This window comes from Rhipicephalus sanguineus, chromosome 5 (assembly GCF_013339695.2).
Source record: "Rhipicephalus sanguineus isolate Rsan-2018 chromosome 5, BIME_Rsan_1.4, whole genome shotgun sequence".
NCBI lineage: Eukaryota > Metazoa > Arthropoda > Arachnida > Ixodida > Ixodidae > Rhipicephalus > Rhipicephalus sanguineus.
The window spans coordinates 154,841,630-154,911,629 of NC_051180.1; the positions used below are offsets into that span (position 1 = coordinate 154,841,630).

At 46.9% G+C, this 70,000-nt stretch overlaps 1 protein-coding gene across 1 annotated transcript; it reads right to left on the reverse strand.

Moving 5' to 3' along the window:
• Nucleotides 1–9,148: 9,148 nt before the first annotated feature.
• On the reverse strand, nucleotides 9,149–47,271 carry LOC119394368 (irregular chiasm C-roughest protein). The gene is made up of 14 exons (XM_037661671.2): nucleotides 47,009–47,271; nucleotides 45,404–45,598; nucleotides 44,578–44,700; nucleotides 38,618–38,724; nucleotides 34,274–34,481; nucleotides 28,231–28,345; nucleotides 22,229–22,371; nucleotides 18,027–18,281; nucleotides 16,604–16,725; nucleotides 13,004–13,178; nucleotides 12,122–12,232; nucleotides 11,065–11,283; nucleotides 10,602–10,929; nucleotides 9,149–9,206 (listed from the first exon to the last, which is right to left on the reverse strand). Exons 1-14 carry the CDS (start codon nucleotides 47,205–47,207, stop codon nucleotides 9,149–9,151), a joined length of 2,358 nt encoding a protein of 785 aa, XP_037517599.1. The 5' UTR covers nucleotides 47,208–47,271.
• Nucleotides 47,272–70,000: the final 22,729 nt, after the last annotated feature.

Sequence of the window (70,000 nt, forward strand, 5' to 3'; positions counted from 1 at the left end):
CATTTCTATAAACTTAAATCCAGTGCTAAAAACGGATGCTCAAAAACTCCGGTTCAGTGCCCGGCCACAGAGGTCGCATTTCGGCGGGTGCGAAAGGCAACGACCCCACGTGGCTAAAATCAATCCGGAGTTCCCCATTACACTCTTAATCAGGTCCCGCTTAAAGTGCTAGATATATCCAGACATTTTTCGTCTGGTTTCCTGGATATAGCCAGCATTTGACAAGGACCTGACTGAGAGTGCACGGCGTACCTCATAATCGGGTACGTAAAAGCTGGCGTGTTTGTGGCACGTAAAATTGCAGAAATTATTATTGTTAGTATAGAATCTTCTGAGAGCGGAATGAGTGTTTTGTGGAGAATTCATATATTCTCAAGGGACGCCAGCATTAGACAAAAAGTTTGAGCAAGTACGTTGCACTTTATGCAGACATGGTGTGCTTGTTACTTATGGGTGCATTCTTAAAAAGAAAGCGAGTAATATTTGATAACACAGGGTAGTAACTAGTCACGCAAGTTACTACCCTGGTAGCAATGTGAAAGGTAGTAACCGTTGCTACCCTAACCCTTACTAATTATAGCCAGTAAAGTAAAGGTTGTAAGAAAAGAATGGTAGTAACCGTTACTAACGTGCTCATTTTGCCACATTATTCGCCCATTGTTCATAGTGGTCAAATTCATACGGTCAACGTGACGACACAACTTCCGGTAATCATGCATGGAGTGTCCTAAATGAGAAGAGCAAACCTACATAACAAGTTCAATCCGCGACACGTACTTCATGAGCGACTACAGGAGTATTTATGGCCCATACCTTCAAGGTTCATATCCGGTACCTATTCGGTACCCTACTACTTATACCCTACTACTAAACAATATGCCATGCCTATTTTTTTTTTATAAAATTGCCACAGCATAGCACTTATACAACGGCCGAAACAAAGTACTAAACTTACTGACATAGCCTCAATACACTTGAATGGTTTCGTGAGCTTGTACACATGCACTAAAAAGCAAATAACAATAACTTCACGGGTTTCATGTGCGGAAACCACGATATGTTTATCAGGACGCCGTAGTCAGGGACTTCGAAAGAATTTTGACCACCTGGAGTTCTTTCACATCCGCCTGTCATGTTAGTTTGTTGGAATTATATTGTGTACTAAAACACGTATAGCACTTGCCTGTAGTTCATTAACATTTGCTACTCCATTTTCACCATAGCAGAACGAAGCTTAGACTTCGCGGTTGCGCAACTAAAAAAAGTATTTTTTTTTCTTGACCCATACACATTTTCTTCACCAGTTTCCGTTCCGCTTAAAAGTGTCAAGTCGAGGCGATTCTAGTTATAATACACGAGGCATTGACTACAATTTTAGATTAAGTAGTTAACGGCCGGGTAGCAAAAAGGTAGCAACGGTCCAAGAAAGTAGCGGTTGCAGTTACTATCTGTTTGCTTGCAGTTGTAAACTGTATGCTAAAGCAGGTAGTAAACAGGCAGCAAATACTTAGCAATGGTTCCAGCTAGTAAGTGTTTACTAATGTAGGTATTAAACAATTAGCAAAATGTTAGTTACTGTCCAAGAAAGGTAGTATCCACAGCAGTTACCACCTATTTGCTTGCAGTTTAACTTTTTTTTAAGAGTTTACACTGATGACGTTCGACAGTGACTTCAGGGAAGATGTGGCTTGTCGACCTAAATTTGTACAATGCATAAGCAAGTTACCCTTCTAAGTCATAAGCAAGTGTCATGCTTTTCAGAACAAAGGCATACCCCTCATACTAGCTGGCAATCTATGAGTAAAACGATACAAGTCATTTCGAACAGTTAGACTTCCTTATGTCTCCGATCTGCTCTCTACTGTGTGTGTGTGTGTGTGTGTGTGTGTGTGTGTGTGTGTGTGTGTGTGTGTGTGTGTGTGTGTGTGTGTGTGTGTGTGTGTGTGTGTGTGTGTGTGTGTGTGTGTGTGTGTGTGTGTGTGTGTGTTACGCCAGGTAATTGCAATGACTTCTCTACAAATTGAATGTCCTTAACTTCCTTGAAGATAACATTACTCGTTCCAATATTTTTATAGTCTTCGGAAGCGCCGTCAGAAAAACTCCGGAAGTTCAAGCGCATTAGCATGGTTACATGATATATGTTTTTAGTGTGGTTTTCCGGACACTGGGCGCACCATACTGAGCCTGCACCCACGGCCGCCTTGACGTGTCCGAGATTCATGAACTTGTGACGTGCACTGCGGTGGTTTCGGAATAAATGGGCGAACTTCGCGCCCGTAGCGGCTAGCGTTGACGTACGTGAAAATGGAGTGACCCTGAAACACAACTTTGGCGCGGCGCATATTCCCGAGGCGGGTAATGTTCATGATGTCAACACCTTCGCAAGGAGGTTACGTTTTGGAGATCCGCGTCTTGCGTATCTACATCGATACCACAGTTCACATCGGCTGTGGTGGCGTGGTCCTCAGGTGCATGTCAAAGTACTTCGACGCTACCCGGTTGCGTTATATTGCGCACTAGGCCAAGCGTGCTCTTGTTGACAACGTTAATGGTCAGAACGCATGTTTACATCTGGCAGTCTTACATCTCTAATTTCGTTGAGAGCAATGTTCTCTAAGGATAGTGACAGAGCTTGCCTGTTCAGTACACAGAAATTGCTCATTGACTGCCTAACATAGTGACCACTAATTAAAGACGAAGACACAGCCGGAAACTCAACACCACCCATGCGTCTCCATTCTACTTCTTTCATTAGCGATGAGTATGTCAAGCAGTAAACACCAACTAGACCAAACTCAAGTTCTTCTGAAGCATTGCTCGTTGAGTCCACTGGCAAGAACACGATAGCATGTCCCTCAGCGTTTCGGCACTGACTGCGTACATAAACGTACTCGGCGCCGCGAATGCCTCGAGAGTTTTTCTTTGGCCTCGCAGTGAAAGACGACCAAGAAAGTCGTCACCTGAGGTCAAATATACCACGGTGGCCTCGCCGACACTGCAGAAGTCTGCATATGGGAGATCACGAAGGTATGAAAAAGAAAAAAAAACGACAAAAAACCCCGGTAAACCTAACGACAACGTTCTACGAAAAAGAAACTTCCCTGGGATCGTAGCTATATTTCAATGGTGCTAAGACCCCCTATCACGGTATACATTACTACTAAATGAGTGACTTCATGTTACGAAAGATATGTAGTACGCGCATCCCCTCTGCCAGCATGCTCTGCGGGCGAAAAATAAAGGCAAATTCTGGACCTTTATTTCCGAAAACACTGTCCAATTATACAACGCACCGTACAGTGAGGGACTCTGGTTTAAATACTACCATCTGGGCTTAGTTAACGTTGGCCGAATTCGAAGTACAGGGGTGTTTAAGAACGAATGCGACCACGGCGGCCACATTTTCGATGCAGGCGAACATGCTTGAGGCTCGTGTACTTAGATTTAGGTGCACATTAAACAACCCCAGATGGTCGAAATTTCCGGAGCCCTCCACTACGGCGTCCCTCATAATCATATCGTGGTTTGGCGACGTTAAACCCCAACAATTACTATTATAGAGCGAAAGCTCGGTAACTCCGCGTCTCGCAAGGTTATTCATCGCGTCGCAATGACCTTGAGCCGCCGGAGCACGCAAGCACAACGCAAGGCGCGAACGGTCGGCCTTGGCAACATAAAAGCCGCATGGCTAGAGGCGCGAGCCAGGGAAATAGAAGAGCGCTCTTAATTGGCTCTCGGCCAGCTCAGACGTTACAGCCGCAGTTGCTGCTCTTTAGTCCCCGCGTCTCTCTCACTCCAAGTCACGCCACGTGATCCGCTACGGAGAGGCGTCGCAGATGCGCTCGCTCGGAGCCTCGCCGCTCCGGTACCACGTGGCTAGGCGAAGGAACGGCTGCTTCGTCGGCGCGTCGGCTAGGCCCCCTGTGCTTGTGCTTCAACGGAAGCGACAGGCTGAACCCAACCATCCATAAGTAGACTGCGAAATCTCAAGACATGGTTGGACTGGAGAAGCGCGCGGGCGTTCTCCAGTCCGGCCATGCTCAAGCAAAAAGGCGAAGTTGCCTGCTGAAACCCCAGAGCAAAGGGAGGTCAGATAAGCACGTTACAGAGAATCGCACCACGCAGGCAAGCGAGCCAAGATCGAAGCTACTGCGGCCGCCGCCTGTGTGCATAGTGTTTGCAAAACCAAGCCAAACACGCCTTTCGCTCATGATAACTAGGTCTACAAGTTAAACCTCGGTCAATGTTTTTGCGTTTCGCCTCCATTGAAACACGGGCGCCATAATCTGCTCAGCCACCACGGTAGGTGAGAGTGAAGGATATGGATAGAGTAAATTGTGATCGAGGGCAGCAATTCGCATGTTAGAAGGTGAAAGATGGCAAGACTGTGTGAGATGTCCCAATCATGTTAAAGAAAAAGCAGTACAAATGTTTGTTTGTTTAATACTGAGCTTTTCCTCGTGTTTAGGCCACATCCCGGGCCTCAGTAAGGAGACTAGCCTGATTTCCCAGGGCGCAGCTGTTCTTAAGCGACCTGTGTGGAAATGTGGCGTGAATAATAAAAAAAGTTTAGTGCAGCTTGCATTAAGTCGCTCAAGGCTGGGTCGCAGCAGAGCTACTGGGCACATGGCTGGTCCTGGCTTGGCTAGGCTTGGCTACGCTTTTACCCTTTCACCTGTCTTTGTCCCACCCCTTGCTATACTATACTATACATGGTTATGCTTGCTCTGTTTTCTTAGAATCTTTTTTTTTGTGTCCTTATCTTTCTACTCTTTCTCTCTACGTCGGGATTAAACAACTGATGAGCACCGAAGCCGCACGCTTCAGATGCTCTTGTTAACCATCTGTACAGAATGCTTGTGCGGTCACTGAGCGCGTGCCGGTTCATGATGATGATAATTTTCTACCTACGACACACGTCAAACCTCGACCACAACAGCTCTGCTGTAAAATGGTCAATGTCTAAAGGTATTAACTTACCTCTTCCAGAATTCCTCCTATAATGTTATTCATTCTTTAAGACATCTATTTTATTACTTAGGCACTCGACAAGCCCCAAGTGCCTCGTTCCAACAAGCTCAGCCTTCGGACTTGGAAATGTCCTTTGTTGATGCATGTGTTTAACGTGCAAAAAGTTTTATGAAATAATTTGATTCGCACAGCGAGAACAGTATCACTGAGTGCTCGGAAATAAATGTGAACTCTCGCGCAAATAGCCTTTATGTACACTTGAGAACTAACCTCGTAAACTTGGATCTATGGCAACAACTCAATACGCGCATAGCGTTTGCGCTTGTTTAATTAATTCGTCGGAGCAGTACTTCGCTGCAGAGGGCCGGGAAAGCTGTTCCATGTTTGAACACTGCGATACAAAGTCTGGCGAAAAGATGGGTTGGAGAATCCGAGTGAATGAAATCATTGCATGGTTGATGAATGACATTATTGAGGACAGCCTCAATGCATTAAGATGAATGCAAATTTACATATGAAAAGGGTTTGAAGACAGAGAGGCCTTTGAAATAGAATAAAAAAAAGGGAAGTATTGTAAGCGATCATGATGTGGGCAGGAGACACAAAGACGATGGGGATGATTTAAATACTTACAGCTTGTCGATTAGTATGCTATTGTCTTGAAGGAACTACATAACTAAAAAGTTAAATCTTGTTGCTTTGAAGGAGTGACTAGCGTCTTTTTCGTGTTCTGCTGGTGGAGCTATCAATGTTGTGATATTCAGTATCAATATGAGAATTCAGTGTGTTTACCAAGCACTGGTATTTGATCGGTCCAGAGCTACGGAGCATCGATACAAAACATGTAAATGAAGTTGTGGTACAGCACGAGCTGCGTTACAAAGCCTGCTAGCGTGCGAGGTTGACACCTGGGCTTCGGTTTCAATGGAGCACAGGCAATGAAGCTTGATGTGGAAGAGCGTATTTCCCAGTGGACGTTAGAAAATAGTCACTAAAAAAATACCCGATTCAAAAGCGATCAAAGTGAACGGTCGTTGCGTGAGAGTCCTCGAAGGTGACGAAGTTTAGAATTAAGTTTCCTCATATATAGCAAGAAACGCGAAATTTCCTCCTACATCAGCATAAGAGAACTCGTTTAGCTGTCGTTAACAGCATTTGTACAGGACTTAATATTTTGCAAGCACGGGACAATATTTTGCCAAAATGTCACCATTAAGCAATCGTAACGTGCGGCACTTTCTATCGCAAGTTTCATGAACGTAACCAGGAGATGGCAGTGACTGGACGGTGAACAACTATGATAATCTGCTCGCACCTTCTTTTACAATGCTTTGAAAGATTTATACGCTTACTGAATCCTTCATTGGCCGCATCGGTTAAGCTGTGTTAACACGACGGATCGAATTGCGATCCGAGACCACGGATTGCGTATCATGTCGCCATACGTCCCCCGTTCCCGCGACTCTTCCTCGGCCCGAGCGGAGCGATTCGCGAAACGACGAATGCCCAAATCACATTTGGGATCTTTGCAGAGAAATAGAAAAATATTCCTCAGTAGCGTAAATCCTGACCTGTCGTCTGAATGCTGGCTGCGGAGAAATCCTAATCAGGTCACATCTCACGTCACGTGACTGATTAGTCCACGATCATGTTCGTCGTGTGAATACGCCTTTAAGGAACTATAGTTAAGGAGGAGAAGGGGAGTGACCGCTCTCGCTCTGCAAACACTCATGCGAAAAAAAAAAAAGATTGGTGAAGTTCTCATGTCAAAAAAGAATTCAGGTAGCAGCGATGTGGATACGCATCGACATCGCTTTCGTTCACTTTCCTTTAGGAGGTCACAGCTTGCTGATAGCATCTGTGGCATCATCCAACTGCTTCGATGTTTCAAGCACCGCAAGCAGCGAGTGCATAGGCCAGTCATCAACAACAACAACGCATTTCGCTGAAACTCTCATATAGGTTTAATTAACATGCACACGCACAATTGTTTCACCATCATAAAGTGAGCAAATTCTCATCAGCAAATATCTGTACAGACGCTATCAGGGGAAAAAACAAACAAACAAACGATACAAAGGAGGCAATAGAGCGCGAAGCCTGAAGAAGCGCGATTTGTCATAACGCCGGGAAGTGCTTCTTATGTACAGTGATGATTTCGCTGCTCAGTTTTCCATGCGTCACACAGCGGAAAGCTGGGAGGTCAAGAGCTACAGCCACGGTCACAGAAATACAAGACAGAAAAAAAAAATACTATAGAACAACACACGCCTCAGTGTGTTTTCTGTAATACCATCTCGGGAAAGGAGCAGGACAGTTTTTTTTAGCACCGAAACTTCTCTTTCTCGGGCGTGCTTAATGACTCGTTAGACTCGCCACAACACTCCTCGCATCCTGCGGTGGCGTATATGGCAGTCCGGTTCACAATACAGTGCACACGACAAAACACTTCACACATTCACGCAGTTTAGAAACCCTACGAAGGGCCGCAGTCAAATTTAAGCTGATCACCGCTTTGCAAGCAAATTCGAGATATATCTTATTGGGAAACCACGCTTGCATAGAGACAAGTCCTGCTTTTTCCCTCTTTTTTTTTTTTCAGGCATACAACACAACTCATACACACTGTCGCCAACGGGAAGAATCTGACGAAGGAAGCATCGAAAGAGCACACCTGCCGAAAGCAACGTTATGTACAACACTGATGAGGGATAACCAACCACAATTGGCACGAGCCAACCAGTTGCTTAGAAGGCCACTTGTAATATCCAACTGAACTGAGCACTTATGTTACAACCAGAAACGCGCTGCGTTGAAGCACGCTTTCGTAATACACGCTCGAGAAAGGTAACAGTATCTGGTGCGGTAATTTATGCAATACGAATGACAATCTCCGCAAGTCGATAAGTCTTGAGATGAGGACGGGGATGATAACAACACTAGAAACAAAAATATGCCCGCATATAAACCATCTCTCAGACTGAAAGTGCTGCACAGCTTCCTCACAGTGACAGCTGCAATATGTAGATTTTATCTTCTAATGTATCTTTTCCCCAAATTTCTGCAGGACTAATAATTTATTTCACACCATATCCAGGAGGGATCATGAAGGTTTATTAAGTCAATATGCTAATTTTGGGAAGTTGCCTAAATGGCAACGTACATATTTCACTTCAAGTAAGGCTAGACAAAGCATGCTGCTTCAAAGGTCATCAGTAATGTTAAAAACTCTGTAATGCCCGTTTTATGGTGTAATAATGATTTTTACTGCAATATGGTAGACTCAGCCCACAAGTGCTATGCTTCCTTACACCCTATTCATTCACATCCTCTGTTCAAGTGCTTTCCTTTAAGATTGTAGTGAAATACACTCAGTGTCTGTCGCCCGCAACTCCGCAAGATACGCTGCACACAACACATCATACATCACTGTATATGGCACATGTTACTTGCAGGCTGTGTGTTATTGCATGTTGAATTATGCAAGACAAGCATATAGCGACCGTTTCTAAAACCATGAATAGAAATTAAAAAAAAACAACAGAGAAGCAGTGATTGTGCTGTATGTTCACAAGAAACTCAGGGCCTAACTGCAGTTCCTACGTGCCAGCATTTGAAAACAAAATATTTGATGAAAGGTTCGGTGTGCTGCAAAGTATGAACATGACTACTGATGAGAGGACAGCTTTTAAGCAAAATAAGGAATGTACATCACTCTCGGATTGGGATGCAAGAATGAAGTACTACGCTAGAAACACAGCAAGGACAGTCTACCCTACTTGAGTTAATAAATAAGGCTACCCTTGCCTTGCTTTTTGTTTCTAATCTAGTCAGGGAAACATGACAAATTCATGCACTGACGAATACACTCACATGCACACACACACACTGATGCACACTTACATGAACAGTTACAATTATTAACAACTCTTTGGTTCCTGACTTGAAACACCGCAAAAGTGGTGGCACCACCAGAGTTCACTTCGTAAATACGACACTTCGTGGGCGCACACCATCAGCGTCCGTTTCGTTTTTTTCTTCATTTCCCAGGGTCTGGCAAAAGTTCCCCGCACACACACACTCACTGACCACACAGCGTCCACAGTGAGGGGCACACAACACTTCTTGGTTGCTTCATGGAGAGCTTAAGTCCTATTTACATTGAGGTCTCCTGCCATCATACATGGGTGGCTAGTGTGCCTGGCTTGACATGGCTCTGTTGCGATGTGATGTACCTGGGTGAAGAATGAAGCGAGAGTGTGATAAGTTTTGTTGCATTTACAATATGCACAAAAGCAAGTACACGTGAGAAAGAAAAATCATGAAAATTTCTTAAATGCACACAAGACCACACAACATCGCCATGAGGCCCACCAACTTTCCTCACATCTGTAGTTGTGTCACACAGTGCCAACAGCGTGGAAAATTTCACTTTACATCAAGTGCTACAGTTCCAGGTGGCACGTGGAACCAAGTGTGTAACCTAGCCATAAGAGCATTAAATGAGGCTGAGTATAGTCGTAGGTGTACATACATGGAGTGGCAAAGAATACTGATGGTGGGAGAAGTAATTTCTTGCAGCTGAGTTTGAAAAAAGCACTAGGTATGTCGCGCAAGGGCTCTGATTTTGTATGAAACAGGTAATGCATTACCATTCACTCTAGGCTATTTCTCGATGTTAATTCCACCTGTCAAGAACAAAACAGATGTCTTATTTTTTACTTGAACTTTAGTGATAGTTGTGTCATTGGTTGCAGAATTCTTGGAAGCATTTATTGAAATCCTTCTATACAAATGGTATGAAGAAGAGAAAATATGCAATGTTATGCACTCGAATGTAGGCTTGCTTTTGTTTAAAGCAATAGTTTCTTTTTCAGGAAGATCTGTCACTGGAAGCCTGTCCACAAAATAGTTTACTAAAGAAATTGAAAAGGAAATTCGCACCTTATTTTGCTGTGTTCTTCAACCAACACATTGACACAAGATTTTAGTAAAAGAAAAGTGCTCTCCATGTATTAAGTCTGCTGCCTACAATATATGGTGAGAGTTATAAGTAGAAATGCTGTGCATGTATTTGTCTTGGGTGCCACAGTGAAAGAATGAGGGAAGTGAGTTTGCACAGTATGCAAAAAAAAAACATTGACAAAAGTCTTTCCGAAACAGTGTTCTCGCATTGGCTAGAATTTGGGCGGCAGCCACTCATAGCAGCAATCAGACAGTCACTGCAGTGATGGTGAATTGTACAGGACACTCATGTGGAAGGACTTTCGTACACACATGCTTTGGAAATTATGTTGTCTAGAAGCCAAACAAGTGTATAGCTTTACGAGAATATTTAAGGACACTGAGCAGTGTCGGTACGCAATGTATCTTGAAAGGCTTCTGCGATGAGTCATCATAATCCAAAGCTGTGTAGGCTTAAAACGAGGATGCCCGTCACTCTCTCCTCTTCTAGAATTTAGAATAAAGCACGATTCCTGGACAAGATGCGCTAATCTCTGTGCGGCCCAAGGTCGGGTCTGGGACGTCGTGCAGCACCCTAATAACTTCTTGCATGGTCTTGACATACGCTGTATATTTTTAATTATATAAAGGAGAAAGAATAAGTCACACTGCATTGAATGACTGACCTGTTCTGTGGCAGGGTTGCGCACGAAGCACCGGGCACACCGGCGGCATTGGCAGCGACCGACGGCATGGCCCTTGGGCTGACGTACACGCCTTGAGGTGGTGGCAGGTTCGACTGCGAGGTGCGCAGGTAAGGGTTTGCGTACCCCGCTCGGAACCGTGGGTCGATGCCCTGGCCCAGGTCGTTGAGCGACTGCGGTGAGCTGCCGTACAGGCCACTGTCGCGGCTCGCGTTCAGCTGCAGCGACGCTGCCACCGGGGGTGGGTTGTAGTCGCGCGAGTAGTCCACGTACGGGATGTATCCGTTGTTGTTTTGAGCCTCCTGCGAAGAATGCGCAGAAAGAAAACCGTGTTTGACTCAGGTGTTGAACGTATCACATTTTCATCTTTACAAGTTGACTAACTTACTAAATCTACAAGAAATCTCCCGCTGCGAAAGCTGCAAGTGGCACTAACCGATTTGACGGGAAAAGACGCAGTCTCCGTAGTCGGCAGCGTTGTTGGCGTACTTGTAGATATCCGCGGCGTCATGCGTTCGTGCCGATTCACTATTGTCCTCCCAGTTGCGGTCATGCTCGTTATTGGATAATGACGATGCCGTTCGGATTTCCACCTTGATGTCCGAGTCCCCGGAGGATGCAGAGTCAGACTGCTTCCCCTTCTTTTCGGAGTTGAAGTCGTCATCTGCGAGGCAGAAAAGACTTGATTTAAGAGAATGTAATAGTGATTCTGTCAAGTTTTGCAACAATGTTTATGTTCATGTTCTTTACATTCACTCTTGTGGACTAATACATTGTTACGTTCTGATATATATGTATTGTCTTCTCATTAAAGCTACTAATCTTCACCTTGAATTTCCTGTTACATGCTTTTGCTAGCTTCTTTTTTTAAATTGGTTTTCTCAACAGCTGTGGTTCACTTCAGGTTTCCACTGAAAGGTGTGACAGTTACAATATAAGTGACGTCTTTCATTGTGTTTTTTCCTTCTGTTAAAGTAAAATAAGTTACTATTATTACTACTACTGCCACTAATAATGGCACCGCTCAGTTCATCAAATGTGAGCAGCATTTCACAAGAACACATTATAGTGAGTAAATGTACGACATATGTGCATTACTAAATGCTGCTCTTTGCACTTCTGTCACGTGTAGTTGTCTACACCAGTTATAACAAGGAAGCAACAGAAAGTAGACTTACTTTTTGTATCAAATGATTCAGCAAAAAAACTTAAGGCCTAATGACTTGAAAAAAGGTTGGCTCTTACTAAAACACAAAAGGAGCTTTGGCAAACAATTGAAATCGGTCTTTGGCGTGGTGTGCAATGCGATTGCAGAGCTTGTCTAACAACACGTGCAGCTGTATTATATTAGTGGCAGAGGGCCATATTTGTTTGTCTACTGGCCTCTGCAACAAACTGTATGGTGTTCAGAAATTATCCAACGTTATGTTGGATAATTTCTGTAACTATAGCCTCAAAAACAGTTTTCATTCACATAAGCTAGAACACATAGTGTAACCTACCCTTGACAATGTTTTTCTTTCGCAGGCAGAGGATAATAGAGATCGTCACGGTCACGACAAGCACGATGCCTCCAATGACGCCAGCCAAGATGATCACCATGGGAAGGTTTTCTGCGTGGTTGCAGAAGTTGGCGATGTATCAAATGTGAATCCCCACAGTGTTTTCTAACATAAGAGCAAGTGTTTTCTAACATAAACAAGCATACATATTGTGTTTATTAAAAAACTATGAAAATGCGAATACAAAAATGTGGAGGGCATTTCTGAACTGACTTGCATACTCGCGGCTTTCGGAAAACCATGATTAAATTTTACACACTCAACTTATTTTTGCTATATTTGGCGACGCAATAACGTTCTTCCCAAATCAAGGGGTTTTTAGGGCTCGCTAAACGCAGATAGCACACATATTACATCTCATGGGTTCCTGTTCCATTTTCTTCATACTGCCGCATACTGTATTTGTACGATATAACGCGCATTTTTCGCTAAATGAGCCCTCAAATTTGCGTGCACGTTACAATCGGGTTCAGAACAGAAATTGGCATCAAGTTATTTTTTTTCTATTCCCCTAATGTAAAATAACCATGCGAGTTACAAATGAGGGCGGGCTAGAATCGTGCAAATACGGTACTTGTTTCTGAAGATTCACTTTATGGAAGTAAACCCGTCGCAAACCACCTTATCACCGTATTTTCTTTCAAATCTCACGCTACCACACTCGCTCCATTTTTTCTTGTAAAGCGTGCTCTGCCTCTATAATAGTGTTTATGAGGTGAAGCTGAACCTATACAAAGATCTGCAAAGAGCTGAAACTTTTTTTTTTCTTGCTGACCTAAAGTAAACCCCGTCACTAAGACCAATGATCGCAATACCACTCACTTTGCTTCCGAACAGTGATGAGCCTCGTGTCGTAGCCGAACTGGTTCCACACGGAACAGTTGTACTGCCCGAAGTCCTCTTCAGCGGCATTGTGGATGATCAGCAAGTTCTTGAGACCGTTCGACAAGGGCTCCTTTATGATTTCATAGCCCTGGTTGTTGTCGATGTCAACCAGCTACACAGAAGAAAAGAAAAGAAGATATCAGGCGACGTGAAGGACGAGGCGAGTGACGAAGATGTATTCCGAGTGTACCCGTAAGAAACTGATCGGAATACTGATTGGAACAGACAGGATACGTGGTCTAAGAAAGTCGCGAAAGCATGCCCTGAAAATATTAAGGGGCAAACGAGAGTTGATCACGATATTAGATGAAGACGTAGAAATGATACGCACACATTGCTATAACATCACAAACATGACACGTGACGAGGCGCGTCTCGCCTGCGTCTTTGCTGCATTCCGAGCCAAGAATCAGCGTGTTTGTAAAGACAATATTTACGACTAAAAGACGACCCGGCTTACAACTCGGGTGATAGGGGCACCTGAATGCTGTGGCTACCATGTAGCTTTGAAACAAATAACCAAGAAAAACCAAGACACAAGTCGATGTATATAGCAGCGCATTCCAATACACTGGGATATTGACATAATAGTTGGGTACTTAACGGGACCAGAGATGAGCGTACCATCTCCGATCTAAAACAAGCTTTAAAAGTTCTCAGTTTTATCAGTCACAAAGAAAAGAAAAAGTTTCCGTGAGGCCCGATGTTTGTCGTAGAAATATGAAGTCTACAAAAACCAGAAAAGCCACTTGGGCAGCATACCGCTACCATGTCTTAATTATTCATCCCTAAATTATGTCATGCGTGTGACCGAGTCCACTACGACTGGTTTCTGCGTGTACCAATTTCCAGAACACGTGTCAGCTTCGCATAAATAATACGTCGTTTGGAAGAGACACTTCGTGAAGATGTGTCTGCTCGTTAGCTCATTTGTGGACAACCAGATAAAAAGGAAAGAAAAAAAAATTACAAGGCGTTTATGTACCGGAAAGCTAGAGCCACTAGCAGGCAGAAGCGATTAGGGTTCTTTAACTATCAGCGGCGGCGACAGGAACGACCGCGCTGCCGTTTCTTCCGCGGAACCATGTTTCACACGCGGCAAATTGAATGTCGCCAGCAGCGGACTCCCACGCGGCTGGCAGCGCAAACTGGAGACGGCAACGAGCCTGGCCGGACCGTTGTTAATCACGGCCGCAACCGCGTCATTTAAGCGTGAGACGACGCCGCGTACCACGCGCTGAGAGCGCCGCCGGCCCTCGGACAGACTCGCGGACGGGACACCAGATTAATCAACGAAATGGTCCAGAAAAGTAAACTGTCGGGCACCACTAAGAGAGAGCGAAAGAGAGAGAGAAGCTGCGATCTAGGAACAACAATAACAAATAGTGAGACAGATATCGAGAAAAAGAGAGAGAAGGAAAGAAAAGAGCGACGCGGCAAGGACGAAGGGAAAGTTGTCGAGACAACGAAACGGCCCTGGTACAGCCCGAAGCACCGGGCAGAGCGGACAACCCTACAACGGGAGCACGGCTCCCCAGACCGGCATGAGCAGCAGAAGCCGAGGCAGCTCGAGCGTCCGGTGGCCGTCGTCTTTCGAGCGGCCTCAATCAATACTCATTAAGGAACGTTTCGTCATCGTCAGAGCCCGTTTCCTTCGCCGCGCTTCGCCACCGAGTCCTTTACAGGATTGATGGCGTAGCCTTATCTCGCACTTCTTTTCTTCTTTCTTCTTCCTTCTCTCCCTTCTTTCTTTTCCTATTCCCCCTCTTATCCAAACTCCCTAGCCGCTCCTTCGTCGGCGGGCCATCTCTTCCGCGTCCGTCCCGACGTTTTTCGGAAAAAGAAAAAAAAAGATAAACGGAGGAACACACGGCTCCTGGCACAGAGAAGACGCTGTTGGCCTCGGGGTTCAACGAATTGGGTTCGGCCAGATGACACTGCCGTCGCCAGCGCTTCCCTGTACGTCCTCTCTCTCGTCTCCTTTCTGATATATTCTTTTCTTTTTGTTCATCCGGTACTGTTTTATCAGTTCGCGCGAAATGAGAACTGCGGAAACCCGAGAAATAAGACGAGCCGCCGGGTGTAAAGGAAAAGCCTAGAAATCGCCACTTCTCCCTTACTCCTACGCCCTCGGGAAAAAAACGTAAAACAATAAACAAATAAATAGAACAAGAAAAAAAAACCGCCGTCGAACTACGACCTCAGCTACGCCCCTGCTCGTTTTTCACGGCGCGAGGAGTGACCCTCGGGGGAGTTGTTCAAATTAAATGCGTGGCCCCCGTAATGTCAGGGTCCGTACGAGTACTCTTTTTTTCCTCTCCTCATACCACGCTTACCATGTCCGCGGCCTGTCTAATTTGTCGCCAGTAGGGTCTAATAACGCGACAGTCCGAGCTCATTTGCCTCTCTTTCCCGAACACTGGGAGCGACGAGCGCGATCGAAGCCGAACTCCAGCGATTATACGAGATTGGAGAAAAAAAAAACGAAAAAAAAAACCGGAGTGACACGTACAATTTCGGTGGTTTTATTACTATACGGCCACCCCTCGCGGCTCCTTTCTTTCTTGAACTTGGCGTAATTAAAAAAAGGTAACGTTGTCGGCACGTGACTTCACTGGTCGACCCGATCCACTCAGTGGAACTGTTTTTTTTCTCAATAACACGGCCCATAAAACACAGACGCATTAGGTAAATGGCCGAAATCGGACGCTTGTTTCGTTAAAAGGGCAAGCGGCGAGTGTACGAGAAATGAGCGAGCGATTAAGGCGATCGAGATTCCAGTTTTATGCTCTAAGGACTCGAGTTCGAAGAAAGCCGGTTTCTTTTTTTTATCGCTCGTTTGACTAAAAGAGTAAGGGAACAAAATAAGTTCGCGGAGATGGGTAGACCTAAGCCCGTCGCAGCAAAACAATCAGGGCCCGTATTCGCAAAAAAGTCTTACGCTAGGATTGTTCGTATCGGAAGAAACATTGAGCTAATCGTGATGTAATACATATCGTTAACGACGGTGGATGGTCAACTACAAAACCTATACGAACTGAAAGCAGCGTGAGTTCGGTCCCTTTTTCTTCGCAGCGTGCACGCTTAATTGAAGTGCACGGCATATTTAATATCCCGGCCACATAAATCAAAAGTAATGCAAGACGTGGAGGTAATAAATACTAGAAAACGATGAGCGGATACAAACACGCACGAAACGATTTCCAGAACGTGAAGCTAATAACATGTCCAAGGCCTCTCAACAATAGCAAGGTCACTGAACAATGATCTGGGTCGTCGTAAGTAGGGCAAATATGCAATGCTGACAAGTCCACTTGCGAGAATTAGGAAAAAAAAACAAAAACAAAAAAAACAGGGTCTCTTTCGTCACGCGTAACATTGATCAATGTTGTCCGCAAGATTACAATGGGATGGTATACGTCAAGCGCGCTTGTGAAACCCACTTTCAGAACGCTAAACCATGCGGCGAAGCATAGTTGCAATCTAAGGAGGTAAGCGACTGAGCGAAAGACTGAGTAGGAGAGGGTTGTGCCTTACCTGCAGATTCCTGGACCAGGCAACCCTGGTGGGCGGCGGAACGGAGGTGATGACGCACTCAACGCGCACCTGCTCCCCTTCAACGCCGTACTGGGTCGTCGGGCTGCTCACTTTCGGAGGGCCTGCGAAAAAAAAAAATATATAAGCGGTCCGGCATGCTTACCACGGAAAGCCGTCTCGGCCATGTCTCTGCTCGAAGGGCTTATATCTCGCTTTTTTTCCCTCCGCATATTCAAGCGCGAAGTGAAACCTGTAGCAAAATTAACTGCGTCGCCTCTACTATGCGCCCTGCACTGAGCTGCCGAAATTCGGAGAAGCTACAAATGTGCCAAAGGCACGTTGTCGTTCATACAAAGTTTCTACCAGAATTTCTTGGCTGTAACTCGTTCAAGTCAAAGCGGCTCATTAAAAGCGTTGCGCTGCAGCAACACGGCAAAGTCGTACCGGCGGCGATGAACCATGAACGGTTAGGATATAAACTGCATAAACGGATGCTAACGCAAACCAGCCGCCCCCGCGCGCCTTGCAACTAAATTCGTGGAGAAGCAGCTGATGCAAAGCCGATTTCAGCAAGTTGCTACAGTTCTAGGTAAAATATTCGTAATCTTACTGTCTCTGTATATTTCTTATAAAGCTTATTTGAATGCTGTCGCGTACGATGTTATGAAATCAATCAATCAATCAATCAATCAATCAATCAATCAATCAATCAATCAATCAATCAATCAATCAATCAATCAATCAATCAATCAATCAATGAAATCTATTGGCAACACGCTTAAACCAAGAAAAGAAAAGTCTCTGTACGACAAATGATAGCATAAGAGGCTGGCGTTTTCCTCGGCTACAGCTCCAAATGTAGTCTTCCATTTAACTTCTCATTGAGACGCGAAGAAAACGGACGAGCACACTGACGACTAAATGAGCCCAAATCTTCACTTTAGCCTAGCTGCGAAACTGCCAGAACAAAAGAAGGAAGGATAGTATGCATTTGCACACAGTTTCTCCAATTCGCCATGAGTCATTCCGAACTACCTTTACTCCATAGCTGCCCGTGTGCTCTAAGGGGCATTAAGTAATATTGACATAAACTGCACCTCTGTACAAATAGCGGGGACTAGTGCGCCCGTTCGTACACACCCTACTGGCATATCCAGGAGAGGATTGGAGGGGGGGGGGGGAGTTTCGACCCTCTCCTCCCAAATTTTCAATTTCGCATGTATATATATATATACGCACACATACAAACGCAGCGGCGTGCCTCGCAGTCACGTGGTCGCATCACGTACCTTTGGAGGGGAAACAGCGCAAGAGAAGACGAGGGCAAGAAAGGCGACGCACACTTTCTTGTCCTCGTCTTCTCTTGCGCTGTTTCCCCTCCGATGTCTAACCAACACGCCCAAGCTTCGAGACTAAGACGTACCTTTGACGTAGACGTGCACGTCCTGGGTGATCTCCGGGAAGCCGGGCACCGTGGCGCGGCACGAGTAGCGGCCGGCGTCGCTGGGCCGCATGGCTGGGATGACGAGCGTCGGCTGTCGGGCCAGCACGCGCTCCGAGCCCTCGTGACGCCACACGATGTCCGGCTTCGGGTTAGAGTCCACCTCGCACCGCAGCGCCACCTCGGCGCCTTCCTCGGCGGCCACCGTCTCGGCCACGCTCTTGAAAGCGGGACGGTCTGCAAAGAGGCAGTCTAAGGTTAGGGCTACTGCATATATGCACGTCGTCAGTTTGAATGGATCGGGTTTATAACGCCCCAAACCGTAACTAAAGAGGGGAGGAAGAGTTCAGGGTTCTGACAACCCCCGAATTTTTTTCGTGCATCTACATTTTGGGTGACGCTAAAATATTTACATTACTTCACAGACACCATTAGCTGCCAAAATTTGTAACAACTAATCTAAAACAACAAATTTAAAGGAATTCTCTAATTATTAGATATAAGCGGTGTAATCTATTCACGCACGAAAATAAGCCAATCTTTCTCTTTCTAGGAGTTAACCGTTCAAAACGCAAACACCCCCTGAAAAATATTCCTAGGCGAGAGAACACTAAATTAGAATCAGTGCAAAAGCTGTGGTAGTTACGTGTAAGGTGTATGCAGAAGGAGGTCAAGTAGTTAGATAATGTAATAGGAGCTCAAGTGCATGATGACCACATTATTTTTAAGAGCAAACAATGCCAGCAGTCAATATGAACTTCATGCGATCTCACATGCCTCGTGTGTTATGTAGGGTGAAAAATGAACTTTTCCGGCTTTTTATGTATCGCGGTGCTTCATCATAAGAAATGGAATGTATATATACAGGAAAACAAAATAATTCTGTTAATGCAGCGACGTCGTTATAGATGTAGGATGGAGAAGATATCTATATCTTACTACAGGGCAGTGACTATCAAATCAACAGAAGTAAAAAAAAAAGATTGTTTGAAAAGAGAGATGACTGGGCCATCTCTCACAACCAAGCTTCAGTATCCGACAAATCTAGTGAAAAGACAAGCGAAAAAAAAAAGGAGGCGGGGAAATCTGATTTTCGGTCATTGCGCGCTTCGTCGAGGCAGTATGGACATTTGGCCAGGCAGATTATAGGAACACTCAATATATATAAAAAAAAGTAAGTATACACAAACGGCAAGGACAGTTATTGTTTAGGACGGAATAAATTTGCTTTAGAGAAATCCTACACCCGGAACAATCGCTCCTTAAATAGTAAAACACACACGCAAAGTAAATCTGGACAGCGCGAAATCGCATCTCTGAGGCCCTTCTAAAGTCAGCGGCGACAAATGGCTATTGACAGACCTTTCGGACTTCCTAAATGTGAAAAACGAACGGGCCGAGATGCTTTGAAAAAAAAATTGCAAAATAAAGAAACACCAACAATGTTGAGAGAACGTCTACGCGGCGAGAGCGAAGGGGGCCTTGAGCGATCGGTGGTCGAACACGTAAATTTGGCGCACAAAGCGCGCTTGCAGGAGTTGTCCCTATCGCCCTTAAAACGTCACGGCTTGTTTTTTCTCCGGCTCCGGCGATGTTTTGCAGGCGCCCGCCGCCGCCGCCCCATTCGGACAAGCGAAAGCTCCCTAATCAAATTTTGCGAGCTTTCCTTCCCTTTACGGCGTCTGCTGGCTCTATACATTTTCCCCGGTTCCTCCCCTTTTTTTCTCTCTCTTAATCTTCCCTGGTTCCCCTTTTCGTTTGCTTCCTGGCAAACACAAGTGGGAAATCTAAGGAAGGGGAAAAAAAAGGAGGGGAAAGGAAAGCGTCAAGTACTACTATAGTCTAGACATACAGTTCTCGCTGGACGTATAAAAAAGATTTAACGAAAACAAATACGAATGTTTGGTCTGGTGAGGGTGCGTAAAGGAAACAAGCGACGTAGAACTGTATCGAAGAGGGCTGGCGCGGAGGAATACAAGGCTTGTGTGAGAAAGAGAGAGAGAGAGAAAAGGAGAGAGGGAGAGAAAGAAAAATCCGCGACTAGGAATCGCAAAGAAAGGAAAGAAAATGACGAAAAGAAAAGAAGCAGCCACGAGGAGGCGCAGAGGGGAAAAAGCCGGAGCATTCGGTATGTCTGGCCAGCTTTGTATACATGAATGTGCGCATGCGCACGCATAGGAGCACAGAGACCCGAAGAAAAAAAGAAAGAAAGAAAGAAAAGAAAGAAAGAAAGAAAGAAAGAAAAGAAAGAAAAGAAAGACAGAAGAAAGAAAGAAGAAAGAAGAAAGAAGAAAGAAAGAAAGAAAAAGAAAGAAAGAAAGAAAGAAAGAAAGAAAGAAAGCTCTCATTCTATTACAACGGCTGTCTCGCCGCTTCCCTACTCTCTCGAGCGGTATTTCCCCTCGGTGCTGTGCTTTGCTTCCTAGTTCCTCTATTCGCTTCCTCTTATGTTTCCTCTTCTTCCTCCGCCTCCTCCACCCAACCCCTTTCCGAGTCTTCTCTCCTCCTTTTCCAACCACCTACTCCTTGCTTCTTTTTTTTTTTTCTTTGGCGTTATTTCTATTGCCCCGGTAGACACCGAAAACAGACCGACGTGTTTCACTAGCGAACGCGCGAGCGCGTGTGTGTATATGTGTATAATATATAACACGCGTATTTCTCGCGCGGCACTAAGCTGGCAAGGGAAACACGGGAGAGTTATGACTTTCTCGACATTCTGTTCCCGTTACAGCTGAGCGGAGGAGAGGGAGAGGTGAGCCCGGGGGATAGGCGAGGGAGCTAGTGGAAGGAAGACAGACAAGGGCCGGTTTTTCTGTCCTTTTCTCTCTTTATACGGATAGCCGACGCTACGAAAGCTGGGGAGATTTGTTCAAACGGAATGTAGGTCAGACAAACGCTCGCTTTGAAGAACGGCCTTAAAGCTAGCGGGCTCTCGCATGGCCGGGAAGGACAGGGGGATAAAAGAAAAGAGAGAAATTAAAAGTTTTTTGAGAAAACGGAACAAAAGGGGAAGCCTTCCCCGTCAGGCCCGTTTACACGCAGTGAAGATAACTTGCCGGCACGGTGCCGGATCAGACACAAAGCAATGTATAACTGTTCCAGCGTATCCGGCTCTCTCATTTATTTATTTTTTTTCTCGTCCCATCTATATCCCACTAACTTGTTTCCGCAGGCGGATTTCACTCAATGGTGAGCGATACTAAATACAAGGAAGGCGCTGGAAGGAAGTCTTTTGAGCGACTTCAGGAGAAATTTTCTACGGCACATAACTCGATGTTTTGTCTATCGAATGGGCACCGGAATACTTGTCTGTTACGCTTAATCAGGATGGCGAAAAACAACAACAACAACAACAACAACAACAACAACAACAACAACAACAACAACAACAACAACAACAACAACAACAACAACAACAACAACAACAACAACAACAACAACAACAACAGTCTAAAATGCCTGGCTAAACCATCACACGCTTAGCGGCTTAAGCAGGATCGATGAGTTATACGTACTAGACGTTCTTCTAGCAACCATTTTCTTGAACTGCGCCGACAAAAGCCTTCTAACGCCTTAAGTGGCCTGTCGAGTGGAATTTCCGGTGCCGTGGCGCTTCACTTTAATGGTGACGTGCATTGAGTGTTCTTTTACGAGAAAGACTTAACCACATATTATATTTTGCCCACTATCGTCTAAGTGATTCGCGTAACGGGCGAAACTATACATCTCGCCCTTGTTTTTACTTGTCTGAAGTATAGGAGAGTTGTGGCGTTATAACGCTGGACGAGTTGGAACGCATACTTTCGCCCACCAAAGGATAATCTCGCTGTCACAATCGAAACTAAATTGCCGAGGATGGCGTTGGAGATGTCTCCGAATTTAAATTCGAACACTGAGGGCTGTTGAGCAGCATGTGAAGCACGCTAGTGCTTTTCCATTCCGTCCCATCACAATGATGCCGCCGCGGCGGGTCTGTAATATTGCGCATCGTATAGTCCATTGGCGTATAGCCAGTTTGGGGGTCACCCCAACCCCGTAATTTTTACATTTTGTAAGTGTGCACACACATGCGCACATTCAAACAGAAACACGAACATGCCCGAAGGGGACTTCGTTCCAAGTCGCACTGCTGCACTTTGTATAGCCGGAAAAAGAAGTTTCAAAGACAGCAGCCGTGCACTCACAGTGTATGTTGAGTGTGTGCGTAGACTTCGTGGTTCCCACGTCGTTGCGTGCCTCGCATGTGATCGTGTCTCCGTTGAAGCTTCGCGTAACTCGGGGCAGCACCAGCTCGGTCGTGTGGTCGCCCGCGATGATTTCGTCGTTCCTGGGAGGAGAAGGCAGAGAATAACGTTCAGCGACGACTGCTGGAAGTGTATACATAAAGCAGTAGCAGAGTGCATTTATTTGTCAACTTGTTCCGCGTTATTTCGTAAAATTCGTGAGAACGGATCGTAGAGAAATATGAACGTTCCACGAAATCGTCGTTCGCGATCGTGTTACATGCGCAGGATTACGTCGCGCCGCGGTTACAAGAAAAGAAAACTAAATGTTCAAATATAAAATAAATGCCTCCCTTTCGCCGAGGTGCGTTAGGGAAGAACATAAATGCCAAAATCAACAACGAACGAGATGGGAAAGAATGAACACACACACACACACACACACACACACACACACACACACACACACACACACACACACACACACACACACACACACACACACACACACACACACACACACACACACACACACACACACACACACACACACACACACACACACACACACACACACACACACACACACACACACACACAAACGCGCTTTCCTGCTAAAGTAGCAAGGAGGCGATTAGGTCCATCGTCTCTCCTCTGACGCTTTAAGGATCTGTACACGTCACTTCTGTTCAGACAAGCACAGAGAATGCGCTTGCATACAGAAACACAGTATCTTTCCTCCTGTACTTATACAAGAAGTTTCGGAGACAGCAAGTTCAAAGCTGACGCGAACAAACGACAGACGAAGAAACGCAAAAGGGAGAGAGTGAGGAATCTGTTGTATGAAGCTTCTTCCTCGATGGAGCCAGAATTACCGGCCTTTAACGAAAGCTTTCTCTTCCTTCCCGACCTCGGCCTGTTGCAAGTCAGCATCGCCGAAGAGTTTTTTCGGAGAGGAGCGGCGAATAAAGACGAAGAGCATAGAGGCGACTCCTTCGGGGAAACGTGTCACGAATGCCAAGAAGCGAGTGCGGGGCGCCCACGGGCGCGAAACTCGAACAGACAGCGACACGTCGGCCACGGCGCAGCGCTTGCACTTGCGCCAGATCGCGTTCTCGGGAGCAGCTAATTCAGGCTACCCATACCCTCATCCTCCTTGCTTGAACCACAGGTGCAAAGGGGAAAAAAATAATGCTCCAGGAACAACATCGCCTTCGAGATCTTCAGTGACGGGGAGGCTTAGATTCAAAAGGAACAAAAACACTGATCAGGAAATGGCATCTCGACGCGGCAGCATCCAGTGCCGCTGCTGGGGCGAAGCAAACGTCGCCGTCTTCCAACGCACGAGGCGGTGAGTGGTTGGGCAAGCGGCGTGGTTGCTTGCGCTCTTTCTCTGCCACCTGGCGAACCGAACTGCGAGCGCGTAGCTCTCTCTCCGTGCGCGCCTGTGTGCTACGGCCCGGAGGAAAGAGCAAAAAGAAACGCTTTCAAAACTCGGGCTCTTTCCAATCGCCAAATGCATCGCCCGTAAACACAGCTTTCGGATGCCGCAGACGAGTCGTCGGCGCGCGCCGCCTTCGCCTTGCCGAGTAATCGGCGCCGATTCATGCGTATGTGTGTGCGCGCGCGCTGAAAAGTGAGCGCGGAACCGAGAGAAAAACACGTAAACGTGCGGCACGCGCGGTGCGAGGCTGCGTCTGTTGTCTTCCGCATCTCTTGTCGGTTTCCTCTCCCCACTTCCTCGCCTTCCCTCCTCCATTTTCATTCTTTCGTTTTCGATTTGTCTCCCGAAAGAGGCGTTTCTAACGCGCTTCCTGGGGCGTAGTGTACAAGACAAATGCGAGTGAATTTGGTAATCGCAAAGACGCTCCACTTCCTCCTTTCCCTCACTTACCTCTTCGGCTGGGAGGAGGAGAGCAAAAAGAAGGTGGGTCTATGGCGGTGCTCGAATAATCGGCTTCGATCTACGCGGCAGCAACACTTACGAGCGAGTTGTGGGTGGACAATCAGCATTACAAAACACGCGCCCGCGAGAAGCTTTCTGCAGCTTTCCTCCCGACCTCCCGCGCCCCAATCTCTGAGCCCGTGGTGCATAGTGTATACACTTTCTATTGCTCCGGGCAGCAACGCGTCGTTGTTACTTGCTTCCCGCGTCGCTTCCCTCTCTCCCTTCACCCACCGTTGTGTTCTTCACAAAGTCTCACCCGTCCCCCTCTCGGCCACCGCACCACTCGAGATCGAGAATGCGAGTGTGTCCGCTTCGGTCGGTGCGGCGCGGTCGATGTGCGTTCGGTGGCAATATCACGCCTCCAGATCCTGGCCCCGAACCCCGGCAGCTACCAACCCGCTCCCTCTCGATCGCGCTTGATGAATGCGACTCGCCAGCGCAGCGCGGGGCTTTTTCGAGCCCGGGCAGCTGGCTCATTCGTCCGCCGATCCCCGAGGTGCGATAATGAAAAGGGGCTCGGACGGGAGAAAACGAGGGAAACGGAATGAGACGCGATTTGTTGTTGCCGACTTCGATATACGCCAGAGCTCGATTCCGTTTTGCCCCGACTCTGCGGCCGTGTACGAACAGGCGCTGACGGCGGAGGTGCGAGAGGATCAGGTCGTGTATATATATAGATATATAACTCCTATCCTCGCTATCCTCTTTTACGGGTGGAGAGCTTTCTCGTTCGGCAGTCCTGTGACGGCATGACGCTCGGGTTATTGCTCGCCCGTCGCGAGCGACTCTTACGCTGACAAGCCAGGAGAGAGAGAGAGGGGGAAGGGGGGGGGGGGAGAAATGAGATGCGAAAGTAGACGTCTAAAGGGGTTCCGACATCGAAAGAGGCAGTGAAGTGTGCACGTGATGTGTGCACGCCAAGAGTGCCGCCGAAAAGATGATCCCTTCTTGCCTCTTTCATTCTGTTTTCTGTAGACGGCAACATAGACGGAGAGATATAGAGAGAAAGAGAGAGAGAGAACTTGTCTATTTACTGTGGAACTGTCTTGAAAGCAACCTGTGAAAGCACCGCGCATTTCTGCCACACTAAGGTAAACGTGATTGGTCCGTCACATTTTGTTTGGTGCAGCGCCCACATAGACGGGGATGAACATTAAGAAATGGTCAGGACCAGCGCTTAAAAGATGGATGCGTACCAACTAGCTGAGTTTTCAGTGCTAATTTGATTGGTCCTCTTCGTGCAGACCACGAAAAACTATACTTGAAAAGTGACACGAGTGAATTGTTTTCTATATCGAATTAATTTATTTGCTATCGAAAAGTGTAACGGGTGGCGATCGCAGACATAGTGCAGACACACTGCTGCCAGACGTCCTTTTGTCATCTTGAAAACCAGTACGTACTCTTTCTTTAACATCTAGGCTGCTTTGTGAGTTTCCGGATGTACGCCCACAAGGACAGTCGTTTCATAAGCGTGATTCTGTACATACTGGGCCATTTTTACTGCCATGGAAAGCATAAAAAAAAAAAACGGTTCGTCAATAAGAGAACTAAGCAACGTCACGTGAGGTCACGTTGATCTTGCCAACATTCAGCGGTCACTACAATCGACGCGGGAGAGATGCGGATCTAAGATTCGGAATGGCGAGAACTTGAGATTTGAAGGTTGTAAATGTAAATATCCAAGAACCTGATACACTGCTAATAAGCGCCAGTGTCAGAAACAAAATCTCGTGTCGACATCACGGAGTAATCTCATGGTCAATAAATTTGTACAATTTGCGCAAAAACTGCAGCCATGTGGTGGTACATATACACTGAAATGAGGCTTCAGCTACAGCATATTACGCCCTCATAATTTTGTAAGAGTACAATTAACGCGTCAAGTTTCACCATCCGATTATAAGGTAGCTAACATGTACCTGTTCAAACTAATTAATATCAAATTAATCCAAGACCAGATCCGGCTCGGTCAATTAAAACGGATTGTTCGAGCTCCCATTTTCTAGATGCACATTATCAGTTCTTTGCTCTGTCGAAGAAGTAAAACTAAAAAAAAAAAAACAATGGGCGTAAGAAGACATTTCGAAAGGTTTATGACAAGTGTCCCTGAGAATGATACACTTGTATCCACTTGTACCTAATTCGGATACACTTGTATCCTAACTACTACAAATATTATCCCCTATACTTTCCTTGGCGTTATTGTCTGTTAGTTCTCATTAATATTGTGTCTAACACCTGAGAATGATAGCAGCACCCAAAACGCTTGCGAGTACACCAGAATGAACTTGCCGCTACATCTGCGTATTTCGTCGGTCTACTCCCATCAGCCACTGTTACATATTCGTTACCAAGTTCCTCCTTTCCTTGCTTTTTTTTTTAAGCCAACAGGACACGGGGGCGAGGGGAAATGGCTTCTCGCGGTCATTAGATCACCACGGGGCCCATAGTCATGCACTGCGCGCGCCGCCGACGCACCATTATGCCGCCAACTTCAGCGGGGCGCGCATGTCGAAAGTTGCCACATTTCGAGATCGAGCTGTTGTTTTGCTTTGTCTCTATCGCACTGATACTCTGGCTTCTCGCTTCGCGCGAAACACGCATACACACGGGCGTATAGCGATGACTCGGCATATATGGAGCGCTTCTTCGTACTATCTGTGTGGTACACGCAACGAGGCAGCAACGAACGCGTCTGGCCTGCGCAAAGCTTTTTTGCATCTTGCATTCCAGACACGGCGACGAATGCCTATACTCAGTGCCCGCCCGACCCACTCGCCAACCTCAACGGCACAACCTGTGTTGCGTGCGCAAAAGCAGCAACCCTTGCTCCCCCTCTGTCCCTTCCCCCTCCTCCTCACATCTCTCCTAGGGAATCGCTGTTCTCCCGAATGCTACGCGGCGCGCTGCTGCTCACGCATTCGCAGCGCAGCGCGGCCGTGGATAAGGGCAAGAAGGCACCTTTCGCTTCGGGAACGAGACGGAGCGACACTTTTGAATATTTCAAAGCACGTCTCTGTCATTAAGATAGGCTCTCTCTTTCTGCTCTGCGGGGCGCAGCAGCTTGCTGCTGCGCTTTTGGAAGGGTTTCACCGGGAAGGAGCGACAAGAAAGAAACAAGAGAGCGGACCCATATATAAACTATTAACGCCGCTCAGGAAAAAGTCAACGCCCCGCTCCACTCGGCCGTGCGTACGGTACGCGTATGCGACCCCGTGAAGTGCGGGACTGTGCGTGTGTGTGTTCGCATGCGCCGCGGGATATCTTCTTTTGCGAAATCCACTGTGCACTGCGTTGAGCTCCCGAGTCGTTTGCCGCAGATAGCGCGTGGATGAGAAGACAAGAGAACGAGAGAATATAATGTGGGAGGGAGTAGGGGGGGGGGGGCGCTAGCTGTGATGAAAATCGCTTGCGGCGAAGGCCCCTTTCTTTCGTGAAGGCGGTGAAGTGCGTCGGACAGTTCGCGCGCGGTGCCGTTGTCTTACGGCTTGCGTATGCGCACGTGTTAACAATAAGCTCGAAACCCTTCTTGTCGTCAATACGTTGCCGTGCGCGCGTGCGTGTCTGTCGTCTTCATTCGCGAAGCTTTTACGTTCCACGTATTTAAGAATAAGACGCCGTAAGTGAAAACTCGGGCAGCAGCGCAAGATAAGCTGGTCGATTCCTTGTCCGATAACGCGCGCGTGGCCGTTTATCTCGAGTTTAGTAACGCCTATTGCACGCAATCAAGATGGCCATCAAAGAACGACGGAAAGCCCGCGACGATGCGAGAACAATAAACTGCAGCTTCCTCAAAGAAAAAAAAAGAAAGAAAAAAGAGGATAACCCGTGTCGTGAAAAAAAGAGAGAAGGGAATCGACCATACCTGGCGTCAACTCTTAATGCAAGTTTGTCGATCGGTCGCTCTCAAAAAAAAAAAAAAAATACGAGAAGTGTATCGATTCCCTCTCCGGTGAAAGGAGTAATAGATTGCTCCCTAATCGCCGCCGTCAAAGGCAGAAGCGTGTCTCACCTGTACCACTTGTAGACGATATCAGACGGGTTGGCCGTTGCCTGACAGTGGAAGCGAACGTCGTCGAACTCCGATATCTTGTCCGACTCCACCGTCAAGGTGATCTCCGGAGGATCTGCAGAGGCAATACACGATTAAGCAACCTTGGAAGACGGTTGCAACTTGGCGTCGAAACGCAAAAAAAACAAAAATAAAGAGAGAGACCGCATGACTGACCTCCCGGTAAGATATGAACGATCTGACAGCGAACGTCAAGGAAGAGCAGCGGGGGACGGGGGGACTTCTGGCTTTGCTGGTTTAGCGCAGAAACTTGCGATGAGGGGGTTGTACACACCAGCAAATGTGTCTGCCCCTTCTCCATAAGTTTCTGCGCTAAGCACAAATATATGTCAAGGCAGTCTGTTCTTAACGGAGAAGCCTCAACCCTTTTAGGGGCGAAGCTCCTTAAGGCGGCACCCGTTCGTCCCTCGTAGTCGTAGTCGTAGTAGTCGTAGTGCGTAACCAGTCTTACGCTTTGACCTCCAAGGTGGTGCCGGTGGGAGATTTTTCCTGTGCGTTGTTGAACAATAAAAAATTCGCAGCGTGCGCGTTAACTAAAAGCCGAATTCTTCTGTCTCTCATTCCCCATTAGCAGCCATTGGAATGTTCCAGTAGGAAACGTTAGTAGAAGTAGAAGTGTAAGTGTTAGCTAAAAGCCGACTTCTTCTGTCTCTCATTCCCATTAGCAGACATTGTTTACCTCCAAGCATAGAGTTTCATACAATAACCTAGAGAGGAAACTGGCGCTGCGATCGTTCAACCACCATGGGAATGATGGGAAGTACAGGCTTCGGATTGGATAGCGTTAGCTAGCGAACTGTCTACGGATCTTTTTCTACAGTTTCAGTTTCGTTCTTCGCAAGGCCTGGGTAGTGGGGTGCGTTTCAAAGCACTCAAGCAGCGCCTTTGTTGTACAAAGAGGCTGAAGACCGCTAGATTTCTTGGTTTGCTGCGACGCTTCAGCTTTACAGGTTGTATTTGACAGTTTCAGCAAAGCGTCGTGCACTCACCGCTGCGCACAGATGTAGCGTTCCATGTCACTGCAGCAAACTGCATCGAGTTCACGTTTGTTTGATAAGCGCGTCTTACCAAAACACGTTCAAATCAGCTTCGAAACGACGGCGAAGCTAAGTAGACGCACCGTCACGCTCCTCTGACTTCTCTGACTTCACTTCACAACAAAACGAGAGAAGCGTTGGAGGCAGACCACTTGGACAGACGCACCTGGCATCGCAGCAGACGATACGTTAAGTGCTTCTCACTCAATACAGTACTGTTATTTCTATAAATAGATAATGCGTACTTTCGAGGGAAAAACAAGCGTGTTTGTTTTAAGTGTTGTAAAGAAAATAATTCATTATATTGTGATGCCAAATCTGGAACGCAAATGCAGAGCAATGCATACCCTGGTGGTCAAATTTGTCCACGTTTCAGTTCCATATCACGGTCGCGCAGACTTTTTGCAATAAGTTTTACGTGCAAAAGAATGAAGCAAGTTTTAATTGGAAATAACTTCATATCGCTTTTGTTTTACATTCGGCAAACAAGCGTCGCGAATCTCAAGAGCCTAATCCATCCGAAGCAAATCCGAAGCCTGTACCTCCCATCATTCCCATGGTGGTTGAAGCGCCGCTCAAGGAGTCCGCGTAGACACTAGCGCCAGATTCCACTCTAGGTATTATTGTAAGAAACTCTATGCCTCCAAGGTAGTGCCTGGTGAGATTTCTCCTGTGCGTGATTAAACAATAAAAATTTTGTTCAAAACGCCGTTGATTGATGAAATAAACCAACGAAAGACGCCAGATGTTTTGTAAAAGCAAAACGAAAGAACGCCAGATGTTTCTAAAGCAAAGCGAAAAGACGCCCGCTGCTTAACGAAATACGCCAGATGTTTTCTAAAGCAATGGTTTTCTAAACAATGAAAATTCACAGCGTACATGTAAAATTAAAGTGAGCTGCAAGTCGTCATAACTCATCGAACCTTTAGTATAAACGCGCCCGATCTTACGTCGGTGATGATGTACTGGGCAGAATTCACGGAAGATTCACGGTTTACCGATGAACCTCCGCAGCTTCGCCCACTCATCATCATTCACTCCGTGGATATGCTGTGATTTTTTTTAAGCAGGAAATAGCAGGCCTCCCCCCTCAACTACCCCCCCTCCCCGTCTATTCATCTAAAAGGAGCGCCAATTCTTCCCGATATATTAGCTCAGACGGACCTATCAAGTCGTTGTTTAATGTGCAAGGTTATGGCCACAATGCTTTTTGAAGGAAATGGCGGCCGAGGACCCTTGACGTTGCTGTACAAGAACTCTTTACTTCCCCACCTTTGCCCCCGGAAAGTTGCGGACCAATGACGGGCAGCCCTGAGAAGCGCGTCATCGCTTCATTTTCATTTATGCATCCATTGCAGAGCTTGTTTCCTTTCGGACTCGCCCAACGGGGGGGGGGGGGGTGAAATTCGCCTGCCTCCTCCCTTCCCTCTTCGTTAATAGAGGAAACTGCGCACGCCTACCAGGACGTTGCTGAATTTGTTTCAGCTAACGGCGAGAGTTAAGTTCACTAACCTGTCACTACAAACCAGCGCTGCGTTAACGGCGTAGGTAACTCCGAAGGCTTAAAAGCCACCCCCCGACAGTTAATTTTAAACACACGATGCTAGGGGGACGTCGGTCTTCATAAGCAGCGCTTACTGCTCATTCGGGAATTACAACGAAAAAACATTCACAAACACAGAAGAGAAAAAACGAGGAACGGTCACATTAACAACCGTAACTAAAATTAGTTAAGCGGATAAATGTTAAGCCTAACATAACGTCGCAGAAAGGTGCATCAGATAGAGCGCAGCGGGGAGAGAATACATTAATGAAAGTAAAACAAAATGACGCAGGGTATAGTAAAGTCAAATCACAATAAAGAGAGCTCGTTATAACGCCGTCGAGTATATTTAAGTTACAAACGCGCACACTAGCGCGTGATTTGGAATGCAACGAATCGCGGCGTTGGTATAATGCACTACGGCGAGACGCCTGGCGTTTCGGAACGGACACGCCGCGGTTTTGAATGACCGCGACGTGCCATCCACGACGAATAATGGAGGGGCGGCGAACGCGAAATCGAATGAAGACGCTCCACCGGCCATGTTTGTAAAAGTAACTGCATCGCCGAACTATCTAAAAGTTGGGCACATGTGATGACTTTCACTGAACTGGTGTCGAGAGGTACAATATACTCTGTATAAGCAGCCCCTGCTTTTCTTTTTTTCTTTCCTTTTGTCGCACTTGAGAATTTTTCGAGATATCGCGAGGATTGAGAAAACTCACTTTGGTGAAAACCGCACGCCTTATACTCCTCCAGCGCATAGTACGCGAACTGTGTGTGTATATATATATTCTCAGGCGACTACATTAAAGATATTCAGGGAAGGAATACGCGCAAGATTTGCGAGGAAACAGGTGAACCGCATGACAGGAAAGTGGTGAGCGAAATACAAAGTAAAAAACAGTGGGTACGACAGCTGTGGTTAGGTGTCGCAGCAAATATACACAATGAAAGCCAACGCAAATACTGTGTGCGAGGCGAGTCGCCCGCGTCGGTCAACAGGTAAGCAGTATAACAGGAAGAGCTCGGAAAGGTGTAGCAGCAAAACCTGCGCTTACACCGAGAAGATCGCTTATTCGAAAAGAAAGAAAGAAAGAAAGAAAGAAAGAAAGAAAGAAAGAAAGAAAGAAAGAAAGAAAGAAAGAAAGAAAGAAAGAAAGAAAGAAAGCCTCGAACTTGACAGGCTGCGTGAAAAAAGTGTAGGTTCCGAGTAAATTGGAATTCCCGTCGTGCCTTGCGCGTTTCGTTCTTATTTCGCGCCGACTGCGATGGCCAACGCCGATAAGCTTGCTTATAGAGAAGTGGCTTGCCCACACAGCTGACTTTCTTCGATGAGAAAAGGGGAGAGAGAGAAAAGAGGAACGTCAGCCCGAAAAAAAAAAAAAAGAACGCCGTACTACTTCTCTCGCTACTGTAATGCGCACTGGGCCCCAGCTTTATTCGTGTCTGCGGCAACCCTCGACTGTGCTTCCCTCTCGTAGAGGCATTGAACGGTGCCACACAGTGTTACAAAGCTCGCAATGAAAAAAAAAAAGAAAGGCTTGTAAGCAAAGAAAGATAGAAAATGAGATCAAGCAGGTATCTTCAAAGACTCGGAAAGGTAATCGAATCAAAGCGAACGCATTTGGTCGAATCCAACTGCGCTCTTTCACGCTGTATGTTTCTTTCTGACTTTATTTCGCCATCGTTTTCTTCTTTTTTTTTTTTTGAGAGCACAGCTCGTTCAATAACCGCTTAGCTTCGGTATGGGATATTTTTTTTTCCGAATTTCATAAAAAGTGAGGAGTTATTCCTTCGCAACTCCGGGCCTTCCCCCGAGACGAATCCCACTTTATATTTATGCGATCGAACGCATATCCTCAAAATTCGATTAAGCGAATTTGACTCAAAAGGCCATCAGCGAAGTAAGCTGTCCGCAGTACTGTGTGTCTTTTGTAGTGTGGGTCACTCAAGGCACGCTATGCGTTTGTCTATCGTTTGAGCGAATAAAAAATTTAAGAAATAAAGATAGAGGGTGGATGAACCAAATGAGATGATCCCTCTACGATGCCACAGCATGACCTCTTGTTCTTAATACGTTTTCCACAGCACGTATCATGTCGAAATAAGACTCCTCGGCTCTCACCGCGAAAGGGGTTACCGGCTTCTAAAACAGGTCAGTCGTCGTTCAAAGGGAATTATATAGGATAGTCGAATCATGTTTCCCATGTCCAGAAAAAAAAATCCGATGCAATAAAAGGAGTTAGTTAGAACGATTTATTTTGGGTAGCGTGCACCGCTAGACAAATCGCAATTGATTCACGATTTTGAGAAAATAAAAACGAAAGAAAAACGAGGTAAATTAGCCAGGTAATTCTCGCGCGAACGTGTACACGCATCGCTTCAGAAAAGGAAAAGAAAAGTAGATGGTCGTATTATCATTGTCATAATTGTCATCATCATCAGTACCGTAATTATAGAACAGGAAAATGTTGTTCGTCTAGAACACGGCTATGGAATGCAGGGAAAAGTGTATCGTTTCATGAAGGAGAGAACAGGAGAGTGTGCAAAGACGGGGATGTTAACCAGTCTAGAATAACTGGTCTACTGCCCTGCATTGGGGAAAGGGATATGGGAGTTTGAAAGAGGTATACAGAACATTCCCAGGATTTGGGGACATCTGTACGCGGTGCCATCTCTCGGCGTCAGCAACGACATCCTGCCATAACTTAATGGGAAATAGGCGGGAAAGAAATCATACCTTTTGAAAAAAGCTATTATCAAAAACGACTCCGGGTTTTCGCAGCAGAGACCTACTGGAACATTTTGGCAAAATTGCACTATCACACTACAAAGCGTGTGGCTTTCCAAGACAATTGAACACCGCATATTAGAAAAAAATGGGCCCCATCCTAAAATAATAAACACTCTGGGAAGCCACGCGGTTTGTAGTGCGATGCTGTAATTTTAACAGAATGTTCAAATAAGTATCTACTGCATAGAACCGGGAGTCGTTTTTGATAACTAGCTTTTTTTTTCTCAGAAATGATTTCTTTTTTCACCCATTTCCCATTCAGTTACGGCAGGCTACCGCTGTCACCAACAAGAAATGGCGCTACGTGCACCTGTCCCCAAACCCTGGTCATGAGAAAGAGAGATAAAAAAAAGAGGGGGAGCACACAACATCACAGTCCTCACATGACAATATATCTATTGGTCTATAACCACCTGCGCAAAATGAACAAAAAGAAAAGCAGTTCCGAGTTTTTTAAGCGCGACAACGAAATAACGTGAAATTAGCCCCACCTTCTCGCAATTAATTTTTAATCCTCGACGAAGTGCATACTCTCGAGAATGAGGTTTAAAAGTTCGGGTGTGATCAGAGGAAAGAGGGGCGCGGCAGTTAGAAAGTCATACTCACACTTGACTTCCATGCGAATGGTGGCGAGCATGGGCTGCTTGAGCGCCTTGTTCTCGGAGCGGCAGGTGAACGTCTTGCCGTCGTGCTCGCGGCTCGGGCTGAACGTCCAGGTGAGCGCCGCGTTGGCGCGTTTGCCGTCCGACAGGGGCTCCGTCTTGTACTCGACGCCGCTGGTCACCACGTTTCCGCTGCCGTCGAGCCAAGTAAGCTGCGTTGACGAGACGAGAAGAACGGGGTTAGAACCATGACAGAGTCACGTCCCTCTTAGGGAAGCAGCGAACTAATGGTTGACCGGCAAAGCAGAACTACACTCAATCGGGCTAGAAATTTCCCAAACCTTTTCTGCTGCAAGGCGACTCCCCTCCCCCCAGACACAAACGCACAAAGAAGACAAAAGGACCTCGAATTCAGTGATGTCCCAACGTCACCGAAGTTTAGGCGCGATGTTCCTCTAGGGAACTTGGTACATGCTAGGCACGAAAACGCGGGTTCGATTCCCGACTACAGTGGCTGCATTTAAATGGAAGCGTAACGCAGAAAACGTCCCGCGTACTTAGGGTTAGGTGCACGTTAAAAAAGAAAAGTTATCAAAATCGTTTCTTCCTGTTTTTTTTATCACTTTGCTTTTACTCATTATCAGTTGTTACAATGCTAAAATTGTGCCTTAGACTGAATAATGGCTGACCGGCAAAGCCGAACTGCACTCAATAAGCCTTAAAGCTATAACTTTCTTAAACCTTTCCTGCCGCAAGGCGAATCGCCCACGCCACACCACAAAAACACACAAAGGTACGAGGCAAAAAGACAACTTTGAATTCAGTGACGTCACAACGTCTCAGGTTTTGGCGCGAAGTTCGTGAAAAATAAGCTAAGCCTTCGTTTTCTTCATTCGCGTTCCACTGTCCCCCCCCCCCCCCCCGCTGAGCGAATAAAAGTATGGAACGTTAAAACAAAGCTTCAATAGTGCAAATCGATTTGATGTTGCAACTTCAGTGCTCGTTTAGCAAAACTAAGCTGCTTAGACGAAAAAAAAAAAAACGCGACTTAAGCCACATCACCTAGAAGACAAGGAGAGTTGGCTTCTGTTTGGAACAAAGTTCTTTCCGGGGAGGAAAAGACTGCCTGGCCGCGGAATGTCGCCATAACACCCCGACTCGAATGGCCCGGGCGCAGTCCGGGAAGAGATCGCTGTTGCCGCTTCTTAATATCCCCCGCCACGCTTCAAGGTTCACCGAAACACAGCGCCACCTTTTAAGAAAGCGCGCTAAGAAAGAAAAAGACACAGGCAACCGAATCGAGGCGAGATGTCGACGCGGTTACAGGCGCCGAGACAATGCGGTTAAAGTTCACGACGCCGCGAAAAAGTTCAGCTCTCGCCTAGGGCACAGGAGTTAGCCCTGGGGATTCCATCTATTTCGAACGTCTCCTCCTCTCCCTTCCTTCTTCTACGATGCGAAAAAGTTTTCGCCACGTATCGAAGCCCACGACCACAAGGAACACTTCGCCGTTTCTGAGGCTGCGGGGTAAAAATCGAAGGCGGAAGTGCATACAAGCTTAAAGGGAGGCGCGAGCTCGCGTTCACACTCCAACACGCTTCGACTAGAAAGTCGCGCCCCCCGCGAAAACGAAGCGACTCATAGGCATTACTGCATTTCAGCCTCTTTGCCAGCGCTGCCTCGTTTCTTTCATCTGATTCCACATATATACCGGTCTGGAAGAGACGACGACAGGGGCCGAAGACGAGACAAGCGGACCCACTGCCGCGGAACGCGTCCGTACACGCTGCGATTGAGCTCCGAAGAGGCGCCTCTTCCCTTATTTCTTTCTCTCTTCCCCTCTATTTTCTATACCCGATTGTTCTTTCTTGATTATTTCGGGGATTCGCGCGCCGACGATCGATTTGCCTGAAGCGGAAAAAAGGCATCGCTTTCCACGCATTACCGTGATTGCTCGCGCATATTTCACATTCCCTTTTCCGACGGCCGGCGCCGTTTCTCACTCTTCCATCCCCCCCTCTCTCTCTTTTCCTCACTACTGCTTTCCCTACGTAGGTCTGTCTGTCTGTCTGTCTGGGCCCCTCTCCTCCCACTTCCCGATTTTCCCCACCCCGTTCGTCGGCCCGAAACGGGCGACGCGGGCGCTGAAGTGTCTACGTGCTCGCCCCGATGCAGCGGGCTGCGTCGGCGGCAGGCACGACCGCGTGTGCACCACCACGCGTTTTGAACCCCGCGAAATCGAACGCACGCAAGCACGCACGGGAATCGGTGTGTCGCCTCCAGGCACGCAGAAAGGGCGGCGGTGTAGTGTAACAGAAGAAAAAAAAAACCCGCTAAATATCGAGACTGAAAGACACGCGAACTAATTTGTACGTGTGAGTGAATCGCACGCGCTTGCCCGCCCTCTTCACGATTCCTCAAGAAAAAAAAAATGAGGGAGTCAGATAGTTGGTAGAGGGGGAGAGAGAAAGAAAAAAAAAAGGGATAAATTTATCGCGACACAATAGCGCTGCGAAATACCGGCATAGGACGAACAGACATCGCCGTGAAAGGCTGTGTGCAGATACGACGACCGACACTACACACCCTTTTGTGATCGCTCGCAATCTTTTCGCTTTCATTTTCTTTCTTTTTTTTTGATGTCGCGACGGCTCGTTTGTTTACAGATTACTTTGCCTTTTTTTTCACCTCGCCATAATCGCGCGTGCGTACGGTGTTCTATGTCTTGTCCACGCCAGGTGCCGGGTCGCCAACGTGAAGAAATACTTCGGGAAGGGTGAGTGGGGACGCGATTGATTACATGACAAATGTGGTTGCCATCGAAACACGCCGGTGCGGCCGCGAATCTCTTCACAATGTACTATATACGTCGGAATAAAAGAAGAACACTAAAACGACGGGGGGAAAAAGATAGGGAGAGAAAAAGAGTCTTGGTGATCTGCGCGGTACTGTGGTGTGCTGCACGATTGTGAAAACACGCGGCGTATGTGGCGTAAAATGCAACCCAGGCTGGCTGATAGATGACGCGCGGGGCATTTGTACATGTATTTACGCACAGTGTCGAAACAATACCACGCTGCTTCCCCGTTTTTTGTCAGGTCCGAGCTAAAACCGGGAAAACAAGCCATAAAACTATAGCGAACGGGCTTGCGATAGCGAGTTCGGGTTTATATTTTGCGTAGTACTGCCGACGTTTATGCTCTTGCTCATCAATCGTCCCTTTATAGATGCCACGCTGGGAGAACTGCGGTAGCGAGTGTGGATTTCTTGTGTTTAATGCTCAACGTGGTACTATGTGTGACGTGCGCTGGCTGAACGGAGGTTGTTGCCCCTTAGATTCGGTGCACAAGTGAGCGTTTATGTAGGACTTACTTCCGCTTCGTGGCTATATGCAAATGAATGAAAGAAGTGGCATTGTTCAAGAGGTGCGATTCTTTGTTAGACGCACCCAAATTAATCCAGCAGACAATTAAGGCAAGGAAGAAATAGGGGACATCATTTGTTGTTTTTTAACTGTAGTGCATTAATTATGGCATACGTTGAAAGGAATTAAATTCGACGAAAAGGACACCCTTTCAACGCTGGGATCCGAACCCACAACCTTCGAATTAGACGCCCGATTTTCTACCACTTGAGCTACGACGGAGGGCGTTCGCCCGTTCACTTTTGTTGGGTATTTCTGTGCGTGTAACCCATAGGAGTGTTATCCAGCGCCACTCGTAGAGAAGGCGGCGAGTGTGGAACACCTTTTTTCTGCCAAGGGGCGTCATGTGGCTCGTGATTTTTGCACGCTGTGTCAGCTGACCAACAAATTCCCGCACGATACTTAAAGGCATCAAGTATGCGAGCCGAGGCCTTCGCTACGAATGAACGAAATAAGGAGAATTTTTTGAGGGGCTCGTTTCTTTGTTAAGCACAACCAAATGAATACATCAGACAATTAGGAGTAGGAAATCAATTAAGCTTTACTTAGCTGAATCGTCTACGCCTCCTTTCCACGCTCGGTAAGTTTTATTGCTTCACCATTATAAATTGCCTATGTTTCACCGCACAGCCTTACTGTACTGTGGCAAAGCTTACTACAAGAGAACGACCAGCACGCGTCGAAGACCCTTGCCGAGGCTAACATTCACATGGTGGTGAGGCTCATTAAGTTGAAACAGCGTGTTAGTAGACGAGGGACAAGAAGAGGAGTGCACAGGTCACGAACTGAACTCAGCGCATGTCCTGTTATATTCCGCTTTCTGTCCCTCGTCTATTAAAACGCACTGTTTCAACGACATTAGCATCAACATACTCGCACAACCTACCATTTTCAGTCGGGCTCATTGAAATGAGCGATTCTTACCTCTGCGGGTGGCTTTCCGGCATGAGACTCGCAGGTCAGCTCGACGGTCATGCCGGCTGTCGTCTTCAGAAACTCGCCTTGAACGATCTTTGGGGGTTCCGGGGGTACTGCAACGGTGGCAAGAACAAGTGCCGAAATTAAAAACAATTGCATGATTCTGATTGTTCACGTTTATTAAGTCGCTAATAACATAACAGATAGAGTGTACAGTGCTTTTTAAGGGCCACTAAAGGCAAATAATTTATGTAAGAGTGAAAGGTCAATGTGTGAGAACGTCTAAAGCATGAGTAGTGTCAACAGCAGTGCTCTACTAATCGAGAAACTGAGGTAAATGTAGGACACGATGTGCGCCACGAGTGGGACATTTTGGAAATAATCCCGATGACGTCAAGAGTTCCGAGTACAATTAACCACTAGTAATCAAACTAGCTGCGATAAAAAAAAAGAACCTTCCGTGCATCACAAGACGTAATAAAATGCTGCTTGTTCGTTTCTCTTTGATTCATGGAGAAAAGAACCTCATGGCGTTACCATGGGGAACGGCGCGAGTGGTTCAAAAGTTCCGTGTTGTTGAGCTGGGCGTCTCAGTGGTAGTTTCGGTATCGCGTACTGCTGCGTGTGGTTGGCTCCCGCTATTTTCGCACTGTTGATACTCTACTGCTGCTGCTGGCCAAGCTAAGCCCCTTTACAGTGAACTATACAGTCTCGAAGGGGCCCGTGGCTGCGTCTTGGCAAGGTTGATGTCCGCTGTTGCGCAAGAAACCGTAGCGTCGGCGGCCGGGCAGTAAAGGCGGGCAACGTTGGGCACGGCAACTGCTACGTCAGAAGGCCCGTTCAGGCGGGTGATTTGAAGCGCACTAACGCAGTGCGGACTACTAAAATGTGATTTTCTTTCAAAATAAGCATTTCCTTGGTACGAAACAAGCACCACGAGATTTCTGGAACGCTATTTCAACAATCAACGTCGACTTAATATTTGCCTTTAGTGTCCCTTTAATAAGTTCCAGGTCCAATTACTTCGGATATCCAGAATATAGTAAGACAACTGTCTACTAACTATTCTGCGGAGGAACGGTTAGGCAGCGTTAAATTTGAACAGTCATTTTTATACGAAATTGACCCAGAAAGATAACTTCACACAGAATCCTTATACACATGAATACATTAATGAATACATTAACGAATACATTAACACATGAATACATTAATGCACAGGCTTCGAGCTGAAGTGGCATAAAATATTTTTTTTTTGTATAGGACACACCGCTCCAATTAACCAAAGTGTTGCTGTGGTCAAGACATGAGAAGACACAAGCGTTTGTGATAAGCAGCGACGTGCAATTGTGTATGAAGTGGCGAGAAGTGAGTGCGAACATTCGGCGAAAAGGTGACACTCATAAGTGAGCTTCCTATTGCAATGCTCTTTTTTTTATCTGTTCAGTTTTCCAATTAATTAATTAATTGCTGCATAATACATCAAAATAAAGGGTGTTCTTTACATCACTCTCTCTGCAATAAGCTATTTGCAACGGAAAATATTGTTGCTGCTTAATGCATCGAATCATGAAAAAAACATTACCCGTTCCTGTGCTTCGTTTGTTATCCAAACAACTGAGCAAACAAAAATATCGTGAACTGAAAACGCGACTTTCAAATCGACAGCAGACCGTGAACGGCCGACAGCGTGATCTGTATCCTGTTTCAAACGCAACCGAGAAACGAATTGTGACGCAACTTAAGAGGCATTAAGTACGAAGTTCCGGTGTTAGCGTGAATATTTGACCAGGTTAAGCGTGGAGTGTAGCCGGTATTGGCTTTGACCCAGCGAGATAGATAGATAGATAGATAGATAGATAGATAGATAGATAGATAGATAGATAGATAGATAGATAGATAGATAGATAGATAGATAGATAGATAGATAGATAGATAGATAGATAGATAGATAGATAGATAGATAGATAGATAGATAGATAGATAGATAGATGATAGATAGATAGATAGATAGATAGATAGATAGATAGATAGATAGATAGATAGATAGATAGATAGATAGATAGATAGATTAGATAGATAGATAGATAGATAGATAGATAGATAGATAGATAGATAGATAGATAGATAGATAGATAGATAGATATAGATAAGATAGATAGGGGAGGTTAACCAAGCAAGTTCTCCATTGGCTCCTTACTGGTGATGAGGGGAAAAGGGAGAATAATAGACAAGATATAGCAAAAAAAAACAAGAATAGGAAACGAACGAGTGTACAGTTAGTGTGAACAAACAGAATAGAACAGAAAACAGGAAAGGGCTGTCAGAGCAGCGATGCTTCCCGCACGCCTCTTTACAATCGAGAACAGGGTCAGCTGTCCGTATAACAAGCTGCTACAAAACCGACAGAAACATTTTGGTGGTGTATCCACTTCAGAATTGCAACATAATTATACTTACGGTGAAACCTATAAACCAAGAGAAGATTCAGTCTGTAACAAGACGCTCGTCGATCATCCCTCGGGACATAGTACCAATAAAAGCACGAAACAGCCATGCTGAATAAACAAGCGATCTTAACTACTCAACCCCCCCCCACCCTAATAAGAAAAAAGAATGAAGAAGAAGAACAAAGCCCGCACGAAGCAGCCGCAGCGGTTCTCATCGAACAGCCAAATGAATGATTGATTCTGGGAAAGACCTCCGACGGAAGAAATAAAAACAAAGAAAAACAGCAATGAGTGCGGGTGGCTTGTACTGGCACGCAAGTATCCGTGAACTGAACAGAAATGCGCATGCGCGTAAGATATAACGAATGATGAGTCTGCCCTTTGTTTAAGCTCCAACGATATGATCTCAAACGAACACTAGGCTTTTTTGACGTGTAGTACCCCGATTTTCCTTACCTACAGCCTACCATGCGTTTTAGAAAACTGCGCGTGAATCTCGTAATTCGATGCTTCGGTCTCGTTCGCGCGCTCACCGGTAATTTTTTTTTATTTTCTTCCTTATCTTTTCGGACACGTATACATTATCGTACCGCATTTACTCGCACACTACCAGGGCTCGATAACGCAGGGCTAATAGGGCTGAACGAGAATTAATATTGATCATTTGCTATTATAACCGTAAGATTGTCTTCATGTAATGTCATTCCAACGATGCTTTCGCATGTACGCTGGAAACAACCCGAGCTCATCCTGGAAATTGTTAATTTTTTTCTCGTAGTATGTACGACTGCTCGTTCTCTTCTGTAATGTGCAGTTGCGAACTGTGTGATATCCTAACTACCATCGCTGCCTGTATCAATCTCCCAGTCTCGTTTTCACCCTAACATGCATTTCGACTGAATCGCTGGAGTTCGAGCTGTTCTCCTCTACACCATCTCTCTCCCAGAAGAAGAAGGAGGAGGAGGAGGAGGAGGAGGAGGAGGAGAAGAAGAAGAAGAAGAAGAAGAAGAAGAAGAAGAAGAAGAAGAATTGACTTGGGCAACCCCATTCTTCCTCTGCGGGTACACGCGGTCAACTAAGAAACACCAAAGTTCATCTGGAACGGGATAGAGTCGCAAAGACACGGATATACTTGTTATGCCACCTTTTCGGCCTAACTTCCACCACGTTCACTACATGGCGGCTTGTGTCATTGGACCGAAAAAAAAAAACAAAAAAAAACAGCAACGAAAACAAGTCGATGGCCACAGAGGCGCGTCCACGGGAAGCCTGCGCCATATACCACCTCGCTGAGACAGCGGAGCAAACGCGGAAGCGATGGTTCCAGAGGGGCCTATTAAGAACAATGCGCGCCCTCTTAAATCCCTCCCCCGCGAGACATCCTTCGCGGACGGGAGGAAGGCGTCGCTTCCCCCCCCTCCCCCTCCATTTCGTCACTTCGGCGAGCATTAAAAGTTTAGCCTCACAGACTTCGGCGCGCGCGGCACTGCTCACGGTTAGCACAGCAGCCTAGCGAAGGCCCTTTCCCAGGTCTTTCCCGGCGGCCTCTTCGGATTTGTGTTCACGGCTCGGCGAAGCCTCCTCCCGAGCCGGTGGTGAAAGACTCGCGGGATTTTCGCGAAAGACAGTGACAGCGCCGCTGGGAACCGTGGCGTAGTACATATAAGGACGCAGCTGCGATGACTACACAAACAAAGAAAAAAAATATATAAATGGGGACTTTGTTAGCGAAACCCTCGCGCACGGCACAGCATACGTATAGTAGTAGTAAGTACGCTGGAACGACGGCACAGGATGACGCGGTTAAAGCGCACTGCAGCAACCCTTATTTCGGCGAGATGAGAGCGCATCATAAGTTGCCGCTAATCCAGGTGCCGTCTCGCGACGACCACAAATGAGTCTGCACTTTTCTCGCTAAGTCATCATTCTTTCTCCTCTCCCTACTCTACGCGTCCGGGTGGAGGGCTTTCGCGGCGCGGCGTCTCGCTGGCACGGCTGGAGTTGTTGACTATTAGCTCCACGAGTCTTCGGTGCCTCGTTTGCGCATTAAAAAAAAATAATTACGACCGAGATTTCACTTTCCTCATATCTCTCTTTTTCTTAGCGCCTATACTAAGAGCTTAATTACGGTTATCACGTTGCCGTCTCTAAGACAGAGCGAGAGACAAAATTTTTTACGACCGCGACTTTATCATTTTTTTTCCAAGAGGGTCGACACGCTACGCAGGGTAAACTTTATTGCGCGGGATTAAAAAAAGATGGAGGCCACGTTATTGCATCGTTTCCATTCCTAAAAAAACAAAAAAAATCGGCGTCTATATAAAGCACCACATTTCTTGACACTCGTTATCATCTTGCGCAACGAGAAGGGCCGAACGAGACTTTCATTCAGACGCGAGTAAGAACGAAAACAAAGTTAGCGAACACTTCCGAGTATATAGCAAAAGCCTTACGCAATCACGCATACGCTAATCAGGGTCATTCGAAGTTTCCTTTCACGCCATCGTTGTTCACGTTATTACTTTGAAGAGTTTCGCAAGCGAGGGTTAAGTAAAATAAGAATATGTATAACAAAAACGAAGAGCGATTGTAAGAGGCCCATCAGTTTAGTTTCCTGCCGTTCTAATCGGCGGCTCGAAGCGTTTTAAACAGCCCGCACATAATCTTTGTTTCTATTTCCCTTTTTGCTTTGCAAGGACGATGAAACGCTTTAAAAGGAAAGCCCAACAGAACGAAGTGTTCAGAGGACGATCGCTTCAAGTCTCTAAGGGATCACCCGTGGCAGTGGCAACGTTTTGACAGTGACCTTATTCGTCTGCGTATTAAGCCGAAAATGCATTTAAATTGCTCGCGTTGTAGTCGAAGAGCCGGGGAGAGACCGGGGACCTTCGATCAATGTTATTTCTCTTAATTTCTAGCTTGCCCGCATCTTTTTATATGCGTATATAAAAGGCATTTGAATTTGAACTTGAGCTTCGACGGCAACAACTGCTATTGCGCTGACGTATAGGCAAGTCGTCTTGTCGATCGCAATAAAACATTTTAAAAGGCTGGGGTTTTCCTTTTTTGTTCTGCGCATTGCTTATCACGCGTAGCCCTTCAGAACAAAACACATCGCAACTTTAGTATGTGATTAAAGGGAACATTTAAGTAAAAGTATTTCAGATGTCTTAGCAAAATACGATTCTTTGCAACAGTAAATATAGAGAACCCGGAGAACCCGTTTACAGGCCAATAAAGACGTCACTAGAAATTGTCAGACAGCCGTGACGTCACAAATTTTCATTCATGGAGTACAAATTTTACTTCTGAATTTGGGACGTCACATCGACGTACCGGTGCTGGAGTGCTGGCAGGCAATAAAAAAATGCCGTGAACTTTTTATCTTTATTAATGAACGTATTACTGGTGTATAAAATAGCGTTTCACTTTAGCCGACGTTCATGTATTTGCTCATTTGACAACATAAGTGAACTTGTTATACGGGCATGCTAATTGAAGAAAAGGAGAACTCACCAAATACGGTCAGAGGAGCGCTCCTTGATCGGATGCCTTTCACGCCTTCGACGGCGCCAACTTGGCACTGAAAGGTGGCATCGTCTTCCAGGCTTACGCTACCGATCTGAAGCGAAAAATCGCCTGAAAGAAAAGCCGAAACGACCTGTCAGGTCACGTGGTCTCACTGCCCATGCCGATGTCTTGAGAATACAAATTCACGTGAAAGGCACGACATCAGAGAAACTTAGTAATTAGGCTTTTTTCGAGACAGCCCAATTAATTTATACTGCTGCGGCTCCTTAGCCTAAACAAAACGGCCAAAAAGTAAAACACGGTGAACTCGCAGCCATAAGGAAGCTCTCTCAAGCGAAAAAAGAAGCTTTCTAATTTTTTGTACATTTCCACTTTTGTAGGATAGTCAAAACTAACAAGATGATACCCACAGATTATTTATCTTATAATTAATATCTGCAACACGATTGGAAACATTTTGCCACTCGGCGTTCCATACTAGTGGACACTCACTCACTCACTCACTCACTCACTCACTCACTCACTCACTCACTCACTCACTCACTCACTCACTCACTCACTCACTCACTCACTCACTCACTCACTCACTCACTCACTCACTCACTCACTCACTCACTCACTCACTCACTCACTCACTCACTCACTCACTCACCCTCACATCACCTCACTCACTCACTCACTCACTCACTCACTCACTCACTCACTCACTCACTCACTCACTCACTCACTCACTCACTCACTCACTCACTCACTCAATCACTCACTCACTCACTCACTCACACTCAATCAAGCGACGAGTGTCACCACGTACCTTCGTCGTCGCTTCCAACCATAGAGTACCTTGGAAAACCCGAGAGGTCGCGGTCACTGCCGAGGCCGAAGCCGTCTCTGGTCCACTGGAGCGTGCCGGCCTTGTCGATGACGCGACACGCTAGCACGATGGTGTCGCCCAGGATGGCTGACCGGTCAGTCGGCTCGATGGCGAACCGCTGCTGTGGCCGGGGACCTGCGCAAATGCAATCATTACGCATCTCCTCCTTTCTCTATTAGGCGTTCTATCAGAAGATCATTCTGCAAAACACCTATGTTCGAAGCTAAACGAGGATGAACCAAAACTGAGAGCCTGATAGATAGAGATAGCAATCTTTAATGACATTCCCGCAGATTTGAACCTAGTTCATCACCTGGCTTGCTACTCCAGGTGTCGGGTGATGATGATACCATATACAATGATCACGTATAGACACAAATAATACGTACAGTCACAAACACACATATATACATATAAGAGTCATTCATAAAGCCTCGTTAAGGCGAGTGGTCCTCAAAAACACCAATAGTGCTTTTGTATTGCGCATCGCACAAACGCAACTTTGCCACGGATGAAAATTGAAACAACATTTACTGTGTCATACTGCCGCACAGAACGTCGTTATTTACGCAATTCCTGAGTCCTGGGTATGAGGGCTATTTTTTTAAGGATTGTCTCCATGATTCTAGGCATGTAATGCGGATAATTTCAAGAGGAGTTATTACCATCGACATGCGTCCAACATTTTATGAAAAAAAAAAGTGGCAATTGAAGACCGGAAAATTGTAGGAGAAGCCAAGTTTACGCCCGCAATAAAGTTTGTGCTCCTCATACTCGTCTGCAAAGAGAAGTGTTCATTCTTCAAATCAATGGTCCCCTTGGTTGATCTAGTTTTTTTTTTCTTTAAATTGCTGTCATTCTGTCGTACAAGCCAACGTGGTAGATTAAGCGAAGTTGAAGAAAGTGTAATGCTAACTGGAACAGTTAGGCTTTATAACTGCAAGATAGGGACACTACTAAAGACGCGGTAGATAAACAATGAAAGTAATAGAGTGACAGAAGAAAATAAGCACACGTATACAGAAACACTAAACACGATCCCGACAGTTTTATCGCCACCATTCTTGTCATGATCTCTCCTACGGGACGAAGACTTCTCCCCAAAACGGGACAAAAGCTCAACACCGGAGCAGTGTTAAAATACTATAGTCGGGTGCAAATTTAGAAGCCCGCGGCATTTTTCTCCTCAAAGGCGGATGCGCACAAGGCTGCCCCAATGAGCGCGCGCTCCCGACTGACGTCATGAGCCGGACAGCCGTTGACTCCGCCTTCGGAGAACACTGCCGAATGCGTGAGCGGGACTATGGTTTTAGTCGCGGAGGAGAATTTAAGTTCAAAATTGTTCTTTAGCATAACTGTGACATCGCTGCGTCAGTTTGAACTTTTTATATTAAAAAAAGACAAAAACGAAACGAAGTGTGTCCAAAATTTTCTCACTTCGTATCGGCTTCCCCAAACGCAAGGTAAGTTTAAGCCTAAGTTTCCAACCATTCTGCTTCATCTAAGCGTGACTCCTCGATCGAGACAGATGGGTGCATGACTCACTCGAATTTGTGCGCTGCCCGCAGACAAGGCCCAGCAGCGACGCCGAAACTAGAAGCACAAGCACGACGTTCAGGGACGGCGTTGGCGGCCGGACATTGGCGGCGGCGGTCCAGCGACCCAGTCCCGTAGGCGCTCGTCTCCGGAGCTTCGTCGGCGGGTCCCTCCATCGCGGAGGGGGCGTCGTCGTGCCAGGTTCCATCGGGAAATAACGACGACTAGGCCTAACTTCCGGACGGCAGGCACGCCTTCAGAGGAACGACGGCACCTAGAAGAGGAAGAGATAGAACGACCGCTCATTAGCATTTTGATCGAGAGCAGTAACTTTTTTCCGGAGCTACTGGGCGCAAGATAAAACCAAATTCTGGACTCGCTGAGCCCAACTTCGTCCATTATTGCTTTTTCTTTATTTTCTTTCGAGTTTGAAAGATGCCATAAAGGAAAAAGAAAAGGGAAACGACCAATTTTTCCCTTTTCCTTTATTTTCTCGGACAAATCTGACCAACGTAGTAAATCCTACATTCACTTAAATGCTAAACGCGCTAAAATGCAAGCGCACGCCTGCGCGGCGCCGCCATACGCATAAAAAGAAAGTGACGTTTTTGATGACTCAGCGTTGAAGAGAAAAGAGAAAGCGAGAGAAATAGGAACAGGGACACCGGATGGGAAATTCTGATCACTCCAGACTCGCGAGTCAGGAAAAAAAAACAAAAAAAACGAAGCAAACGAAAGGCCAGAGCGTAGTGGTACTTGTATATGAGGCTATATATATATAGGGGAAGAAGCGGAACGCCTCCCGCTTTATAAGGGAAAATAAATCAGCGTATAGTTCGGCGGACGAAAGGCGGACGTGTACTCTTTGAAGCCTCCTCCCCGGTCTGACGAGGCTGCGAACGAGGGCCCAGTAAGTAATCCGGCGGCCTGTATCGCGTTCTATTTGATATTCGACAAGCACGAACGAACGACATCGGGGGCCCCCCGAAATCTGACACGGTCATTTCCTTAAGACTGCCCATAACACGAAACGAGCGACGGCTCCCGATGTATATAAAAGCTAGCTCGCTGTCTCACTAGGTCATTTGGCTGCTGCTTCGCCGCGAAGTAAGCTAAACACGACAGAGAGGCGTTTTCAGCGATGAGCGCTGCCGGAATTGAGAGTATCAGCAGAACGAATTACTTGGAGTGCTTCCGGCTCCAGCGGCGTTTTTAGCGAAACAGCGATGGAGGCTCGTATTAAAGAAAACACGGTAATTCGAACGCAGAGAAACAAGACGGCAATAAAGAATTCTTCCGATACATAACTCGGGAGGAAATGAGGTCAAGACAAGCGTCTTTATTTATATAGAGAGACAAGACTTCAGCACAACAGGGCACGGCCACACCGACTGAAATAAGCGCACGAAATGACGCGTAAATTTTACTGTGCGCGCGATTTCGGTATTGTCGGCAACAACTCTTTAACCACGCGGTTTCGTTTCTCATGTAAAAGTTTATTCGCGAACACGCCAGCAACTAGCGCAGTAATGTTTCCAGAAATATTTATATAGGCGACAATGAAAAGACTAGCCACTTAGTGTTTGACGAGGGATTGGATTACAAACAAATGGTGCAGCCTTTAGTGATGTAGACAGTATTCCCAGTATAGAACGTAAGGAACATCGTGAAGACAAACACGAGCAGTAAGTAAGAAGCGTATCACAGAGTAAAAAAACAACAACAAAAAATTGCACATAGCAGTGTTGTTCTGGAAACGGTCTTGCTCCCGAGCAGTTCATAAATGACTCGATTTCAACTGACGACGCGTCTACCCCATTCCGAACGAATGTAAAATGCAAACGTGCCCGCGATAATAAGAGTAACAATATTATGAAAATTTATTTTGTTATGCATAGCTAACCGTCTTCTTTTGATTATGTGCAATGCAGAAATCGCACGAAATTATGGAACTACATGGCGAAATACGCAATATTTACAGTAGACACGATTTATTTATAGCTTAAAGCCCTGTCAAAAAGCAAAGAGGAAAAAAAAACATGGCGTGATACATTAGCCTCACCTTTTATTTTCGCCAATATTCAGCACAGACTTGCAAGTGCACCTCTAGTACTTCTGCACACGGTCTACTACTTCGCTTGATTCAGAGGGAGAGACAACTTCGAAAAAATATATATATATACACGATTAAAAAGTCCAGCTGTGGCGCCTCCTCGAAGGCTGATTACGCATGAAAAGCGGATGCATTATTTCGTGTTTGAGCGCGTAGTTTCCGCGTATTATTCACCGAACCATCTGCATGAGATTACAGCGCGGACAAACGGCCTCCAACGTAGCGTTTAGTTGCAGGAAGAAGGAAAGAAAAGCAGTGAAAGAGAGAAGTAAGGAAATAAATCAAAAGGAGGCCGAACCATCGTGATCGATTTAGACTTTATCATGATCATTACGTGTTGTTTTGAGCCATTCAGGTGCCAATCTTTCGCGCAGCGATTAGCACCCGGGAGTCCGAGATGCACTTGCCGCTCAGCATCGAGGCGGTCGTTTATCAAACTGCTCGTACTAACAACAACAAAAAAAGGCGGCTACCTCAAACACACCGACAAAGAAATAAGGGGCCGCCCTGAACAAACAAGAGAGCGGGAGGGTATGCATTCTCTCTCCCTCTCTTTTTTCTTTCTTCTCCATAAGGAGAGCATATAGGGAGATGTAGAAGTAAACAAGAAAAAAGGCACGAGCGTCGTCGGCGGCTCGCAGCTTGCCTTCTCCGCAAGACGGCGAGCATCATCAGTGCGCGCGGCGAGCCGAGAGAGACCGCAACAAAGGATCGTACGAAAACAATGGCGTGCAGCGGTGGGAGAGGAGGAAAGGAGAGAGAGAGTGCGTGGCTATTGCTGCGTATATACAGTGTTCGCGAGGAGCGGTCTTTTTTATTTACGGGGGCCGAGAAAAGCTCGAAAAAGAAGAGAAATAGGGGTGGGCGGAGGGGGGGGGGTGAGGATGAGATCCGCGCCACCCACCATCGCCACACTGGCAACCACCAGCCCCTGAGGAAAGTGGTAGTGATGGTGCGGAGCGTACACACATAAGACGCAAGAGTATGCGTGTGTGTTTGTGCGGCCACCCCCCCAAAGCGAGTCGTTCCTTCCTATTGCGCGGTGTGGTGTTATTGCTGCGACGGAAAAAGAAAAAGCGCAGAGAACGTACGAGAAAGTACACGAAAGCGAAGAATAACAAAGAAAGAAATAAGAAATAAGTAAGCGGTATCTGAAAGTGGTGCACCGCGACGCTGCCCCGCACCCACAGTCGAGATGAAACCGGCCGACTAATGTGCCTGAGAGCCCCTCTCGCACTTGGGCATACAATGCACGTCGTCGATTGGGTAATTGAACCGATTGGCGCGCACTTCATCCGAGCTCCCCTCCTCTCTGTTTCTCTCTCTCTCACCACACACACACACACACACACACACACGCACACACATATATATATATATATATATATATATATATATATATATATATATATATATATATATATATATATATATATATATATATATATATATATATATCCCGTCCGCCCCCTACATAACGCGCGGCGGGGTACGATGGCGAGCCAAGCGCTCCAAGCAGCGTGGAACGCCGCGCGCGATGATCGAATCCAATAAATTCTGAACCGGCGTCGTTGGGAAGTTGAGGTGCGCTTGTGTTGTGCGTTTGTGTGCGCGTCGGTTTTGTTTAGTGTAGCGCGGTGCTTGCGCCGCGCGTGTTGTATGGCGTGTATTAGCTTGGTACGGTCCACTAAGGAGGCAGCAACAAAAGAACGCCGGGAAAAGAAACACGAGAAGGAAGACAGTGTTAGAGGAGAAGTGGCAAGAGGGGGGGGGGGGAGAGGAAGAGCTCTCACGGAGTCCGCAATACTGAGGAGAGAGGCAGTGGAGGGAGAGGTAGTGGAGAAGGTGTGTGTCGTCGACTTCGGTGGGAGCACGCAGGAAAAGGAAACTCAGATATACAGTACGAAATACGGGCAACGGGAATTGGAAATTCGATAGGCGTGCACCGTAAATCACCTACATTGAGGTGCCCTTCCTCCTCTCCACTATACGGTCGCGGCGGTGGGCCTCGCACCTATCCCGACCTTGCTTTTTGCGCCGTTACTTTCGTTCGATGAAATAAATAAAAGAATAAAAGGACGCTACAAGAGAATACGGAAGGTTGTGAAGACAAGCTCAAGGAAAGTCAACGTGAGAAGAAGAGATCGAATGAAACGGGAAGAAAAGAAAGCGGAAGGATGCCGTGCAGTCACTTGTGAGCTGAGGAAAAGCGAAAAAAGAAATGAATAAAAAAAAGAGGGGAGGGGGGTGGAGTTGTATGCAGGCGTGGCGAGACGTCCAGCGGGCGTCAGACGTTGGCGCACGTTGTGGAATGAGAGTCACTTCGGGTGACAAAAAAAAAAAAAAAAGGCGTACACTTGGGTCATACGTGGACGTTTCCACACACAAATAAAAACAAACAAAGGAAGACAATGTGAAGGGAAGACAATGTGGGATAAAACAAAAAATCGAAAACGACGCTTTGTAAGATATCAACAACGAGTACGGGGCACGTCTTTCAGTTCAGAAATATTTTAGAAAGGATACAAAAGGAAAAACAAACGCGATCTACTAAGCGGAGACGTTGGTTTGTTTCTTGGCGAAAACGCAGCAAAACCATGCGGCACTGCACTGATTCCTGCATCGAAGAGCACGGGGAACATCTTTACGAGTCCAAGGCGATCGAAACTGGAGCTGCAGCGTCTAACTGGGAGGCTGCTGCATAGAGAATTTTCAGCTTGATTTAAGGGCCTCGACATGCGTGAAACAGAATACGTCGTCGGAACCGAGAGTTTTAGAATCTCCGTCTACAGCCTTGGGAGTACCGGCTCGCTGGGAACGACAAGTGCAGTAGCGGCACCATCCGCGACATCTAGTGGCAATTTTGATCTCTCTCATGGCATCGGAAACTTTTTATCTTATTTTTTCTCGTGAATCAACTTTCGTCGAAGTCATATATGCAAAGCACGTGTACCATATTTATGACCATGCCGTTGCCGACACCGCCGCATTATGAACCGATTATCACAGAGCCGCCCCTGCCATACTTTAGTACGGTTCGGTTTCACTGCCGCTCAGCATTGATGCTCGTTGAGCAGTGATGCCTTTACGTAAGTGTGGAGCATCTGTTACACGTTTTCTTTGGTTCATAGAAGTCAGTTGCTATTCTTTTCACAACGAAAACACGAAAATACCCTGTTTTCGGCCGGCCACATGTTGTTGTCGTTCAAGTGAATACACTATTGATTTCAAAAAAGAACGGCGGGTCTCTTCAATGCCCGCCCCACCGTCAATCAAAAAAAAAAGAGAAAGAAACAGAAACTGCAGTGCTGCAGATGCTAGTTGTTGATTCTGCAATTTTCGAGATTATATTGACTCGATACAGCTTGTTCGTATGGGATTGGTATCGATCTTTCAACGCTAGATATGCCCTGCAGTAAAGAATCTCTTTCTTCGCCTTCCGTCGAATAAACAGAGATAACGACCAAAAAAGGAAGAGTTGTCGATCGTGTTTACATATGTGCTAGAATAACAATATAGCGACATAGATGAAGAGAGATTCTATCGACGTCAGCGGAGCGAGAATGAAACAACGATCGAGCCCCAACTTCGACGCCCGTAATAACGAGCGAGAGTGACCGTTCTTCAGTGACACGTCTCGCGAAGACGAAGCCGTCGTGCACCGTTGGCAGTATTATTCACCCTCTCCTCAGAGCTCCGTACGTAAGTACACCTTGGCGGCGGCTTCTCTGGAGACTTCGAGCGCGACGGCGAAAGTAGGGGAAAACGTATTGGTTCGTCGCTGCGGCACAAATTTAAGAGCGAGGATGAAAGGACCACCCCGTAACCCGCCCCGCTCTTTCCTCTGCAGGCCTTTGCACAGGCAGCGAGCGTAGCCGTGTCCTCTGACGTGGCGGGCGCCGTTCCGCTAACGATTCAGTGCCATTAACAGCGTCGACCAGGTACAAGGGAGGCCACCGGGCACGGGTTGACTTGCCCTATCGTGACACCCCTTTCTACACGGCTTCACTTCCCCGCCGTCTCTTTCGTCGCCGAGTAAGGGGGGGAGAGGGGTCCGACACCCCTCGACTCTGACCGAGGGTGTCACGCCAGGGGCGTCAACGTCGGGCCGCCAAAAAACTCGAGACTGGTCGTTATGAGAGCCGCGGAATCGCGGAAACAGCCAGCGCCCACCACCGACGGCTTCTCTCTCTCTCTCTCATCTCCATGACCCCCTCCTCTCCCCAGACCGCGCCTTCTTGCCAGACCGCCCGCTGTCCGAGAGCGCGGCCCCGAGCCGACGACACCGACGCTGTTGCCGCCGCCGCCGCCTCGGGGGCCGCCTGAGAATCGTTCATCACCCGGTTTTATTGCGGCAACGATATATAAGCGGCTGGCAGATTCGAGCTGCCATGGGAGTTGCGGGAAAAGCGGAGGGCGAGAGAAGGCGTACGCGCCTTGGCGGGGAGCGAGGGATGGACGCGAGGAGGAAAAAATAAAATCTTGGTTAAAGTTCACGGCAGGCCACCGAGATGGCTGGCTACGGTAAGAAGCGAGAGAAGAGGAGGAAGGGATGAAAAAATATGGCCTTCATAGCGTGCACGGCAGTCAAGCTGGCTCGTTTGCTGAACACATTTGAGCTGCGCTTGCGTTACACGTTCGTTGGGCGGTCGCTGATGTCGCAGGAAGTTTTTCGTTCCACTCTGCTTTTCTGGTCGCTCTATTTATGGGGTGCGAAAAAAAAATGGCGAGATGTGTGCTTGCGTGTGTATTTGTGCGTTTACTTGTAAGCGCAGGCGAATGACCGGAGCGAAATAAGCGCCGAAGCTCAGGCGAAAGCTCGAACGTTACTGAAATTTCCGAGCCCAAACGGAGTATAATTAAAACCCCGACCTCGCTAAACATCTAAAACAGTATTTACTGGTGTCTCAAAATTATGTTATGCTGCCACATACAGAGAGAAAGTGCGTTAACAATGTAATATCACCTAAAAGTGGTCTGAATGTTTTCTTAATGTTACCCTCCCCTGCCACCAGCTTTTTTGATGAAATTACTGTAATGAGCGCTCATCCTTGAGGATCGTAACTATTAGGGACAACTTTAGAAACACGCGCTTATCAGCCATGTTTTTCTGAGGACTCCCCAAAGACATCAGAAGTGAATGTAGCCGCGCTGTCTACCGAATGAAGCAATCATGGCTAGCGGTAATACAAGGAACGCTCAACTCATAGGAGGCGCCGTAACCCGCTTTGTTAGCCAAGATGCGAGCCTTCGATCTATGGAAACCCATTCATAAAAAAAAAAGAAAGCCGGAACATCGTGGGATGCAGGAAAAATAAATAAACAAACGTCACAGCAAATAAAGAGTGAGAATAAACGCCCGTCAATTTCGCCGAGTCTGACGTTGCAGTTTTGTACAGTAATGGTATAGATATACGCTCAAATAAAAATTCACAGACGACTACGATGCTGCCTATTGCGAATTCTGAACGCAGCTTCGTGTTGGGGCAAGGCCAACTGTGTTTGAAGTTTCGGCTTTTCGGAAGGTATCCACTACACCTTAAATAATAATTTTTGTGAAGTAGGATAGCACCAACCACGCTATTATTTTTCTTGCTGCGGAGAAACGAGGTACTCGCTACACATCTGTAAGGCACTTTGTTGCATGTGCACTTTGTTGATGCTGCATGTGGCTGATGACGATGAAGAATTATGGCTGAGCACTTTGCAGTGGGCGGGAAGCTTTAAACCGCATACTCGCTGCGCAATTAGCATTATGTGATGACTGGTTGTTATTTCACTCTGTTGCCACGCTACATTACATAGGTTAACGTGATTCCTTGCCCGATATGACGCCTGTATAGGGTCTTTATGCAATTGAGCTTCGAGCACCAGCTCTGTGGTAGAATACTCGGCTGCCAAGCAGGGGGCACAGGTTCGAATCCCATTCCAATTCCATCCTGGGTAATTATTTCGCATTTTATTTTTCGTGTCTATCGGTTTCGCCACCGACAGCGAAGGCGACGCCGCTCAACGCAGGAACGGGCGCCTAAGAGCTGCGCTCTAAAACGACTTGCACGATCCAGTAGAACCAACTCGTGTCCCTTCATACACGAAACGCTTAGCGAGCGAGCGCATGGTGTTCTGCCCTGGAAAGCTTTCAGCAGCCTGAGACTAGCGAGGCGTCCGCGCGAAAAGCGGCGACAGCTCATGCGTCGAACACACGTTCGCAGCTGGAAGAAAGAAAGAAAGAAAGAAAGAAAGAAAGAAAGAAAGAAAGAAAGAAAGAAAGAAAGAAAGAAAGAAAGAAAGAAAGAAAGAAAGAAAGAAAGAAAGAAAGAAAGAAAGAAAGAAAGAAAGAAAGAAACGGAAGCCTACAATTCTACGGCGCTGCGCGACGTCCCTATCTGTCTATGTTGACAAAGAGCTACACATTCGGCACGTGTCCTATCAACGGCTACGCAGCCAGTTCGGGGCAATCGCTGACAAACATGCTACCGGAAGCTTAGCCCGGCAGTGAGCCGGAAGTGCCAGGAACTTCCGGCCCGCTCGTCCGTGGTAGAGACGACAGCGTATGCAGGACTCGCGCAATATGTTTCAGCAACAGCAATCCCACCCACGGCGATGGCTAGCACCTCGCCTTTTATATGTTCTGACGCTCGGAAGCCTTTCCCGAGTCTACAGTTTGTCACCGAAAATGGCGAGTATATACTCATTCACTGGTGTTTGCTCTCCCGGTGTTCGCGAAGAACTTAGTGAGACCTGTGAACTTACGTCTTGCTACACGCATTTCTTGCAGAGACAGCGACGAAGAAAGATAAAAAAAAGGAACACACGCGTTCCAAATTTCTTGCACACCCTTTTGAGTAATGTTTGTACGCCAGGGACGTCCGTCGTCTCCTTTAACTGCTCGGCCATTACTTTTTTTTTTTTCACACCTTGCTTCACATAGGTCGTGTATCTACGCACCTTTTCTACAGCGCAGTGGCATGGCGCTCCTGGAGGCGTTTTTGCGAGCGTTCTTCTTATTTGCCTACACGAGTTAGGTATCGACAAACTTCCAACGTACTTTATTACCTCGGTTGACGGGTTTTAAGAAAACAACAACAAAAACAGCGCGAAGGAATGCGTTAAGCGCGAAGGCGGCCTTTCCTTCACACACAGAGCTCGCAGGCGTACGTCTAACAAAAGGAGGCGCGAAGAGGCGACGGTGAAAGAGGGAGAGGGAGAAAAGGATTGTGAGGTCAGCTGCTGCTCCTCCGGCCATTTTCGCCAGCCTCGGGACGCGTCGTCACTTTGAGCCATTATTATTAATGCTGACCGGGCGCTCTAATTAGTGCCGTTTTCCTGCAAATCTCAGCCACCTTCTCTGAGCACTCTCTCTCGTGAGAGACTACGAGCGCGCGAGCTGGCCTGCCGGCCGGTGGGCGTGCGGGTGTTTATTAAAACAACGAAGGAGCTCATTTAGTAGGAGATGCTATCCCGGGGTGTGGCGTCGACAGCTGACCCGCCTTGGCTCTTCTCTGCGAGCCGCCGATCGAGGGAGCCGCGCGATAGTGGAGAGATAAGCTCACCCCCTGGCTCCCGGCAGCGGCACCTTTTCAACGACGTGGTGTGAGACGCTCGCACAACACTCTTCGTGGTGGTGTGCGTGCCAGAGAGGAATTCCCGAGCCTCGTCGCCGATCACCGCTATTGTGTTGTCGTTGTTGCCTTACGCCCACTCGAGGGGAGCGATTAACACCGAGCGATAGACACGCGTGTTTGCTGTTAGGTGGCGGTGCGGCCCGTGTGTTTTTGTCGCACTTGTTGGAGCTGTTGTTTGCTCGACTTGTTGGTTCGTGCGCGCGCGTCGTTACTCCGCGCGAGCTTTTTGTACGGAGAGCTACCGCGTTGTAGAGAGGTACGAGAACAGCTGCTGAGTAAGCGGTTTCCATGGGCTGAATTAAGTGGCAGAGACGATGATGCCGCGAGGTGTACCGGACGCATTTTAAGATGCTGTTGGTCCAGCGCTATCGAAGCGCGTGTTCCTGCACTCTGCGTACGATACTTTTCAACGCGGGAATTTGGAAAGTTGGTGGTAACTGAACTTAGACATCTTAACAAGCGCAATGTCTCTTCCTTGCGTCAGTGTTGCTTTGCACTTATTAAAACGTTTAAATACGATGCTTCTTTTTTTTTTCTTGGAGGGGGGGGGGGTGAGGGCATTTCTTAGAGACAATATGTAGTTGTGCAGAAATGCTAGTAAACAGTCTGTATTGTACCGTACATTACAAGAGTGCCAGCTAATCACGTTTTTTTTTTTTCAATTATATTTCCTTTCAATAAGTGCGCTAAAACAAGTTAAAACGTAACCCCGGGACTTTATAGTGTAGCTCGCATATTCAGGTGCAAACCGGAGAACTGCAGCGATATGCATGTGCAATAAAACAGAAAACCGAATGGACGAGCTGTCAGATAAGTGACCAAGTTCACTAAAATGAGTTTGCACGTAATTTAACGTAAACGGAATACCCCGCAATGCTGAAAAGCCGGGGGCCGCAAAGCATCGTGACGTATAATGTGAATAATGTCCAGCTCTACTTAATATAAATGAACACTACTCCTTCGAGCTGTAAGCTTTGTGGGTCGGAAAATTAGAAATGCGACCGGATAACAGCATTCGTCATAGCGAAACCAACGCCCTCTGTCGATGATGCGGTCTGTTTTCTGCCTGTAAAGGGTGCACCGCCGCAAGCCGAATCGTATTGCGGTAAAGTCAATGACTTGAGTGATGTCGTGCAGAAAAGCATTGGCATATAGTACCATCGGGTAAAAATGGAGCCCCCACCAACCCACACACGCACACACAGAACACACACACAACACACGCACACACACACTTCGAGACCAGTATACATAGTTTTCATTGACGTCACCGTGGGCGCCATCTTTGAGCCCTAGTTGGATGAGATGCTGCGTGAGCCCTTACTCGAACGCGCGGAGCAAGAAACGGTGACATCAAATTAGTGCCGGTGCCCCCTCGCGTTCCTTTGTGTTCCCCTTTGGCGCGGCTGGCGAACAGAAGAAAGCGAAGAGAGCACAATAGAACGTGGGGACCGAACGACTCTGTGTCCTCCCCTGTACTGACACACTCTAATAAGATAAAAGGTCACGGCGGCCGCCATCTTGAGGCACCCAGCGCAGAGAACTTGTCTGTGACGTCACGTGAAAACTATGTATTGGCAGCATATGTGCGATACTGTCAATATCGATCTGCCAAGTCAATTCGTGACAGCACTAATATATTTATCGAAAGCAGCTGGACAGGGAACAGTTCTTGCGAGATAATTCCCCCTGTGCAGCTGTAGTTTGCAAGCCGAGTATATGATCATCATTGCCAAAAGAAAAGTTCACGCAGTGCAGTACTATGTCAAATAGGTCAAGCTTGTAAGTTTGACATCTGCTTGCGAAATACTGACCCGGCCAAAAAAGAAAAGCCATCAATTTTACACGTAAAAATAAAATAATGATAAAGCGGTAAGCCCTTCCCCATTGCGAATGTTCCCCTTGCGAAACAAAGCAGCACTGTTCATTTCACATAAAATTATTGAACACGTAGGTAATTTCGACTGTTAATGGACTTTCCGTTGCCCCCACTTCCTTCACTGGAGCTTTGTCGATCGGGTCTGCGTAGCTTCAATTTAGGCAAAAACAAAACGATTAGTTCGGGCAAGCGGCGGTAGACCGTGCAAAAGCAAGATTATTCGAGAGCGCACCATCAGCATTCAGATTCGCAGCATGTCACGAACACGCGAACTACGAAAAAAAGTAAATAAAACAGAGAAATTTTGGCGAACTATCAAGAACGCATTCAGGTTAGGAATTACGCGAGCGGCTATTTTCTTCCCGTTTCGTCGCGACGCCTGCTAGTGACAACCGAAGGACACGCCTGGCCCTGCGTGCACCGAAGCGTGAGAAAGAGTGATAAGCATACCGCATTCATTCGTGTAAGACCCGCCCTCTGGCTTTTTTTTTTCTTGAAAATTTGGAATTTCGGCAGCGTGCGGCTCTTGCACCAGTCTAACGTAGGAGTCTCCAATGTTGTAGATAACGATGTTTCAGACGACGTACAAAATACGGTGTTTTAGCAGTTACGGTAATACCACACGGTAAGGGCAGAAATAGCGCATACCATCGGGGTCAACACGCAGCTTATTACAAAAACTTTTTGGCCCGCTCGAGTTGCTTATTGCGACCGGTAACTTGATGAGATGATCAAAGTGGCTAATATAGGTCTTGTATAAACTAAGAAAGTTTCGTGCTGACTACGACGGTACGGTATTTGCGTACTTATACCATACGGTGTCACGGTCACTGCAATAATACCCTGATAACGCGATAGTGGTAACGCACCGTACACTCTCTTCCATTCGACACAAAATTAGTCCTGCCATGTTCGGCTTCATTCTCGGTCACTCCCGATTTTCACGTGCATTGTCAGCGGACTCGGCAAACTCCCGTACACGGTAAAGCGATAACAATAAAGGTATTTTGGAAGGCAACCTTGGTGCATACCCCTCCTTCCGGCAGCTTCATTATTCACGAACATCTTTGCTGTAACGTAGTAGGGGGAACTTAGACACATGCTAGTACTACAAGGGCAACTACGGTGCACAAACTCGGAGACAATATTCGCTTAGCGTCCGCGCCGTGATGTTAAAAAAAAGTAAATCTCCACAATACGTGCAGATCGAGTCCGGAAGTACGAGCTTCCACGTGTGTCGATCGTGAATAAATAAAGAGGCGACACGAGCGAGGCACCGACACGAGCGACACGAGCGAGGTACCGACGTCCTTGTTTCTAGGGGACCTCCTTCTCGTCGGGTGTTCTCTTCCATACCTTAGAGCATCCGAAATAGGAGACCCAGAAGGAGGGGACGTTTTGAAGAACGCGCGCGGCTTCCGACTCGCTGCTGCTGCTGCTGCTGCTGCTGCTGCTGCTGCTGCTGCTGCTGCTGCTGCTGCTGCTGCTGCTGCTGCTGCTGCTGCTGCTGCTGCTGCTGCTGCTGCTGCTGCTGCTGACGACATGTCGAGACGGCTGGGACGACGACTGCTGTTTCTTTTCGTCGAGCCAAAAAACTCGCAGCTCGGGCGCTGCCGCGCTCGCTATTTCGGGGCATCGCAGTCACCGAATGGCCACACACGCCCAAAATTAAAGAAACAGTCGTGGTTGAAATATGCAGCAGACATCGCTGTTTTTGCATAGACAGAAAGAGAGAGAAAAAGAAAGTATCGGAACGGAATCTCGCAACGCTTGCCGTACGCATTCTAAGGCTCGCGGTAACGTCTGGCAGAACAAGAGGAAGGCGCTTCCACCGATGAGCGAGACAGATTGCCGCCACGCAGTCGGCGCAAAATTCTGAGTGACAGCCGAGCAGGGTTGGAAGTTAGCGGACGGAGTATAGGTCCTCTATTTTTCGTGTTTTATATTTAAACTCGCTTCTGCCTTCATGAAATATAGACGAGGGTTAGCTCTAACTCACTGTTCTTTCTTACTGTGCTAGCTATTGGCAAGTATAGTTAAAAAGAGAAAAGGCTGTGCAGTGACGTGCAGGCCAGGGATGATGATTAGGGCTGTGAAATAAGCAACACCGACTAGGAGTGCAAAAAGAAGTTTCTTCGCGTGGAAGTTGAACGAAGAGACTGAGCAGCGAGCAAAAGAAAGAAAGAAAGAAAGAAAGAAAGAAAGAAAGAAAGAAAGAAAGAAAGAAAGAAAGAAAAAAAGAAAGAAAGAAAGAAAAAAAGAAAAAAAATCGGTGTAGATGTGTCAGCTATTACGTTTTTGGACAGGTTACTGAGTGTACCGGCTATATACGGGACCAAGGCGAAGACAAACAAGTCCTTTGCACGAGACACAAGAACAAAAGCCATATATATAAAAAAAGAATGGGACGTCTTTGGGACGTCTTCCTTTAGGTGCGGTGCTTTTGGATTTGTCTATCTTTGCGGCTTTCTCAACGAGGAGCGAATAACGTACCCTCCGCTGCAAACGTCATCACGACGGTGTGACGTAACCCTGTCAAGTGCGCTGAGAGAAAAGTCATTAACCCGACGGTACAGAGACAAAAGGAAATATGTCGAAAGGAGATGTCGTGCGGCGAAAGAGACGGCTATTCCCGTTGGTGGTTGCCTGCTAAGAAAGACAAAAACAAGAAAGGAAAAGTGAAACCGAGAGCGAAATGGAGGTTATAACTCTCGCTGATATATCCCGACGTTGCTACTTTAACAATGGCTGTGAGCCAGAGCGTGAATCGGACAAGAGTAGATGTGCAGACGTGTTCGCGTTAAGTACTGCTTGAAATCCTCCGAGACGAACCGTTTATTACACGCCGCGTAACACGAACCTTTATTATACTTGTGGTATTTAAAAGAAAGAACGGGAGATAGGAAAACACCCGGCAGCATCGTGACTTAAAAATAGCGGTTGGCCGGGCATTGTTGCTACGAACACATAAGCCGCGCAAAAATGTATTTTTGTAAACAGCACCGTTGACAGCCTGGTGAACGGTTGACACTCGAATATGGAATTGCAGAGGATTACGGTTTAGAAAAAAAGCGAGGACGAGATTAGGGAAACGAAGAAGAGAGGGGAAACGAAGAAGAAATGTTGCTATTTGCAGCATTTCACAAATCGTGGCAACAGGGCTCGGCGTGCTATGATCAATGCGTGGAAGCCTAGCACTTGGTGTGTGCGTATACAAAACGTTTTATTTTTTCATTGCATCGTTTATCTCCCTGTTACGGTGTTTTTTTTAAGAAGGTTGGACTGTGATTAACTCTTTTGTTCCATTTATTTGAGCTCCTGATGCGAGATTAGGGAAGGCCGAGCCCACTATATCCGCGTTCTTGAATAGGTACGAGACAGCAAGTGCGCATGGGCTGATTGGGCACCCCGCCGTGTACAAGGCAGCCACGCAGTCGCTTTCCTCCGGTGGTTCCACCGAGTGCTAATATACTCATAAGCGTGCGCAGGGTTCCCCTTCAGGGGGGGGGGGGCGAAGGTTCGTCGCAGCGCCCCCCTCCCTATTATGTCAATGTATGCGGCTGCCTTTGCGCCCCTCTTCTCGCCCCCCCTACAATGTATAGGGCTGACATTGCGCCCCCCCTTCTCGCCCGCCTTGCCCCCCCCCCCCCCCCCCCTGCGCACGCCTATGAATATACTGAAGAGGTAATGACGTTTGATTGCGAGACGCTCGTCTTATACGCTACTGTTCGGCTCTTGCGATATTGCAATCTTGTAAATGATGGCTTATTTGACGAACCGATTGCATCCCACTTCCAGTAATACATCTTTCTAAAAAAAAAAAGAAAAAAAAACCCCGAAACATCTACGGCATTCGATGTGGTAGTTGCTGCACCATTAAAAAAAATCAGTTTCAAAACGCAAGCTTGTATTAAGGAACATCGTCTTTCCGCAAATAATTCAACGCATAGTAGAGAACTAGTTGCGCCCGCTGAAAGTACCAGTGCGCTGTCGAATCGGTAAAACAATGGCGAGGTTAAAATACAGCGAAGAGAACTAACTCTGTAGCAATGTTTACAGTACGCCAATTTCTCGCGGTGCGCGAAGACTTCGCAGGACGCCTGTTCCTACCGCACAGGCCCGTGGTGGTGCTGTGCATACGACTAACCCCTCGCGCACCCCTTCTTTACGGTCTACATTCACTCCTTCCAGGCCTTTCACGTACATGTATTTCCTTTTTTTTTTTTTACTGCATATAAATAAAGTACAGGCGAGAGAAAAGACGGGCCCCAATGTTTTGCAAACACGGTGGTTCTTCGGAGGCCCTTTACAAATTTCACCGTTGGGAGACCAAGCGCACTTCGCACGTGTGTTTTTCGCGGAGCAGATGGGGAGTGGAAACACTTTTCTTCCCAAGGCGCCGCAAACTTTCTCTTCTTCCTCAACTTCTCCGCGTCGGTACTGCCCCCCCCGCCTTCTTACGACAGACGGGCCGAACCCGAATGGTGCAAAACCTCCCGAAAAAAAAAACACAAGTGGGGATAAAGTACAGGGACCCAACCCAGTTAGAGAGAGAGGGGGGGGGGGGGAGGAGCGAGAACGGACAGCGGTGCATTCTGAAGCGCAAAGGCTGCAGACGGTGAATGGCACTGAATAAAGCATGCCACAGCCATTGCCAGAGACAACGCTGGGGCTCGCGGTGCCACAGGAGAGAATGGTGTTCCACGAGAAAAACAAAAAGAGATAGAGAGAGAAAAGAAAGAGCTAGACACTCCTGCCAAATTTGGTGCTTGCAAATGAATCTTCTGGAAGGAAGCAATCTTCACCGTTTCTGGCACTCGTTTCTTGCTCTCTCTCTCTCTCTCTCTTTCCTGGTGCGGCGGGACGCGCTTGTTTTTCCGCACCCGCGGCTCTCCACCGCCCCCCTGCCACTTTCTTGCTATTCTATTCACACGCCTTTCTATTTGCGTTGCATGCGGTGGGCAACGCCGAAGCCCACCCATTAGTGAGTCTTCCCTCTTATTTTGTTTGATTTTTGCGGTTGTTCTGTTCCACGCCAGGTCGCTCGTTGGCATTATTCGTCCGGGAAATGGGGGTTCGCCAGACAACAAGAATGGCAATGCGAGGAGCATGATGACGTGGAAAGAAAGAAAAAGAAGAAAAGAAGGAAACAATGGAAGTGCTTTCATTTGCAAAAAAAAAAAGAACGCGCAAAAGAAAACATAACCCGTCCTGCTCGCGATCGCTGTTCGCGTACGAGAGACGGTCAGCAGGTAAATACGCGCAGAAAAGTACGCACGCGTGCGTACTTTTCTAAGCAGTCGATGGAGGCGATTTCCGAAGCCAGCGGTGGTAAACGACTCGAGTGCGATTGAATCGCTTGCGGTGAACTTGCCGCGTGCCCGCGCGCTTATCACGAAGAGCTCACAAGCATTCTTTAGGCGCCTCTCTGCTAGATATGTTCCGTTTTGTGTTGTCTCTACTAACCTGAGAACAACTCCAACAACAACAATAACATCTTGACAGGTGAAAACAGGTGCTCTTCGCGTTGATGGTGCAAGTCCCGTCGCTATATCGCCGTGCCGAGTCGAACCAGTCCCACGCATACTAAGGATGTACGCGTTCCTTCGTGATACGTCTAAATGAAAATAAGTAGAGAGTAGCCTGAAAGCTGGAGAGAAAGAAAGAAAAGGTCAGATGGGAGAGAGTTCATATCTGAAATGAGCGCTCGTCCATTGCGCGTCGAAAAAAAATCTACCTGTCGTCCCGACAACAAGTGCCAGCCTAGGTCGAGCCGTGGGAAAACTCAGAAACACCTGCCCCTCTCTGCTCGACGACCCGCCTAGCGGCGGCGGCGGCGTCTCGTACAATGGCCTGGTTTCTTTCCTTCTTTTCTTTTTGTGTTCTCGCTGGGCGGATAAGAGAAAAAAATACGTCGCAAATGAAGACGCAATGGCTCGACGACGCGAAATCGAATATCTTGCCGCTGCCACAGCCCATCGTTGCGTCGGGAGGGGATTGCGGTTTCATAGCGTTGAGAGAGCCGGAGAGAGGAAGCGGCTGGTTTGACAGCAGAGTCAGGGTGACACGTATCTGATGCCACTGTGACCGGCAGGACTTTTTGAGGGAGCGTCACGAACGAACGTTTTAGTGTAAGAAACGGGTAACTGTGGACGTGCGTTTGTACGAACAGCCCACCACAAATCGCGGGAGGAGGGCTGAATTTTGGAATGAGCGTAGCAATAAGACGAATGAGTCGAGTAGAAATTAAAAAAAAAATGAAGAAGAGAGGTTGATGAGAGGGGGTGGTAGTGCGGCGTGGGAAACCACGTGCCAACAACCTGCCCCCCTTCGCTCTTCAACTGCCGTAGAAGAAGCGCGGTGCAGTGAGACGCGCAGAGAACGCATCTGCCGCGCCGCGCCCTATAGCTGCCGACGTCGCTTCGCAGCGGGTCGTTTGTTTGGCGGAGTAATACGACACCCGCATGTCACGAATATAACTCGCTTCTCTTCAACCCCTTCTCTTCTTCGCGGCTGTGTCATACGTCGCGGTCTATCGACGTTCAGACACGCGAGCTGTGCGGTCGTCGTACCCACTTTTCTCCGCAGCCTCCCCCATCACAAAATATTTCTTTTTACAGTCTGCCCTGGGCCGTCGACGTCGTCCTTGTCGTGGTCGTCGTCGTAATAGTAGTAGTAGTAGTAGTAGTAGTAGTAGTAGTAGTAGTAGTAATAATAGTAGTAGTAGTAGTAGTAGTAGTTTGTAGGCGTACGCAGGTCACGTGACCAGAGCAGGGAGTGAAAAAATAAATTAATGAAACGAAATGCTGATGATGACGCTCGAAGTGATGATGATGATAACTATATTTTTGTAACAAAAGTCATCATCATCGTCATAATCATTACACCTTCGCTCTACGACGGCTTTCATGACGTAGAACTGGCTGATTTCTTTCTTTTTTGTTTTTTTTTTGCGTCGCTACTATATAGCTCACACCCAAATTTTTTATCCTCACTTTCTCTCTATCCCTTTACCCATTTAGACTCTCGAGGCTGTCTCCTCCTGACTGCCTAAATCTCGCGGGCCCAAGCTCTGTCTTTCTTTAAACAAAGAAAAAAACGACGAAACAAAAGCGCGGGCGATTGACTCGAGACGAAATTGTGACGTCGTTCGAAGAAGTGTAGAGTGAGACGGCACAGACACGCGACGGGGCAGTGAACTGAGAGAAAAAGATGTGGCGGGAAAAACGAAGCGGACGAAGTGGCGGGCGGCGGTATGGGACTGGAGGATGGGTGGTGGCGGTGTGGTCTAAGAATAAGAAAAAAAAGGGGGGGGGGTGGACTTCTTTCGTCGATGGGGTCATACGTTACCGGGCCCGCTCGGAGTGTGGGGCCTCCGCGATTTTCCAGTTTTCCAGCGGCGCTCCGCGTGGTCAATCGACCAACCTTGCCTTGTGACGGTGGCGTATGGAATAAGAGGGTCGCGGTGTGCCTATATAAGAGCAGAGTTCGGTGCTGGGACCGGAGGTTATCCGCTGTCGCAGACAGCGGGCTACTATCGATATATACAGGGACGCAGAGATCGGGGAAAGAGAAAGCGCGTGCGACGCTGATCTCTGATGGTTCTTCCGCCGTATATATATGGGCCGCGTGTCCCTGAGAATCGGTGAATGATCTCGAGCGGAATATATATATATATATATATATATATATATATATATATATATATATATATATATATATATATATATATATATATATATACACACATGTGTATACCGAAAGGGTTTCTGGCACCATCGGCGATCCACTGAAGCAAGAAGTGGCTCCGACAGTCAATTATCCAAAGAAGAAAAAAAAATGAATTTAGGTGAGAGAGAAAGAGAGAGAGAGACTGCCATGAACGTTTGGTCACTGAACACAAAATGGCGCGAGAGGAACCACATGGGGCGTAAATAAGCGTTCGCCGAAGCGCTCGTGCCGGTAAATCTCTCCTGGCGCGAAGCCGTTCCCGAGTTCGACGGAAAATCTCCCCCCGATTTATATATACTTACTTACTCCACGCTTCGTCTCGCAGTACGTTCCGTGTTTATTCTGGAAGCGAATATAGATTGTCTCCGATGAAATAACGATTTTTTTTTCGCTAGTTGTTGGTATTTTTCTCGACGTAAGAATGCAGCGCTCTCCGAACAAATCCGACGAACGTCGTATATAAACGCGATTTTGGAATTGCGGAAAGTGCGGCGGTAGTGCGTCCCTCTTTATATACAAAGTGCTTTCTCGGTGGTATTCGAAAAGCACGTGTTTTCATTTTCGAAGGCAATCTTCGTATCCGCTTTGGACGTAACTGCAGCGCATGCATGGGGCGACGCGCATTTTTAAACGCTGTAGCGAATGGATCAGAAATGCGTACGTAACCGTGCATCTAAAAAAAGCTAGGCAGAAGAGAAAAAAATGATAAGCGATAGTTCCAGCTATGGCAGGCGCGAGAAGTTTCTAACCTAATTAACATTTTATTGGACGCAGAGCAAATTAGGTATCACACTCCCACGCGACCCCACTTGTTTTTTTCTTCCTAAATCAACCATTTTGATAGAGGCCAGCTTGGCTGGATTCGATTTGTACATCGCCTTCCTTTACTATTTGTTCGAATGCTCGCGCAAGCGATCGGGGTTTCGACCAGTTTTTTTTTTCTCCAGTTCCGCATGACCGCATCATTAACGGGGCACAATCAGCGGCTTTCACAAACATCCGGGTAATTATTTTAATTGGTCGCAATTAACTCTCCGAGCTCCCCCGAAGCAACGACTTCTTGTACGCTTCCGCATGCAGAAGCTTTTTCTCTCTTATCGATTAACCGACGCATTTATTATTTTTTTTTCTCCACCGTAATGATTAGGACCGCACGCTTATTAGTTTATTACACCGTCTGAGGACTCGAAACACATAGACAATATATATTCGGCGAGTTTAGCCAATTGAAAGCAAAACAAACTAAATTATCAGGAAGTATAAGATACATACATACATACATACATACATACATACATACATACATACATACATACATACATACATACATACATACATACATACATACATACATACATACATACATACATACATACATACATACATACATACATACATAACATGGCAGTCTGCCATGTATGATGAAGAGTAGCTTTTGTCTTGGTCTTTTTCTAAGAGCGAACCTGATATTAGTATGATCAGGTAGCAAACCTGATATTAGCATCCGGTTTGCTACCCTCCACTGGGGTGGGGATATAGGTATTGGGAAGAGGGTGTAGAGAGAGAGAAAAAAAAACCCACACACATACAAACACAGGATAAAAAACAACAACACACACAGGAAGGCTTTCACAATATTATTACTGCGATAGGCTGAACGCTTAAGAAATATATATGCTGAGCAACAGCGCAGTTTTATTGGTCCGTGTCTGATACGAACACTTGCATTTCTTTAGCGTCAAGTTAAGTTATGTTAAGAAAGATGTTTGTTTCTGCATAACGCCCTCCTATAGAAAAAAAAAAGAAGAAGAGGGGAAAGCTCAAGCACATTTTCAAGGCTCGAGTGAAATGCGCTGCCCATGAGCCGCCGTTCGTAATCTCAAGTCATAAGCAAAGTGTAGACGGTGGGCATATACGTTGCAGACGCAGAAGCGGATCAGCCTTGACCTTGTCTTTACATGATTGACCCAAGGAGGTTGAATTGACCTCGTGTTCGAGTGATGGCTGGTGTAATGGTAGGGCCGACCCAAGTTTCCGGAAGAAAATACATCAGAGACAAGAAGAGTAAAGAGAGTGGACGGACACGCGCGGGGATTAATTGGAAGTGACTTGACCATAAAAACGAAGGCGCCACATTTCTTAATTATCTACTGAGGCAATGAAGCGTGGAAACTTAGGCAAGTTGGTAGGTCATAACTGAATAAACGAACAACGCAACGGACGAGGAAAGAGGAATGTAACAACACACACCGCTGTGTGTTGTTGCCTGTGTGTTGTTCCTCTGTACTTGTACGTTGCGCTCTTCGTTTATTCAACTACTGAGGCACTTGCGCACTTAGACTCGTGTTTGCGACCGTGCAATTCGTTTGCAGTGTTAGTCAATAGCCGTGCGTTGCTGGCAAACAGTTATCAGTCGGCAAGTGTACGCGTCCGTAGTTGTTGACTTTCCCAGCGAAAGCCCTGCTGAGGTGAATGAACTCTGGTCAAATCCTTCAACTACATAAAGGAGTGCCGTATACGGCGCTTGGACCAACAGAATACCGGCGCACCGGCCAAGTCAGGCAATAAAACGACGGCGCTGCGAACATTTGCGAGGGCCGAGAAAAGTGCGTAAAGGTGTCTCTACACGCACACCTCGCTTCGTCGCGCGAGCTCTTGGCGCACAGTGCGCGATCGTGTAAAAACGCGGAGGTGAGAGAGTGCCGACAAAGACCTGTCCGCGCGACCCCCGGGCGTTGAATACGAGCGCCCGTCACGACACCTCGCGAAGCCTAGGGGTGAAATATGACGACGCACCGACGAAAAGCTGCCCACCCCTCCGCACACACGTTCCTCCCTTTCAAGAGAAAATATGTAAACAAGCGTCGAATCAGGAAGAAATTGAAATGAAGCTCTGAGGTTTAAAATATGAACAAGAGGCACGCAAGCTGTAGTGGGGGAGACCACATGGGGTTCTTTTGACGCACACCTAAACGTCAGTACACGGGTACCTTAACGCGTTTCGCCCACTCTATCGAAATGTGGTCGCCATGGTTGTGAATTGAACCCGCGTCCTCCTGGCATACTGCGCTACGCCACCGCCTCTGAGCCACAATGGCGCGTTCATTAAATAGAGCGTGTCACGATTGAGCTGGGGATGCATAAATAAGTTTTGCACATAGTCGTGCTGTTATGCATAGTGGCGCGGCTCATCTCGTACGCTGAACTGTAAACTATTTCGCGCGTTATCGGATACTTTGCGCTGGCGTCTCCTATTTACTAAGCTTTGTCACTTTTAATAAATTTGGTCGTGTCGTACGCCGTCTTTGACTCGTGCGCTGAAAACTGCGCATGCTCCCGCTTTTATAGGACGTATGTCTTTTCGGGTGTATTTATTTATTTATTTATTTATTTATTTATTTATTTATTTATTTATTTATTTATTTATTCGTTGAGTCTGCCAAGAGGACTGTGAGGGAGAAAGGAGATGCACCACTGAAAGCGCTAGGTTCTATTTTAAATAGTATATTGGAAAACAAGAAAGAAAGACCCCATCAATTAATAAGCTTAAGTGTTTCGCATTTGTTTGACTAAGTTTTATAAACTTACTTTTTACCTGTACTATCACAACACTACAGCATTTCGGAAGAAAATTGGTGTGAGAATTTTTCTTT

Coding starts and splice junctions, on each gene's coding strand:
- LOC119394368 (XM_037661671.2), bottom strand. CDS start 47,207: ATGGAACCTGGCACGACGACGCCCCCTCCGCGATGGAGGGACCCGCCG. Junction 34,482..38,617: donor CCGGAAAGCCACCCGCAGAG/GTAAGAATCGCT, acceptor TCGTCAACGCAG/CTTACTTGGCTCGACGGCAG. Junction 11,284..12,121: donor AAAGAAAAACATTGTCAAGG/GTAGGTTACACT, acceptor TCTGCCTCGCAG/ATGACGACTTCAACTCCGAA.